Consider the following 72089-nt stretch of genomic DNA (forward strand, 5'->3'; position numbering starts at 1 on the left):
TCCTAAAATCATAGGAGGTGGGACCAGGCCCCAAGGAGGAGCAAGCATCCGTGCCGACCTGCCACACTACACAATCTAATCATTGTCATGATCAGCCAAATTGAAAAAAATCTTTGACTATTCTGTGTTTAAATAATTGCTTAACAACCAGCAAGAGAAACGTCAATCAGTATTTGACTTAATGATAGATTGTATTAGCCAACAAGGTCATAGTATCGACCATAGAATTTGGGAAATGATGATTGTAAACTAGGTTCGATCTGTCATCCCCGCATCATCAACACACCTGTCAATATTTCGACTCCTTTCAGAAATTGCTCTCACCTTGAGTTTTTTTTTTACAACTTATGTTCAAGTAAATCATATGCTGAACAATGAAAAAGTTTAAGATACCAAATAGGGATCGATCTCAAAAGTCCTATTAGGGAGGAAAAGTTGTGAACAGCGCATAAAACTCAAATCCTATATTCAAGAGATGAGATCAGGTGCATAGGAGTAAGCATCCTCTTTCATACGGAATTATGTACTAGTAATAATGTATCATAACAATACGGAGACCACAGGTCATCTAGTATGGTATATCAAAAAGGAGACAAGAGTGTCCAAAATAGTAACCAGAGGACACCAATGTGGACACCAGATAAGGTGACCTTTGGTTTCTCTAATGATGTATTATATAAGGTGACATCTGGTCTCCGTATTCATTTAAAACTTTATGTGACCTCTGGTCACCCTAATGAGGTACAATATAAGGTGACACCTGGTCTCCCTAATAATGTACAATATAAGGTAACCTCTGGTCTCCATAGTCATATACAACTTTACGTTACTTCTGGTCTCTCTTATGATGTACAATATAGGGTGACCTCTGGACTCCGTATTCATATACCGCTATATATGACCTCTAGTCCCCCTAATAATGTTCAATTTAAGCTGACCTATGGTCTCAGTGTTTATGTACAAAATGGTGTACAATATAAGGTAATCTCTGGTCTCCCTAATAATGTACAATATATAAAATGACTTCTGATCTCCATATTCATATATAAATTTATGTGACCTCTGGTCCCACTAATGATGTACAGTATAAAGTGATCCCTGATCTCCGTATTCATAAAAAAATATTTGACCTATTTTCCCCCTTATGATGTACTGTATAAGGTGACCCCTGGTCTCGTATTCATATATAACTTTATATGATCTCTGGTGTCAAATGTAAGTGACCTTTGGTCTCCGTATTCTTATATAATTTTATCTGACATCTGGTTCATTCTAAGTTGTCCAATATAAGGTGACCTCTGATCTCCGTATTCATTTAAATCTTTATTTGACCTCTGGTCACCGTAATGAGGAACAATATAAGGTGACCTCTGGTCTCCCTAGTGATGTACAATATATGGTGACCTCTGGTCTCCATATTCATATACAACTTTATGTGACCTCTGCTTTCCCTAATGATGTACAATATCAGGGGACCCCTGGTCACCGTATTCATAAAAAAAATCTTTGTGACCTCTGGTCCCCCTTACGATGTATAATATTAGGTGACCTCTGGTCTCCGTATTCATAAAAAAAAAAAACTTATTGTGACCCCTGATCTCTTTAACGATGTACAATGTCAGGTGACCTCTGGTCTCCGTATTCTTATACAACTTTTGGACTTGTACAACTTTTTTAATCATTAGGAGACCAGGGGTCACATAAAAATGTATATGAATACGGAGGCTAGAGGTTGCTCCATATTGTACATCACTAAAGAGGGCAGGAGTCATATAAAGTTGTATTTGAATGTAGAGACTAGAGGTCACCTTATATTGTGCGTCATTTGGGAGATTAGAGGTCACATAAAGTTTAATATTAATACGGAGACTAGAGTTCCCTATAAATTGTACATCTTTACAGATAGCAAAATTCACATTAAGTTGTATACGGAGACCAAAGTTTTCCTCTGTTGTATATCGTTAGGGAGACCAGGGGTCACCTTATATTGTACATCCTTAGGGAGACCAGAGGTCACCTTATATTTCTATTATTAGATAGACAAGAGGTCACCTTATATCGTACATCATTTCGGAAACCAAAGGTCACCTTATATTTTACATTATTAGGGGGACCAGATATCACCTTATATTTTATATTATTAGGGGGACCAGAGGTCATCTTATATTGTACATCATTAGGGAGACCAGATATCACCTTATATTTTACATTAGTAGGGGGACCAGAGGTCATCTTATATTGTACATCATTAGGGAGACCAGAGATCACCCTATATTGTACATTATTAGGAAGACCAGAGATCATATAAAGTTGTATGTAAATGCGGAGTACAGATGTCGCTTTATATTTTACATTATTAGGGAGACCAGTTGTCAACTTATGCTGTAGAACATTAAGTAGACAAAAGGTCACCTAATGTTGTAAGGAGAAAATAGGTTAAAATGTGATATATGAAGAATTACTTCCCAAGCTCAGACTCAGATTTTGAGGACAAGCAAAAACAAATTCTCAATTTTCACTAAATGTATTTTGTCGGAATGGAGTGCGAGTTTGGGCAATTTTTTTGTCTTCATACATATGATATATATGTATATGATTCTTAGAAGCAATTTCCAAGGGGTTCGTGTTTTCTAAGTCTATTTTTGATAAGTTTCTTTTTGGTTAGTTTTGTTTCCCATTTGCAGACCTGGCGGGGGTAGTGATTAGAGCTCAGCATCTCCCTTCCATTAAATTTTCACTCATCACATACAAGAGGGACACCTGTTTTGTAATATCAATAAGGAAACCAGAGGTATATTGACAAGGTCGCCTTTTGTGGTTTGATATATCATTTTGGAGACCAGAGGTCATTTAACGTAATTTATTACTAAATCATTATACCATTATCTTAAATTATCAGTAAAATTTCCAAGAGGGCATGAACTACTCCCCCTCCAATCCTGTTAGATCTGCGCTTGCAATGACAAAAGGTCACCTACTCTGATATATTAACAAGGAGACCAAAGGTTAACTATAGTGTGTTACTTTCATATGGTCGCGTAACGTGGTTTTTTTTTATTAGGGAGACCACGGGTCACCTAACGTAATTCATTACTATGTAACTTATATCATATATATCTTAAAATATAACCGTACGCGTCATTATTGCTTGCTTTACCCCCCTCCCCCTTTCGTATCTTTCCTAACATCAGATGATTATTCTTAAAAGAAATTAATTTTCTGTATGTTGTAATACATTTGTAAATGCTTCCCAGAAGAATGATTTATTCTACTTTCATTTTGCGATTGCAGTGTACTATATTTTGTAGCGGAGTAACAGGTTAGATAGTTGTGAATGAGCAGGTGAACGTAAGCCCAAGTTACTATTATTAATCATATTCATATGGGGTGGGGCACAAGTTAAAAACGGACCTTTAAATAAAAAAAAACACAATTACTAAACACAAAACATGATAAATAACAACAACGAAAAATCATCAAAAGTCTTTCATTTGAAAGGCAAATAACCATGATTTATCAATAATTTCGAACATTCCTTGTACATTAGATGAACAATTTTGCATGATAAAAAGAACACTCTTGAGTCAAATCTTTAAATTCAAGGCTTCTGAGCATTTGAAATTGATGCAAACTTTCTAATCCACACAAACATTTATTTGTGTTTATTTGTGTTTTAAGGGCAGGTCATTCTCTTTTGATGTTTCTGTTTTTTTTAATGTCCCTTCGAAAAATTTTCCATCATATTGAGACGCCACCGCTTGCCGGTGGAGGACTGCAAATTTAGACCTCCATTCCACACTTTAAGGTGAAAGATCTTTTTCGTGCCAGTACCTACTGTGACATGGGACCTAGGTTTATACGATCTCATCCCGAAGGACTGTTCTACACGTCCCGCAGTAAAATTCGAACCCATGACGTAACGGTTAACTCCTTAAACCTCGACTCTAGAGGAAAAAACTCTTAACCATTGCGCCACTCGGGCGACCTCTTTTGAGGTCATAATATTAACCCGAATGCATCATACTGTGGTAGTTGTACTTTTTTAAGGATATTTATTTTAATTAATAGTGAACATTATTCTCATTTATTATTTTATTCATTTATTCATTCACTCATTCATTCAGCGCTGCGCAATGCTATGTACTAACACTCTATGTTGTCTTTGTTCAGTGTCTGTTATAAACCTAAACACCCCTATTTTAAAAAAAATGTTGCATTCCAGGTAGACTACCAGGTATTGTAGGAAATGAGTTATTCCATTATTGACTGTTACATTGATTTCTATTGATCAGTGTGGTTTCATGATTTTTTTTTTTCCTTTGAGAACTGGTTTTGAAGGGTGTGAAGCTTTATACACGTAGATATACATATTCTATAGTGCTGGAAACTACCCTTATTCCTGTAAGTAGACTTAATAAATAATTAAACTATTAAATAAGCACCTAAATAATTTCTTTATGAATGAGGAATCTAAATAATTTATTTTAATCTTAACTTGCTAAATCAAGTGTGATTGTTTGAAAGATATGTATAAATTGATAAAATATGTACGTACAAAAGTTATAATTGCAAGTTAACATTTTAATTTATTCATGCATCCTAAATAAGGGATTTGTGAATTTGTTGTAATTTTAAATAATTGTTAATTAGGCCATTCACGTATTCATATGGAGCTGAACCGAGATAGATATAGGAATCACCTGGTTCCATAAACTGGTATGTGATGATATTGGATTAATATAAATCTTATAATTAATGTAAATATTACTTATGAGATATTTCTACAAAGTAGGAATAGAAATATAATAGTTATAAAAGCAGCGCTATAAGTTTATCAATTATCTGGGTGATGTGCGACCTAAGTATTTTAAATATTAAATGAGGTGTAAATGTAAATGGCCTATAATTAATTGTGTTAAAATGTGTTTATTTGTTTTGTATTGTTTTGTGTATGTCTTTGTGTGCTTATTTGTTGTAATTATTGTAGGGTGTATATATACACTGTTCCTAACGATCCTGAAATACATGTACCAAATACAATATTGGATCCACACCCCAAACCGTCTTTATTTTTGTTTATCAACCCAAGAAACGGTTACAATACCAGCTGTGATTTACTCTTTAATTGACTATTTTTTGTTATATTTAAGGATTCGATCGAATATTCTTCACAAAATGCATTAAAAAAGATTATTTTTAAAATAAGGTAACAAAATCTGGCTTAGCATTTGTTCAAATATATATCTAAAATCTGCCAAATTCTCTTAGATAAATTCATATCCAGCTACAAAATATCAAGTATTCTCAGAATAATAATTAATCATTTAATTCATGTCTTTTTTTTCTCTTTGATTTATATGAAGCCTTGAATGAATTTATCTGAAATTGAATTTGCATGAACAGTATCGGTCTGTACCACCAACCTGAAGAAACACTGCGTAGAAGCACACACTCAAAGTTATAATCCACAGTAATCAAAAGTTAAAATTAAAAGTTATCACCTGCACTAAAAATTATTACCTACACTATAGGAACTATGACGCCATATCTCAAAGTTATCATCCACACTATTAGAACTATTACCCACAGTCTCAATAGTATTATCCACGCTATCAATGATATCGACATAGTCCAACTGTGTATAGAAACTTTTTAAAGAAATTTTGTTGAAAGAATTAGATAGGTAACACGGTCAGTATGCAATACCATGTTCTTACAAAATAATTTTGCAAATGACCATTAACAAGAATTTTTAACAGTTCCTTGGAGTTTTCAAGTATCCACATCCTGTAACACCATTCCTCAAATATGTTGTAGTATAGTATTCCTGAAGTTTCTCTTTCACTACTTTTTAAAATTTAGTGTAAAGAGAAGAAAAAGGCTTGATAGTATATTAACTGGAACCCGCTATGTATCTTTGTTTGGAAGAAACAATTGAGGAATATCTATAGGAAATACAGGGTGTAGACTTATACTTAACATATGTTGGAAGGCAAGACTGAACCTTTTTTAAGACTAAGAATCTTACTTATGTTTACAGTGTCTATTCCTTTGTTTGCAAATTTAAATTTCAAGGAAGCGACGGATTGAATCGTAATTATTATCTTTTGACACACGTGTTAAAGTAGGAAATAATGCAGGCACACGATATTAAATAATAGACTCATATTTCTTGGAAATATGATTATTTAATAAAAAATAACACAAAAGCTAGACACATGTGTCCGTGTATATTAATAGGAAACGGCCTACTCAGAGATTTATTTTAAAGGAAGGAAGAATATTTCTGTATCAAAATTCCTATATCATAATTTTGTTTATTCAAAGGCTCTTGTAAAGGAAAACAGCGAAAATTTCTTTGCTTCAAATTTCAGAGATGGCGGATGCAGAGACTTTGTCAGAGGAATATTCGAAACAGCTTCTCCCCAACACAATTGTACAACTGATTGCAGCTACCTTCGGCATACTTGGAAATTGTCTTGTTATTTTGATGTACACTAAATACGTTAAAGACAAGATGGGTTCCAGATATTTTATACCAGTTCTTGCTGTTGTCGATCTGGTCGGATCTGTGTCGAATGCTACTCAGTTTCATTTGGATAACACGATGCGTTACATCTACCCTGATGTATTTTTGTGTAAAATGATGTCTTTTTTAATCGTATTTACCGGCGGATTTTCTGCTCATCTGATCCTTGCTATTGCATTGCAGAGATATTTGATCATCTGTCGTCCGTTCGGTCAACAAATGACTCAAAAATTGTGCAGAATTGCCGTCTTGATCATATTTCTGATTTCAGTGGGATATGCCTCTCCAATTTTGAAATTCAATGGAATATATAAACTCAGATCACTAAATACCACTGGTAATTATAATATCTCCTTTTGTCATATAGATGATGGAACCGATAGTTTCAATGTTATGATACCATATTTAGGGTTTTTGTTGTTTCTTTCTTTAATAAATATTTTCATCACATTTATCTTTTACGTTCCTGTGACAAAAACCATTTATGATAGACTGTCACCTGCCAGACGAAACCGAGCAAAAAATGTTCCAGATGGCAAAATTGTATCTAAAGAAACACAAATGTCTGATGATGGAAAGAATATAACAAAGCCTAAACTGCAGGCTAATGACGAATCTATGGTGAACGGAAGCCCGGAACAAAAAGCTCGAAAGAATATCAGTGTTATGTTTCTTGTAATCATTATTGTGTACATAGTTTCATATCTGACATCACTGGTTACTCAGATCCACAGTTTTGCAAGCACGGAAGAACGGAAAGGATATATAAGAAATATTTACTTCTTCTGCCTCCGTTTTAATCTTTTGAATCATATTGCCAATCCTTATATTTACTGGTTCTATGACTTGAAGTTCAGAAATGAACTTCGAAGGATTTGTTGTCGTAGCTTTAGAAGATAATATTTTGTTGACTTATTCAATGCAACTTATTTACATTTTGCATAATTTTGGCGTAAAAGGAGATATATAAAATATGTAATCTATGAACATTTTCCCTCGAATCCTTTTTTCGAAATTTATATATGCTTTACGAACAAAAAATACGGACAGATAGATACTGGCAATAACAAAAGACGCTGTTACTGACGATATTAGATTGGCTTATTAGTTGAATGATAGTAAGAGCATTGTCCAAAAATTACTAATAAAGCTTCAGAAAGTCCAATGTGTGTCCGAAATTGTACCTCAATTGTTTATGGAGGAAAAAAAGGGAAACTCAAGTATGTGCATCATTGAAATTCCCGAAATTAAGTGGCGCTTATCCATTTTTTTTTTTTTTAGCAAAGAGAAAACGTGAAGCTGCTTTGGACACTTTGAAGTTATCATCCGTGTGCCGTAAGGAAATACCACACATAAAAATTAAATCTCATATTTTCTTTATGTGAGCATCTTTCTATTTGAAATTTGCTATGTATATTGTTGAAAAATGTACTAAAGAGCAGTAAAAATTTAAGAACGCATTTATGATTATTTTTCACTGTAGAAAATTTGCACACGATTTTATCGGACGACCCTCGAATATATATAAAAATAAAAATCAAAAATCACAAAATATTCAATGCAAGAGCTATACATATAGCACATTTTACAAGGATTCTTAAACTAATAGAAGTGCCCTGAGTAAAGAAATATTGAAATATTAATTTAGAATGCACAAAGAAATTCACTCTTATAGAGATACCCACTTCTGCCCCAGCCCGGGTTTGATCTCGACCTACGGAATCTGTCTCCTACACGTTATGAATTCATTTTGCAATAAAACTCCCTGAACTCGTGCTGAGATATCTTTGTAAAGTTGCTTCCGGAATGAATAAAAACGAACACCCTTAATTTCCTTATTTGAATGACAAGTAGGAGAAGGGGTTTTTTTTATCTTAAAGGTCTTAGTATCAAACAATTTTTTCGATTGTTCCGCTCTCTCTATGGTCGCGAAGTCTGACAGATATGTTACGACCTATTTCATGTTTAATTTGTACAAAAAAAATGTCCGAATCGTTATGATTCGATTGAAGTTACTTTTAAAATAAATGTGTAAATATTTCATTCCTGTGAATTACTTCCTTAACATCAAACAAGATGCAAATGATAAATTAACGCGTTTCAAACGCACCGCTGACTCTCAATTAGAAGGAAGATATGAATAACCCACGTATCCTTCTATTTTTTCCATGATCTTTAGTTATGTACTGACGTGTTTCTTTAATATTTTGAAATGTTGTGGCATGATTAAAATTTCCCTTTTAATAAGCTTAAAATGATCGTTGTAACATTCATATAAACATGGTCTTCTATTTAATAATTTAAATTTCTTAATTCGTAATGAAAAAAAAAAAAAACTTAGACATTCAGTTATCTTTATAAAAACTTGATTAAATACATATTTCTTCTTTTTCCCATTATTTTCCAGATTCACATTTTGAATTATACGTAACAGTTTTAAAGATTAAGTTCAAATTTTAGAACTTCCCTGACAGAGTTAACGTGGCCGGACTAAGATGTATTCTTACAAGAATACAAAGTAGAGGAGTTCGTATTATAAATGGTCATTAAAGTGTTTTTCACTAAATTATATTTCAGTATTCTGATATATATTTTAAGTGATCAGATGGTAATGAAAATTTTGATATAATGGATCACAAAATTTATTCGATATATTTGGCAAAAAGAAAGAAAATGCAAAAAAAAAAAAAAAAAAAAAATACAAAAATAAAATCAGTTATATTTTTTCGCAATAGGATGCATGAGTTTATAGAGTTATTAAGGATTGTGTTTCAATGTATGTAGATAATGTTCTCAAAATTTTCAAGGCATGTCACTGATTGCAAACTCTTTGATCTTTCCTTTGACAAAAACTTATTATTTAACACAAAATTTGTCCTTTTAATTTTGCTAACAGTGAGCGAAATGGTCAGATGGTTAAATGATGTAGTCCCCAAGTCTGGTATCAACATCAAAAAAAGTCTCAATGGCACAACATTCAGCAGTAACTATGGTCCTTTTTTGAACAGAAGATTATTTTTACATTTATCTTCTATTGTAAAATTTAGATTACATATTGTGGCCACACTACCATACGTGGGTTACGATTTAAAAAAAAAAAAAAAAAAAAAAAAAAAAAAAAAAAAAAAAACTTTTAAATTAATTCTCATTGCCTAGGATGTTATTATATATGAATATGACGATATGATTATGACTTAACGTGTTTGCTGCTCTTGAGAAGATGATTTTTAAAAGATTTTTTTCTTCGAAATACTAAGAGTATTCATAAGTAAAAATGTGATTGATTATTGTAGCCCAATCCTACCCCAGGGTAAAGATTTGGACAAATTTGAATCCATACTACCCTTATGGCTTTGCTAATCCTCCGAAGAAGATTTTTTTTTTCAGACTGTTCCCATATATTCCTATGTGAAATGTTCATTTCCCATCGTGGCCCCAATCTAGCCTCGGAGGTCAAGGTCTCAACAAAATTGAATCTACAATACATGAGGATCCCTCCATTTAAATATGACTAATAATGGATTTTCTGCACTTGAGAAGATCTACAAAGGTTTAATCATTTGCATACTTATGTAAAACTTTGCCCATTGTGGCCCCACCTATCCCCAGGGTCTTAATTTAATTGAATAATCTTGCATTTACACTACCCAAAGATGGTTCCATATACACCAAGCATAATGTATTTTCAGGGCAGTGTGTAGATGGTCTTCAAGGATACAATTATAGCGAGAGCAGCGAGCGGCGCGAAGCGGCGCTCGTCACTACGAGCTCTTAAAGCAACGCATGGGCGAAGAGAAAATTCGGACTTTGAACATTGATCCAAACGATTTTTTTTCCGCGGTTACCTGTGATCCCACAATGCTTTGCGAATTGCATCTCGCCGCAAACAACGTTCTCGCGGTAACAAGAAGTTCCAAGAAAAAAATAAACTCACCTTGATTTGATGGATGTAAAGTAGATAAATAGTAGATTAAGCCTTCTTTTTTAAAATTAGCACTGTTCAGACTTCGTTTTGGTAATGCAACTTACAAGCGACGTCATATGACGTCAAACTCTAGACGTACTAAATGTCACGTGCGATTTGAAGAGCCCGATCTACATAAAACTGAATTTAGGCATCTGCGCTCGCCCTAACAGTCGCACCGTCAACATATTATTTTATACATATATTTTAACACTAAAGTTATTTTTTACTAACTAAAGTAAAAGATATGAATATATTAAGGACCCTCTTTACACTGCACTAGAATTTCAGGGTAGACTGATTCACCATTCCATGTGAAATAGAATAAATCGCAATCTACACTGTATTAAAAAATTTGTATGTAATTAATTCAAGTACCCGAAACATTATCTAAGACCAAGATAGAATAAAATTTATAACTTTATTTGTTTGTTCATAAACAGACAAACACGATTTTGTTTTTGTCTATGAAGATTTTTCTTTTGGATAAAAAAGTCACCCACCTTATGCTAAAAATGAAATATATAATTTTAATATGATTTCCTGTATGCTATATAATTTCCTCACAGTTCAAACAACATTTTTTTCATTAGTGTAAAGAAGGTATTAAACACCAAATTTAAAGAAATACATCTGTATATACATTAAGAACAAATTTTTTCTTCATAAAAGATATCTTGAGAAAACAAACAAAAACAGCTAAAACACGTTCATTGTGTATTTCTCTATCAACAACATGGAAAAAAACTTCAACCCCTATGTCACTTATATACATGTAAATTAGAATTTAAATTATAATAGCACAAAGATAATTATTCATTGAATTTAAAAGTTGCTATACAACAAAGGTACATCTAATTACAACCTCATGCTACAATATATTTGGATGCCGATTTCAAAAATGACAACTCAGATTGTTTTCAATATGTCAAAATTTGGTTACATAGTCAAAGGAAAACTACAATAATTTTATTTTTGGTGTTTTACATTCAAGTACTAAGATCTCGAAATGATATCTCCTATGGAGATATCCATGTAATGTGTCTGACTTTTCTCCTTTTTCTTACTTATCCTAAATTTCACAATATGATCATATACTCTATTTTCACTTTTTTCTAATGACGTTTCATAATTGTTCCCTTTTTTATGGCAAGGCTTTCGCCGGATGAGTGTAACCGAAATAACGACGACCAAGATAACGATAAGGGCCGATGATAATGAACCGGCGATGATATAAACTACTATATCATTGAACTCTGAAAAAAATAAAGTTTTTAAATAAAGGCATATGGTAATTGGCAAAGCATAAAGATTTTAAATCATTCAAACAGATATCTTTCTTTGAATACCATATTTTGGAAATATTTTCACTAAGAAAAACACTTTTCAAAAGAGACCTTTTAGCGGAATGCTGAATTATTACGATGTAAAGAGCACAGTAAGATTATGCATTATTTATTCGTTTTTGCAATTGTTCAATCCAATTTAAAACGAGCTGTGTCCCTTTGTAGGATCAAGCAAAATAACAAAAGAGAAGGGAACATTGTTTCTCTTTTTGAAGACTAGAAAACATAACTGGCGGTAAACTGATTATGCTTTAAATTATTTGCAGATCTTTGGACAATCAAAATAAAAGATTCATACCGTTTTTAAATACCATATGAGAATCAATAGCCCCCCTCCCCACAACATGGTGGCTACTTGATGTACTTTTAATGTAGATTCAGCCCCCCCCCCCCCAAAAAAAAAAAAAAAAAAAAACAAAAACAAAAAAACAAGGAAGTAATTTTTAACGTGTATGATATTAATAAATGAACTTTACCATTGCACGTTATTCCTGTCCATCCATCAACACAGCCGACAAGACATTCCCCAGTAATGCCATCACAAGAGGTACTGTTTTTGCAGTTCGGAATGTTGCATGAATTGTTACATTCAGGACCAAAGTATCCGTATTCACATTCTAAAAAGAAACGATTTTATGCCTTAAGATTTAACCATATTTTTACTTTTTTTTTTTTTTTTTTTTTCCAGAGATGATATAGGAAATACTATGAAAACTACATGTATGTCAAATAAAATACGATTGTTATCAGACATTTTAATAGAATAGATTATGATACAGCTTCTGTATGACAATTTTTCCTCGCCTGTGCCTAAAATTTCAAAAGGAATTTATTTTGGTCTTGAAGCAAATAGCCAAGGCACTTTGGCAAACAATTTCCAGTAGAACATTAGCCGACAAAACATTTTGCATAAAGATTCGAAGAACAATGCCAGATAAGGATGTCACAGTAAAGTTAATTATTAGTAGACGTTGTTCGGTCTATGAAAGACTTTGAAATCTAGACATACCTAGATTACATTTTCTTCCCTTCCAGCCGGCGGAACATCCATTTGGACAAGCCCCGTTTATATTGTTACATGATGTTCTGTTACGACAGCGTCCACACGCAAGGGAACAATTCTGTCCGTACTGACCGGCAGGACATTCTAGATGAGATTTTCAAAAATAAGCTTTAATCCCATAGAAAAATAAACTTATTCTTGTGTGTTGCATTAAAATAAAATAAAAAAGAGCTATTCTTTCATTGTACAGTGGCTGCAACGTTAATGTTGACAAAACAGTTGTGAGGAATCGTTCTTGTAATGTGCATGATTGTTCAAGTAACTTGAGAGATTGTGTTTGAATCGGGTTTAATCGTCTTATAATTGCTTATGACAATACATATTTCACACCCATTTCATTATCTTTCAAGACATTAAATAATTCATTTCCTCTAAACGAGTATTAAAATAGATTATTTTTATTCTGATGATAATTATGTTCACTGATTATCGTAGTATAGATATTTTATATCAATACATCGGAAAGGTATATCTATACAAAAAGAAAATAATCAATTCTTATATAAAAACTAAGTCGGTGAATAAAACATGGCATGTCGTGTAAAGTGTAGAATCGTGTGCGTAAAGGATTATTGTCTCTAGGAGACCTCTAAAATTTAGGCGCCAGCTGGCTCCTAATAAACAAAAATGAGTCGCCAATGCAAATTTTTAGTCGCCAGGCAATTTTTTTCTTAGGCGCCAATTTAGACATACTGACTCATCCAATTATTCAGGAAGGGCGGGGTGATCTATTGTAATTGTAAAAATTCTTTTTCTTCTTAAAAATATATGTTAAAAATATTTATAGTTTCGGAATTTGATGATCGCCAAATCAATTTAAAATGGTTTCCACTATGGCGACTTATACAAAAATTTGAGGCACCTAGCATTTTTTCCGGCGCCATGGAGACTTAATTAGTCGCCAGTTAGAGTCCTGGGATTGTTCGTGTGTCCCGTTCAATCTTGCGTGATAGTTCGTGTATGCTGTCACCAATAACTTTGCAACAACTGCACATTGTTCACATAAAACAAAAAAACCTTATTTAGCTATTATTTTCCTTTTTTATGAATCCAAAGGGGAAAAATAATGCAACCTCCTTGTAGAACTATAGGGAAATGTGCAATATTTAATGTACCTGTAGTACATGTTGGACCTTTGTATCCTTCTTCACAGCCAAAACACACACCTGTCTGAACATGACAGTTATTATTTAGGCAATTTTCAGGACACCTAGAGCACTCTCCTCCATAAAAACCAAAATCACAACCTGTAAAAATTCGTCGAAAATACATGCATGTTTTTTGAAAGAATTTTATTTTCAAAGCCCTAATAACGATTCCAAAAGTTTCTACATTGTTCAACTCTTGGAGATTAACTAGGTATGAAAGTCTAAAATAAAGTCTTGTTTTTAAGTGTTGCACTCCTATTTCAGATGTTAGAAATACGTAAGAAAAGAGTGGATTATGCCTCTTTTTCAGTTCTGTCAGATAAGGATGTTGAAAAGGAACATTACTTACTCCAAAGAAAATTCAGTTATATGAAATTTATATACAGTATTTGCTCTTCTCCTTATTTAATGCAATTGGTTCTCAAATGTAAAAGATTATAATGAAATTTAAGATATGAATTGTACCATAATTTTAAATGATATGTTTGAATTTCATTTAACTGTGTTCCGACTTCAAGAATATGTATACATCTTCCCTGCATACACATAGTAGAAAAAACAACATTCATCAAAAAAAAGAAAGAAAAAAAAATTCTCTGAGCTTAGCTTACATGTAAGACAGTGTGATGTTTTTAGAGGTTTAACATCTTTGAAAATTTTTGCGTTACAACAAGATAAACATTCATTATGAAGGAAAGGATTGATTGATTGATTGTATATTGTTTTACGTCCCATTGGAGAATTTTTAACTCATATAGAGACGTTACCGTATACCGCTGAGGAAAAAGAACGATTTACGTCAACTAGAGATGGATTATTCAAATGTACAATTCCAGAGCTGGTGGTTTTTATTAATAATATAGAGCATTTTTGAGAAACCTTTACAACATTCTGTTCTTGCATGATTAGATATATGTTTCTATAAATAGAAATAGGGATTTTGTATCCTTGTTTGTAAATGCATATCAATAAAGTAAAAATGCACACTGATGACAAGATATGTTAAACGAGGAAATACTTCATTCAAACTCTATATAAATTTAGAATGACTTAATGAATGTTTCCCTTTGTACAAATCTGATAGCCCATAGGGTATTTCTCTCTCTCAAACATTTGGTCTTATCTTTCCACCAAATTAGAGTTAATAACATATCGTACTTCCGTATATTAATGCACGTAGATAAAAATAAAGCTAATTATCCACAGACTTTAGATTTCTTCCCCAAATTGTATCATTATCTTACTCTCAAATTTCGTTTTGCCAAACATATATTCTTATTTCAGTTTTTTTTTTTTTTTTGTTTTTTTTTTTTTTTTTTTTTTTTTGTTTTTTTTTTTATTATTCATTTTCTTTATCTTTTCTTTATGTTTTAATTAGTATAATTATTTGCGTTGTGCTTTTTACTTTTAATTTGTTTTTGCTGTGTAGTCCTTGTTTTTAATTCGTTTTAGCTTTTTTTCTCAAACTCGAAGGTCAGTTAAGATGACACCCAAGGAAAGGTCCTAAACTAGAAATAAATATGTGAAATATGAAAGCCCTAGCACCAACCATTCAAGTTATGGCCAATGTCAAAGGTTGGCAAAAGTTGGTCAAACTCAATGTTCAAGATCCGGACATCAAATATCTGACCTAAAGAAAGGTGTTATCACACTGAATATATAAGGGAAATTTGAAAGCCCATCATTTAGAAAGTTATGACAAGATTAATTTTTTTGAAGACGAACAGACAACAGAATGACAGATAAAAAGCTATATGCCCCCGAATTCAAATCCGAATTCCGTTTCCGAGGAATAAAAAGAAAAAATTACCTGCAACATTTATTTCGCAAATATTGATATATGCAAACTCGGACACAGATGGAAATTGAGTCGAGTTCCTTGAGTTGTGTACAGTGACGTAACGACCGGAAGAGATGCAGGGGAAGGATATTGTATTGCTTGGTATTACATCAATCTCATGATGATGACAAACCTGTCCAGATTTCCAGTCTTCTGTATCAGATATATATACAGAGAAACCAGCAAAGGTACTTCCTTCTATCAAAAACACGATTGTTAATTAATGAATTGTGAAAAAAGCTTCATGTACTTTAATTACCCTCATACAAAATCATACTTCAGAAATCGTTTTTGTTACAGCGAGCAGAATGAAATGTCATTTACTAAATACCCAGGAAACGAAAATAAAAAGAAATAAAAGAGCATGGCTTACTATTACATTTTACCGACACTGATTCACCGGAAGTACAGTTTTGTCCTCCCATTGGACATTCATTGATGCTGACTTCATCTCCCTTACAGTTGGGGTCATTTAGTATAATTCTGGAAGACGTATTCACTATTCTGTGTGATGGATAATCTCTGCAACAATGCATAGATCTTTTTATTGTCATAGTTATTTTTGTCCACAGACATATCTTACTTTTATCGTTTATTTAAATTTCTAATCCGGGTAATTAATTATTCAAAATTTACAGCGTATACATTTTTATGACCTTGACCTTCAAAAAAATCCAAAAATACCATTTTTACCTGCCTTCTTGAAAACATACGCCAAAACTTCAGGATACATTACTTTATTATTGATATTAAATCTTTGCTATGTTGAGTACAAAAACATCTACTGAGACTATAATAGAGAGTAAACAACACAAATACTGAATGGACAATGTTATAAGATCTCTTAGAATGAATAACTAAGAAAGGAAAATGTAGTACCAGTACTGCAAACACTTAGTTTTATATTCGAAAATTATGTACCTGATCAGCTGTTTTCTAAACTTGTACCAATACTCCAACATATCTTTATAGAAATAATTGTGTCTTAAGTATATCAACATTTATTGAAATTAGTCCAAATAAGTATTGAAGTTATAGTGTTATGATATATAATATCACAAAGGATATTCTGTTAATCACTGCAACATAGTGCATCCATATTACATGTAAACACATATATAGTGTTAGTATGAAACGCGATACATTATACCTGTACTCCAAGTTAAACTAAAATCAGACCAAATATGTAGAGGGAATAGTATATATTTGAAAGATTTATACATAAAAATGTATTTTTATCTTACTGTAATGTACATGTGTACCAAATTTTATTAAAACCAGAATTAGTTTATAGAAGAAAGTGTGTTTTGAAAAGATTTCAAAGAAATTTCTTTTTTTTTAAATGGTAATGGCATTATCGTCTTCAAAATCAAAATCAGTATAAGGGGAATCATGTTTCTTAATGTTCTGACTACATTATTTAAACATAGAAATAAGACGAGAACTTGACAGGATGAGAAGCCTTTAACAACAATTCTACAGAAATGTTACTTTTCCGGAAAAAAAAACATGTGCAGAGAACCAAGTATTATCATGTAATCTATTTATGTTCAAAGTTTTATTGAATTTGGAAGAAAAGAAAACAAAGTCCCATTTTGGAATATTATTAAATAGACAGACGAAATATACTTTACCACTTCATAATTGTTTATATCCTCGAAGTGCGACCAGTAGGCTAACAAATGAAATAGTTTACTTACGGTAAAAATCCCCATATCAGACAGATAACCATTGCGTCTCTCGTACCAAGGTTCTCCCCACAAATCTCTCCATTATCCCTGAGAAAAACAGTTCCAGTTCCGTCAGAGTCTGGAAGTACACCCGAACTAGTAGAGCTAATTGGAGATGCATCAAGACCCACTGCAAAAAAATATGTCTGTATTGACTTATACAATTCATATTATTAAATTTAAAAAAAATATATAAATATTTGACAATTCTTTACATATAAACATACCCCTTACACATACAGAAGTGTATGTTTAGTTAACCACGATGGTTTAAAATTAAAGAAAATACTGGTGCATTTCTACATGATCGTTACTTATCGAACATACATATCATCATGAATGAGCGTTTTTTGATATCAAATAAAATATTCCGAGGATTGTGACGACATGAACCAAACATTTCTATAACTATCTTTATTGCGAGGGATATGATTTCTAGAGATTTATTAAAAATATTGCTTCAGCAGAGAAAATAAGGGAAGTGAATCATTACATACATGTACATGTATATTTTACATCATAAAAGAAATGTTGTCTTAAATACTTACAACCTCCATGCAAAATTAATATCGATTCGATATTTTTCTTTGAGCCGAGGTCCACCCTTAACCACGCTTCTTTCTGATCGAAGCCTGTGAGTGTACATTTCAATAGGTCAGTACTCCGGTCACCGTCCACTGCATTACTTGGAGCAAAGTATTTATTGTTGTATCTTGAGCTTACACTCACCGGTCTCTCAAAAGCCAAGAACTCTATAAGATAATAAAAAAAAACTTAAGAATAATATACGATGCCATTTGATTAGAAAGTAAAAGTCAAAGATAACTTGAGTGATGGATCTCAAAAAATCTATAAACAATATGAATATGTGAAGAGGGCAAAAAAGAAAAGAATAAAAATAAAAGGTCCCACTGGAAATTCTAGAGGTGCCTAGGAGGAGTAAGCATCCCTTGTTAACGGTTCATATTTTTTTGGCATTTACTATATATTATATGGCATTTAAAACGAAATATTTGATTTCCCATATTTAAAATGTGATTCGTGTCCAAAATTTTCTATAAGAATAAAAAAAAAATCTTACCGTAAGCGTTTGTTCTTCTGATTGATTTGCAAAATACAATGAAGCAAAACATTGTATAGGTGCCCATACTGAAGTTGCCTTGAATATGTTGAGGATTTAATTTGTCACAACTTTTTTATAATTTTTTTCTCTACTTACTTCCGAGTTAATGTTTTACTTTATGCTTCCAAAAAAGAGCATGACAACATTCCTTTGAAGTAACATATATTTTAAAAGGTAAAAATATATCCAATGTATTAGTAAAATGTTAAGATGGGATAATTAGTTTGAATGATGCAATCGACATCCTTCTCTTCCTAACTCTTCAAATTTGCACATAGTTCCAAAAATTATGATTTGTACTAAACGAGCTAATGAATATATCTCGATTACATTCTTGACACGTTGACACTTTTTTAATCTATACTGTAATATAATAGTTTTAAAAGATGGATAATGAAAGTAGCACATATTGCCAGAATACATACATTTAGGATAAGTGATATAGCAATGTAAAGTAAATAAGCCAGATACGATAGAAATCAATCAATTGGTAGATAAATACCCAGTGCGAGTACGGTAGAAATGAATGCTGCTTCGAGAGTGGGTAAGTTTCGAGATAATCAGACCTGAGATTTAAAGATAGAGAGAGGGAGAAAACATATCTCCAAAGGGGGAGTGGGGTGGGGGGGGTCGTATCTCTACGTTTGTTTGTTGTTTGCAGACATTGCATTGTTAGAAAAAAATAATGAAAGTATAAAAAAAACATGAACACATCAACAAAGCACCAAAACATTCATCTGTATAGCGGAGGTTCTTTTAAACTGCATAATCATACACACACAGCCAGAGGTCTCTGACGACACTGTACGACTGTAAAAATATACTGATGTGTACAAGTGATATGGAACAATGCATTTTAGTAAATATAGACTACTTGTGTACCAAATCTAACTGAAATCGGCCAAAACTGTGGGAGGAGTTTTCATTTGAAAGGACTTCTTAGCAATTTATATTTAAACTAACACCTTGCAACATCAAAAATTGAAATCAAATAATACCAATTAATACAAATATTTATTTCAGTATAGTTTATGTGGGTACAAATCTTACTGAAATCATATTTAAACTGTAGGCGGAAGAATTGCACAGACATTTCTATTTTTGTAACCCTGGCAATTCCATTTGTCGCAATGAAAAATCCAAAAAGAAAATTACGTATCTAAGACTTTTTTAACAACGTTTGTCGGAAGAAATATATATATATATATATTAGAACAAAAACGTTTTAGGAAATACTACATATGTACCAAGAGGTAACAAATATAATCAAACTGCAGGAAGAGTGGTATTTTGAATAATTTTAAAGAAATACTTCTTTTATAAGGCCATGGCAACACCATTTGATGAAGTCTTAGACCAATATTAAAAATAAGGTATCTGAGATAAGTAAACGTGTGTGCTGTATTGCTGAAACTGGGCTAAAATGTAGGAGGAGATGTGTTTTGAAAAATTAACAGGAAGACTGAAAGTTTGAAAGACGTTGGTTGGACATCTCACCAATTCACAAGCTCTTTTGGTCTCCGACTAGTAGAGCTAAAAACCAGAAGTCTCTGATGAGACTGTAGCTCTACTGGTCTGTACATATACATGTAACAAAGAAAAAGTAGCACTTGGATTCGAAACTTTGCAACATGCAGCAATAAATAGAATTATATATCTTCATACAGACTACTTGTGTGCCAGGTTAAATTGAAATCAAATAAAAACTGAAGGAGGAGTAGCGTTTTAAAAGAAATTCACAGAAATTTCTATTTTTAGTAACCATGGCAACATCGTTCATCGAAATAAAAAAAACTGATGCTCTGAATTATGTATCATAGTTTAGTCTACTTGTGTGCCAAGTTATATTGAAACCAGACCAAAACTGTAGGAGGAATTTCATTTTGAAGGAATTTCACAGAAATTTCTATTTTTAGTAACCATGGCAACATCGTTCATAGAAGTCAAAAACCGATGCACTAAATTATGTATCTTAGTGTAGTCTACTCGTGTGCCAAGTTATATTGAAACCAGACCAAAACCGTAGGAGGAGTAGCATTTTAAAGAAATTTCACAGAAATTTCTATTTTTAGTAACCAGGCCAACACCATCCATCGAAATCAAAAACCGATGCACTAAATTATGAATCTTAATAGAGGCTACTTGTATGCCAAATCACATTGAAATCAGACCAAAACTGTATGAGGAGTAATGTTTTAAAGGAATTTCACAGAAATTTCTATTTTTAGTAACCATGGCAACACCGCTCATCCAAATCAAAAACCGATGCACTAGATTATGTATCTTAGTGTAGTCTACTTGTGTGCCAAGTTATATTGAAATCAGACCAAAACAGTATGAGGAGTAGGGTTTTAAAGGAATTTCACAGAAATTTCTATTTTTAGTAACCATGGCAACACCGCTCATCCAAATCAAAAACCGATGCACTAGATTATGTATCTTAGTGTAGTCTACTTGTGTGCCAAGTTATATTGAAATCAGACCAAAACTGTATGAGGAGTAGGGTTTTAAAGGAATTTCACAGAAATTTCTATTTTTAGTAACCATGGCAACACCGCTCATCCAAATCAAAAACCGATGCACTAAGTTATGTATCTTAGTGTAGTCTACCTGTGTGCCAAGTTATATTGAAATCAGACCAAAACTGTAGGAGGAGTAGCATTTTGAAAAATTGTTTACAGACAGACGGACAGACAGACAGACAGACAGACGGACGCCGGACACCTTACTATCGCATAAGCTCTTCTGGTCTCTGACCAGTAGAGCTAAAAACTGTCAATACTTAGAGAAGAAGTTCCATTCTCTACATTTACATGTAATATTAAAACCTCACAACTCTTAATTAGAAAAAAAAAAAGAAAAGAAAAAAGAAGTTTTAACATATGTCCCTGGTCAGCTTTTATGAAAAAGTCAGTGCGTTTAACTTCAAAACTATTTATTACAACCCTAACAAAAATACTATAGTTTACTATAGTATCAAAGTTTAACAATTATAGTAAATTAAAATGTTTACTATAGTAATTTAAAGTATTTTTTACTATGGATTTCAGATTGTTAATTGATAACTTATGTTCACCAGTTCATACATGTAAAATTTTATATTAAATTGAACTATTACTCGATTTGCAAATTTTATTTCAAAATTTTACATCACCGTTATCGAATTTAAGAGATTTTAAGCTCTGAAATCTCAAAAAAGTTCCACAATAAAGTTTCGTAGTAAATCAAAGCTTTCGAAGTTTTTACTACAGTTAACTATAGTAAACTCTAGTTACCTATAGTTAACTTTAGTAAATGTTTGTTAGGGAATTCATTTTTATAAGATATTTGAATTAAGCAAATCAAATTATACAACATTCTATTAAAAAAAACCTGCTAACAAAGTCATAAAAACATTCGGAGGGGGGGGGGGGTATTTCAATTAATAGTTTTAAAACAAATTTTACAGATTCACTCAACATAGTTCGCCACGAAATGAAAATATATTAAAGAAATCAAGATTAACTTAACACTGTTTTTTGACTGCAAGATACATATTTTGACCAATATCTCAAAATGTACATCACTGATCTGGACTTTTTCTTTCATTATTTCAAACTACATGATACTTCCAACCAAACAGCCCTTGAGTCATAAAAATTTGATATAAGAAAATATTTTATTGCTTACATAGATTTTTAATACCACAAATATCATACTTTTGTGCAAAAAGGGTTACACAATAATTTATGCGCATTGATTTGCATGATTTTTTTTTCTATGATAAATATTATTCAACTTTTTTTACGTAAAATAAGACTATATTTATTGTCATGATTACATCCGATAAAATACGAGAATGATTAAAGTAATCAATCTAAGAGTTACAATTGAAGTTCAAAAAGGTCAACTTAATTGTACCGTTGATCAGTAAGATGCACACTGACGTCCCAATTTTCTTTGAGATTTTGAGTCTTGCTATATGAGTATCTAAAATATACATCTAAAAATATGTTGATATAACCACATTCACGAGGGGCATACCTTAAATGTATAATACACAGGGACGTTGGCACATTGCCAAAATGACAACAATTTGTTCTTCCTGCTCCCCTAATTATGAAAATCTTTTTTTTTACAAATTTTACAGATGTACTATAAATGTTTTATTTACTGTTCTTATAATCAGAAAAAAAAAAGTTATCAAATAAAAGCCTAATTTCTCTAGATAACAATGGTTAACTTACAGTATAAAATATGATTTTATAGTCCGTACATTTATTTTATACACATTAGTATATACACGTTATAATTGTATTTATCTACGTTATCAATTTCTTAAAAAAAGATAATGTGTACATCTTCCTTTTACGTCTTCCAACATGTAAAGATATATAGGGAAAAATAAATTTAAATAAAAAATGAAATAAACTTCTTCCAGTACTATAAAATTTAAATTTGAAGATTGTGTGAGCTAGAATGATAGAATAAAGTCTCTTTGATTGAGCCATCATTAAATCTCTCTCTCTCTCTCTCTCTCAAACAATGAATATGTGTATATTATTTTTTTTCTCATTTTAAATTTTCTGAACGAATTCAAACTCATAGAAGAAAAAATGATTCTGTTGTTCTTATTTCTTCTCTCTTGCAATTATGCGTGAATCTGACCGTTGAATGAATCTGAAAAAGTAAAAACCAGTTAAATATAAACTTGGATTGGGAAGTCTGACAAAAAAAGGTAACAACTTCAATTGATCTTCTGACCTTTTTAAATCTACGTTTCTAAAATCACTTTGATGACAAAATTTACTCGCAGATTTTTCAGTATTTTACAGAAGTAACAGTCATTTTCATATTCTTTTGTTTTTGCATCCTTCTATATAAGGTCCGAACAAATTAAAAGAAAACATGAAACTGTCATTGATAAAGCTACCTGATGAAAATGATAATGACGATAACAGCGATGATAATGACGATGACTCCGACGATTACACCGATAGCTATCGCTGCAGTATTTGTGTCCTCTTCAACAAGGCTGGACCGGTCTGTACCTTGAAATATCATACATTTTCATGCATTTTTTTTTAATTTTAGGAACAATGATAATTCTTTTATTCAAGCAATAACGCCTTAACCATTTCGAACTTATTCAGAAATAAGAAACTCAATTTAAATTAGACCTTTAGAAATGATGATAATAGCTTTACATTTTGGCAAAGTGTTGTTTGATTTAAACACATATTTTGTTAAATGGTAACATTCTCATTGTTTCAGAGAAACATCGCTCTTAACTTTAAATACGTATAAGATTTATTATTGATTGTATGTTGTTTTACATCCCCTTTGAGAATTTTTCCCTCATATAGAGACGTCACCATATACCGGTGAAGGGCTTCAAATTTAGACCTATACTAGGCACTCAAGGCAATTGAACAGTGAGGAATCTTTATCGTGCCAACGCATGCCGTGACACGGGGCCTCGGTTTTTAAGGTCTCATCCGAAAGATCCGCAATTTTACTTCAAAGTGCCGAGAGCTTGGCAAAAGAACAGTTGCTGCCTATTTTTTTATCAACTTAGGTCAGGCGCGACCGAGATTCGAACGCAAGACCTTCCGATCACAGAGCGAGCGCTCTGCCGACTGAGCTACAGTGTACGATTTATATATAACTAATTTAGACAGGTAAACGTATAAGGGCTCTTCAGTTTCCTTGTGCAGTACGTAACATTGTGATTGAAAATAAATAAGAGAGATTTGAAAGAAATGCATATTGCAATTGGTATTTAACATTTTTCTGAATTTGAAGAACATAATCATCAATGCGTAGCTTACATAATATTGTTTTAGAGCTTTTTCTTTAAAATTACCATCAATAAATTCTGTTTTTCCTTTTTTTATCCTTAACATTTTAATCTTATTCGTTGAATAATAAATTTCTAAAGAATCAATTATGAATTCTTACTTTCGGTACATTGTTTCCCTTTCCACCCGGCCATGCAGCCGCCGATACATCGTCCATCAATAGGATCACACTGTCCTGATTTCCTACAACCACTGCTACAGGCTGTCGCACACTTGTGTCCGTAAAAGCCCGATGGGCAAGCTGAAATATTCAGACATTTTTTTCTGTTATTTTTTTTACAGAAATCAACACTCTTTAACAAAAGGTAACAAGCCTTGTTGAATATTTTGCTTGCAATTGAGTAGCTGAAAAATTTCATCAGATTTCAATATAAAATTTACAATGAGAAAATCAATCAATTCATTGGCCTAATCATTTAAATATATTATTATACTGAACTAAAGGCTTATAGAAAGGCTACTCACACGAATTACAAAATGGTTCTGTCCATCCGGGAAGACATCCTTCCGCACATGTTCCGTTCACATGGTCACATATGACGTTATTTGCACACTTCCCACATCGCTCCGTACAGTTGTATCCATATGTGTAGTTACTACATACTGAAAAAGGGAAATAAATTATCTACAGGCACTATTTTTGCATTTAGAACAGTGTAGAAATAAGAAGAACACAATTAACCTTAAAAGAAAAAGTCATTGAAATTTCCCAAATTAAAGGAATCCACAGGATGACTATGCCATAGATTTCATGAAAAGATCACTCAGTAAGCATTCCAATCAGTCGACTGAATGGCGCAGTCTCGCGTCATGTTATATTTTTTATCAGCATGGGTGTAGAATCATTACATTTTCTTAATCGTTATCAGTTTTTTTTTTTACTAATATATAACAACAGGTAGCATTCTGAAGGGTTACTTTACATCCTAATTACCTTTTAATGTTGAGATCCAAAGTTGACTCTTGACAAAATATCGAATAAATGGATTACTTTACATGCATTGATTATATATTTCTATTATTTTTTTACTCGTATTATTTTCTACTTAAGCAAATCCCACATTAGTTTACGATATTGCTTTCCTATATGTAATGATACTATATATTATATCACCACTGTGCTCGAATAATTTTTAACATCATTTTTTTGTTTTCGTTGTTGGGCCAAGCCTCACAATTAAGCGATCAATTCTCTGCAAAAACTTCACTACTTATAAAATAAAACCAACTAGCCTTCAAACAAATCATATCAAGGTTTTTTTCCCTTCAAAATCTACAAAATCAACGTAAATTAATCAAACAACAGCCTTTGAAGAAAGTAAATACACCTTAACTACAATATATCTTTGAAAATGTCCGTAGCATATTAAGTGATTTACATAATGCTTAAATAAATTGATACATGAGGTCTTTTATATGTAAATACAATTCATATACATTCGCACTGTCTAATCTGAACTTCTTCAATAGATACTAGTTTTTTTGTGAAAATGATACCTTTGTCACAGTCTGCCCCGTAGTACCCGTCATAACACTCGATACATTTTGCACTTATTATATGACAGATTCCTTCGCGACATTTCTGAGAACAAGGAGTGCACACAAAACCTCCTCTGCCTTTTTCACAACCTAAAAATATGAAATATTCTACCAGTACATTTGTAAACAAGAGGTTGATTTTTTTCAGTTATATGCAAAGGTAAAAAAAGATACATAGTTCTGTTGACTGTGGAGAATTATAAGATTTAATAGCAATCTTTGGTGGAAGAAAAGTTTGAACGAATATAAAACTCAATGTGTCAACGTCACACGAAAACCCTTGCAGATAACAAGGAAGTTTTAAATATTTGAAAGTCCAAGTATTTGAATTACAATGTAGTTGTCAATACCACAACATACTTTAGTTGCATGAAAATGATCAATTAGCAACATAATACCCACCCATCAACCCCCACCCCACCCCCGAAAATTAAAACCAATGGATTTTTTTTTCAAAAAGGAAAAGAAATTATATGTTTTGGGGAAAAGAGTTAATCAACATAAAACTCAAACTTCAATCTTCAATATTGATCTTGAATTGATCTTCAATATAAAGACACTAATTAAAAATCAACAAATTACCTTTAGGCACAGCGAAAAAAAACCACATTGAAAATATCAAAACTTCAAAGTTGTAGGCATTACCCTTAGGAAAAGAGGTCAATTTACAAAAATAATTTGAATTTAATGTGTGTCATTAACATACCAAAACTCAGCTTATTATCTGACATTGATTGATTGTATGTTGTTTTACGTCCCATTCGAGAATTTTCACTCATATAGAGATAACACCACTTGCCGGTGGAGAGCTGCAAATTTTGACCTAGTCTCGGTACCCAGGGCCATATTTTATCGACTTAGGTCATTTGCGGTCGAGATTCGAACTCACACCCTTCCGATCACAAAGCGAGCGCTCTACCGACTGAACTACCGTGACGGCACATTTACAGTGAGGAAAAGTCAGAGAAAATTAGTTTTCAAAGTGTAAGGGTTATAACTGCTTTCAATGGGTCAATCAACATGAAACTCGATGTTGATCTGTAAGTCATTAATTTAAAAACCCATGTACCAAACATCAGATAATAATCTACAAGTAACTCAAAAAGTGAAAAAAGAAAGAAAAAAAACAGTAAAATTTGGAAAATTTCAAAGTCTAGGATTAATAACGTTCCTACAAATGTGTCAATGAAGGTGAAACTCAGACTTGATCTCTAGGTCATCAACATATAGAAACATACCAAAAATCAGCTTATTATCGATCTACAAACAAAGCAACAACCAAAAAAAAAAAAAGAATCCGGAAAAATATGCCGGAATGACGGACGGAATGACAGGGGCATGACACCTAGAGCCTATTAATTTTAAATAAAGCCTTTACATAGCTTACCTGTAACAGTGATTTCACATAGTTGAATCACTGCAGTTGGGGAATAACCATTCGGGTATTTAACACCTGGAAGTCGTTCATTGTAGAACGTAAGAAATCTTCCATGAACTTTGCAGTTTATCTCCATATACAGTTCCGGAAGAGTAGAGGCGTTGTGATTATAACAAAGATGTCCGTTACGAAAATTAATTTCGTCATTAGAAATATATACAGAAAATCCTGCCATTGTGTCAGCACCTGAAGAGAAAATTCTAAATAGAGGTGCCTTTAAATTGTTTGCCTCGAATAGGCAAATTTAGTAATAGTAATGCACGTCATGGTGGTTTAAATCTTTGTTGATATAAGAAAGCACATCTCAATCAAATATTTCAGTTAAACAGCTTTCATAGATATTTATCTCCAAAATGTAACGTTATTTGACTTTTCCTTCGATAAAATAAAACCATGTTTCATATTTTAAAGTCAACAGTACTTTCGGACTTTGCTTTTAAGAGCTGCACGTTCAATTGTACTTGATTAAAATGCTCTTGAAATAATTTTGTAAGACCTTTTTTAAATGATAGCCTATTTTGCAAGTTAAAAAGTAACGAAATTATTTTCATGTAAGAAAACTCACTATTTTTAGCATAGGTGATGTGTATGTACAAGATGCTCGTCTCCGACAGATCCACCTGCCACCACGCTTGAGTTGCGTTCGTTAAAGTCTGTGTACATTTCACTTCGTCCTGGCTGACGTCACCATCGTTTGCTAGTTCCGGTTTACTCCAAAAATGTGCGCGTGAGCTCATGATAGCATGCTTTTCTAAGGCTAAGTTCTGCTCTAGAATATCATGACAGATATTTGAATAAAAACAACATTAGTTCAGGAGTATTTAACCCTACTTAATAGTTTTGAAAATTTTACATCAATTTTATCGTCTTTTATTCCAATATAAATTTCTAGAATTCCTGAGCACACAAATAATATTTTTCTCTGATGACTCTTACATTATAGGTACATTTTTGTAAATTGGTATTGTGACATTGAAAAACGACCAACATTTAACAAATCATTACTTGAAACAGATATATAAAGATACATCTTCTATGAAATCATAAATGCCTACCCTTGGTTGGTTTCAGTTAACATTTTTTTTTATCGAACGTAGAATTAATCTGTTATGGAGTTGGATAATGCTATTTTTTTTTTTTTTTGAAGAATAGATAATAAAAAAAATCATTAAAAATACAAGTAACTTAAAAACATATTCATAAAATTTGTCATTAATATATATTAAAAGCTACTTACCATATTCGAAAGATATTCCGACGAAGGATATCAAAGAAATGATAAATTTTATTAATGACTCCATTTTTTTTTTTCAAAATGCAAAAAATTATTTCTTACAGGTGCCTATCAAGCAGATGTCTGTTTAACATTCTTTTTGTTTAAAAAAATCGACTTATATCTTTCAACGTTTGTGGCCCAGAAATTTGTAAATTTGAAATGTCGATAATATCAGTAAATATTTCAAGGTGGAGTTAATATACAGCTATGCACGTTAGCATTGTTTTTGTTCAGATTTAATTGAGTCGGAATAATTTAAATATATTCGCATTCCGGAACATATCTTTAAATGACGATGATTTCAATTTTAAGCGTTCTATCTATGCGGAGATCTCATTCCTATGCTCCTGGCCACTCATTAAGTGAACCCATTAGAATATCACCATCCTATCTAAATTACACCACACAAAGGATAAAGCATTAAGGTATTTAGGCTATGAATTGTTTTTAAATGTGTTTGATACAGAAAATAGTGTTTATGCTTTGCTACTTTATTTTTATAGTCGAATATTCAGACATGTGATTTATTTTCATTAGATATTCTGCACTTATTCATTCCTGTTTATATATCCAAACATTAATGAAGAGTGTGTAATAAGCACGTACTTTTCATGAGGTGAAATGACAGCTTTGTTTCAGTGATGTGTCATTAAATGTAATAATATGTTAACAATTTGTTAAAAATTGTTAAAAATGTGTTAAAAACAAGATTAAATATCAAGACAATGTTATTCCTCCTCTCTTTTTAATCATCTTTTTTTCTCTTTAATTAGTATTAGATATATAATCTTAATTTGAATTTTGAAGGAAATCGTGCTTTAATTTAAAAAATGTATTTACTTAACAACTAAAAAATACGAGTTATTTGCTTCTTTCATTTGAAAACTGTCAACAATAAAATAAACGGCTTAAAAATAAAATATGCAAAATCACTATAAAGATTAATTTTGGTTTTTAAAACTTATTTATCTTTTAAAAATGGAAGACACTGATGACACATGTATATGTTCACTTTAAATAAAGTCTAAAAACTATTCCCAGGAACTGATATATCGGTTTTCTTTTGAAACATAATCCATGTTTTCGTGATGTGACCTAGAAGAAATAATTATCATCAAATATTTACTGGTAATATGACGTTCATGTGCAAGTTTGTCTGATGAAATAAAGAAAATCTCATTTATATTCAAAATATGATTTTTTCCTAGGAAATTTAGGATTGGTTAGTACATGTACATTGACTTATAATCCATATTCATTCTTTATATTGAAGCCTTTGAGAAAATTTTATTGCATAAATGCTCCATCTCCTACATTAAACCTCTAGCATTTCTTTTCAGATTTGAATATTCTTGTTGAAATATTTTTAAAGAAAAATAAATAGATTTAATCATAGAGGGAATTAAAAAAAATCACTTATTGATGGAGATAATAAATAAGTGTTGCTTACCCAATATTTCCATGAATGAAAGATCGGGTACAAGTAGTTAATACGACATCTTGATCAGCATGTATGTCGTCTAAATTATTTTGAAAACATAAATTATCAAGAGTGTTGAAAGCTAACACTGTCAACATATTTTGGCATCTATATGTTATGTCATTTATATAAAATACAATTATTTTTTAAAACTACTGTGGGAAAAGAATTTTACTATACTGTGTGTTACATGTACCTGCTTCTTTAAATCGTATTTAAAAAAAATAATTTGATTTTTGCACCTGCATTATCTCTATCAGCTGTATGATTTCCACTGTGAACACCGGCATAATAATTTACACTTATGATGCTAAGGCGGCGCTGGTGAGACGAGCCTCCAACCTTGACCCTTGATTTCCCTGTATACCTAAAATCCAATTTTCGTTTTAACTTGTAGGCGTATGTTTTGATCATAACAAAAAGCGCACATGTATTTATTGTTGTTCCATATAAAGCATTACCTTAGGTAGAGAGAAATTACCATCAATTAAGCAATGAAAAATAAATACAGTATATTGTGTAAATATGTTACAAATGTGTGAGGAATAATCAATGTAACAAAATGGAGATGAAATCACCTTATAACTAACGCAACCATTATGACGTCAGTGACAATAAACAGAACAACCACTCCAATTACGATTCCCAATACCGCCTCATCAGCTAGTCCACTTGTCTCATTAACTTCTGAAATAATAATATTCCGTCTTATGTCAAGTGACGTAAACGATAAATATATTTTTCAAATCGTTTGTGTTTGCAAAAGAAAAGGTTTTTGCTTCTGATATTTTTGCAATCAAAAATAGATACATTCTTTCTTAAATCATTCCTGTCAATAACCAATTTAAGCTGAAAATTGATGATAGCTCTAAATGCATTTGGTGATTTGAAAAATAATATTTTTAATGATATTTGAAATATTGGTTTCCTATTACTGATTTGTGTTACATTTCTCCCCAAATAGTGATCCTTTTTGTCACGGTACCTTAGTGTTGGAGACCTCTCATCGTGATCGGGAGGCCCGGGTTCGATTCTCGTTTGCGGCGCTGCGTTAAACCTAAGGCGTTTAACTGGGGTAGTGACTGTTTCTTCGCCACGTGTCCAGCATTAAAATTGAAAGCAAGGTTCTTTAAAACGTAGGACTCGTGTCATGGTAGGCGTTTGCACAATAAAGAACCCTCACTGCTCAGTGGCTCTTAGTGCCGAGTAAAGGTGTGAATTTGAAGTCTTTCATTGGTAAATGTATATAATGAGGCCTCGTACGAGTGCAACATTCTTGCAAAGTAATTAAAACAAGGAATATTAAATCAGTCAACCAGTTCCTGTTACATTTTTGAGAAATCATCGTCAGTGATTGATTCCGCTTATATCTGATCGATTACAAAGTAATAGTGCACATATATTTTGAAGAAATTGTGTTTTGCGAAGGGAGATTTCGTTCCATAATATGTGCGTTTAGCTAACCGTTTTCTTAAATTCTTTTTCCGATTATTTTTTTTCTTATTCTCAAAATGTATTCAGCAAGCCATGTGTTTTTTGACAATGAAAAAAAGATCAAAGTGAAATACGGGCCCATTTATTATGTACAAGTACACTTTATGGAACATGCCATTGTCTTTAATAGTTAAATGCATATAACCTATCTGGCAATGCTCTCCAGTCCATCCTGATACGCATGCGCCGTCACATGACCCGTTCACATGATTACAATCGGTAATGTTAAGACAGTGCTCACTACAGTTTTCCATGCACTTCTTCCCGAACGTTCCAGAAGGGCATCCTAAAAAACGATTAATGGATTTACCATTTTCTCACAATCTAAAATAAAATCCATAGTCACATTTGCTAGACATTTTACTTTAACAATAATATCACTTTATATGCGATTAAATGATGTAGTGATATTTCTTGCTTTTGCTTATTCACATAATAATTAATTATAAAACAAGCACATTTTCGATGCTTAAAATGATCACGTGATCCAATTTCAGTTACCATCTCACACATACCAAACTCTGTTTTGTTTTTCTTAATCATGTTTTAAGTCTCCTTTTTGTCTACATAGAAATGTTATGTATGTAATGTGGGGACTATTTGCATAATTTACCGAAAAGATATTTCAAATTTCAGTACAATATTATTCGGTTCAAGATGGATTTCATATTCATTATCATAAAACTGGAATGATATGGCTTAAATACATACATTACTAAGGTCAAACTTATTCGTGAAAGATCAAGAGATATTTGACACATTAGAAATGCGCTGCCAAAGGCATGTGTTTCATAAATGACCCTCGTTCAAATATTATCATAATGAAATAGCACTTTAAAGATTTACTCTATCTTTATATTGATTAATCAGTCAAAAAAATAATTAATAAAAAGTCACCTATATCACAGATGTCCCCCATCCATCCAGGGATACAGCCTTCAGTACAAAACCCTGACACCGTATCGCACTGACCAGCATCCAAGCAATGACCGCTACACCTCAGAGTGCACATATCCCCATAGTAACCACTTTCACAACCTTTTGATATTAACGAGAGTATTTTTGTTTAAATTCCAAAAATGTTCAAAATTTCTTAAGGAAAATGTTGGTCCCCTTTATTTTGCCTTTCCCTTTTGTTGCAAGTAGACGATAATATAACGGCATATAAAAAGAACAAAGTGTTTCACCTTAAATCAATTGTTTTGGAGAAATGTAACTGAACAAAATCGTTTGCAATTTTGATACAGGGATAATAACATTGTGCTAAAACAACCCTTTAAACAGTATAATTTTTTTGTACATTTCACATGATTTCGGAACTTCTTCGACACAGCTAATTGTGTAAGTATTTTGCAAAGAATAAAAAAAATAAGTCATGAAGGTATTTTTTGAATTCAATTCATACTGAAAGGAGTATTCTATGAGCAGAACACATTAATAATGGTCACATATTGGCGAAGTGATAAAAATCTACATGTAATGTCACGATTTTCTTGTCATCATATTTTTTAATTCAAAAAATAATCCATCGCATGTAAATTTATAGAAAAATTGCAGCAAAGCTTTCACACCTCAGTACTGATTAACCGAAATTCATGAAATGCATGATACATGTACCGGTCATGTCATTAAAAAAGTAAACAATGTCTGTTTTCTCATCATGATCTTTTTAAATATATAATATAGGCTAAAATGATTTAAGGTTTATATTTCAGTTATTATTTTCTTTTTCTATGCCCTTACTTTCGTTGCAGTATCTTCCATGCCATCCCTTTGCACACCCTGAGAAACAAGATCCATCTACATGAGAACAAGTGGCTCCTCCTGGACAGTGCCCACAATCTAAGGAACAACCTGGACCAAAATCTCCCTCTGGGCACTCTAGAAGTGTAAATTTACATGTACATAATATGCAAATTGACAATGTATTATAAAATTCATGAAAAACAGAAGAAATACAGATATATAGAAAGATCTTTCGAATGATAAGGTTTTGAAGCAAATATTGTAATAGACAATGTATGTACATAAAGGAGGAAAGAAAGCAACATATCATTACAATCACAACTACCATCTCCAACACGAACAGCAACTAAAATAAAGCAACAAATACGTCAACATCTTTAACAACTCCAAAAAAAGGTTGTATCAGTGAACTCTGAGCTGAAATATCCACTATGCATATAATATGATATGTTGCCAAACTAAGAATTTAAGAAACTATTTAAAGATAGGCTTGAATAAATACAACTCACTTTGATCGCAAACGTTTCCTAACCATCCATCTGTACAACCATTTGAGCAGAACCCATTGATATGGTTGCAATCTTTAGCATCTTTACAGTTGACACTGCATTGCTCCTTGCAATTTTTGCCATAATACCCAAAGCTGCACGCTAATATTAATATAAAACCTAGAGACAATATATTCCTGAATGGCTGGTCAAGGTAACTTGAAAATGAAATTATTGCTATGTATATGGGTTTCTTTCTACATATGAGAATGTTTATACGTGAGCACCAAAAGTTGGAAATTAGAGAACAAAAAGTAAAAAAATATTTCGTTGTGCATACAAATTTGTATAACTTATCATTAGGTATAGAGTTTGCAACTTTTTCTTAGATAATGTATGCATATGATAGAAGAGAAAATGAAAAATACGTTAAATAGAACTAATACAGAAAATCATAAAATCTGTTTGATTCATATAATTTTCTAGGTCACAAATTGCCCTGTACCTATGTTGCATCTACTTCCTACCCAACCATCTGCGCACCCATCTGAGCAACTTCCGCTGACATAATCACAAATGTTTCCATGAATGCAATAGCCACATTTTTGTTGACACTTTTCCCCGAAGTATTCCTCAGGGCAAGCTATGTAAAAAGGTAAAAGAATGTGAGTTTGCTTCACTAAATAGCAATAACCATAAAGGCGTATTAAATTATTTTATTTTCCGTAGAGTCTTTTCCAAGGAAGAGTTCATCAAACATGCCAGAAGGAAGAGAAGTCCCCACATTAGCCTTCAAGTGAGTACGGTGCACGTACATTCATTACAAAATTTCCCCAGCCATCCATCCTTGCAATCTCCTGGGCACTCCCCTGTGATGTGATTACAAGGGGCGTTGTCATAACAGTGGCCACATACTTTACCACACTCCTCGCCGAAGGACTTTCCTGTGCACTCTGAAACATGTGTGTTTAATCTTTTAAAGTGTATAGTATACTTTTTTTGTAATACAGTGTTTTCAAATTGAATCATATAAAGTCAGTCAGAGAGAAAAAAAAAATGCATTCACATTTCATTTAATTTGAAGGTACAAGTGTACTATGTTGATTAACCCTCAGATGGACTGACTATCACTTTTAATCATTTTTAATATAGTTTTAAGTAAGTCGCCCCGCTACTTATTCTGCATTGATAACAGATCATAGTACCAACACATTGTTTTTTTTAATGAGAAGTTCATACTTTGATTACATCTAGACCCCCTCCAACCAGCAAGGCACCCTCCAGTACATGATCCTGTCACGTGATCACACTCAGCGGAATCGAGGCAATGCGGGCTACACCTGTCTTTACACATAATACCATACGATCCTTTCGTACAAGCTAAACGGCAAAATACATAAAGGATAAAAGTTAGATGTTACGATATTGCACTAAAATCACTGTGGTTTGGTTTCACTGCATTACAAACATATAAGCATTGCGTACAATTATTGCAATTTTCTCCTATCCACCCCGATGCACATCCGTTTGGGCATGCGCCATGTACTTTGTCGCACAGTTCTTCATTATAACAATGGCCGCATTTGAGTTTGCATTCTGTTCCATACCAACCTCCATCACAACCTAGAATATATTTAAAGATACAAAACTGTCAGTAGTTGATTACCTTGATTGCTTTGCTTTAACTTATGTTCATTTCAATGAATTGAATTTTCCACTGATCTGTTTGGCCATTCCATGATTTTTTTTTCGGCTTAGCGTCCGCACCGGATTGGTTTTGGAATATGAAAATTAAAAGCAAAAGCATGAAAAAAAAATAGAATTACAAAATTCGATTCATTTCTACATCTTTTGGGATAGCAATATCTATCTTATTTTATATTCTTTTACAGTTTTGTGTCAAAGATTGGAATTTGTATTGACTATTATTTACTTCTATTACAATATAAAAAAAATACATCGAATGGAAAAAAATCATCGTTATCAAAATATTGTTTGTTTGTTTTTCTGTCAGTCTTTGTTTTTCATCTTGATGGAAAGATAAGCATTTTTGGGGGGGGAGGGGTGCTTTTTTTTTCTTCGGGGGATGCTAAACACATAAAAAAAACCTTGGAATGATATTACTGGACTCCAATGATGCAGAAGAATTAGTGAATTAAGTGGAAAAGAAATATTAACTTGCACTCTGATTTTCAGACAATAAAAAATAGATCTATTCCGTACAAAAATAATGCCTTGTAAAGAAAGTTGTTCCTGAATGACAAAGCAATGCATTGAAAGGTTTTTCATGTAAACATTTATAATCCATGGCTAAAGCAACGGATTGATGAATGTGTGCATCATAATTCTCTCTTTTCCATCTGAACAGTTAACACTTACACATTTCTTACAAAAACTTACTCTGTTCACAGCGATCACCTATCCATCCGTCCAAACAACCGAGATAACATTCCCCTGATTTACTGTCACAATTTGTTGGATCAAGGCAATGCGGACTACATTTATCCTTGCACATTACACCATAAGATCCTGCCTCACAAGCTGTAATTCAAAATTTAAAATGAATTCAATATCGAGGGATAGTCAATGAACACAAATGTTTGTAAAATACTTCTCTGCTGTTTCTGATGATACAGGTAATGTACAGTAATTAGGTTACACATTTGTTTTTTTTTGTTCTTTATGATAGATAAATAGCTGTAATTTACATTAATAAATTTTGTTTAACTAAAGTTTGTGAATTAGGGTAATTTAGAGGATCAACTTGCTTTCCCGACAGTCATTGCCCTTCCATCCAGCTGAACATCCGTCTGGACATGATCCATTAATAGGATTACAGACTTTATCATTCGAACACATCCCGCATATTTCTTCACAATTCTCTCCGAATGTTCCTTCTTCGCACTCTGAATGAATGGATTATGCAAGAAGGGTAATAAATGCCCTTCAAAAAACTTAAGTCATGATCCAGGTCATAACTAAAGCTCATAAAATCGTCAATTTTTTAACAAGCCAACCACATTTGTTTTTATTAATGAAGTGATGGTTGAAAAGAATAGAAAAAAAACCCGTCTTACTTTGTATACATTTCTCACCGATCCAACCATTTACGCAGCCTCCATCGCACTGACCGGTCACGTGATCACATGACAGAGGATCTAGACAATTCGGACTGCACTTGTCCTTACACATTATTCCAAAAAATCCCAAGTCACATTCTGAAATTACAAGTACATAAATAAATAATTTTATAATTTGCTTAAATAGGACCCGACACTGCAGCGAATGATTTTATGTACTTTTTTGAACATATAAAAATATTTTCTTGATAGAATATATACATGTAGTTGTGGTTGTAAGAAAACAAAGATAAATTTATTATAAAACTTTCGCAAATGAGATACTATACCAAATAATTTCGGTCAGTTCTTTAGAGGAGTAAATTTGTTAGTATTGTTTAATCAGTACGTGCTAAAGCTGATTTCATTTACTTTTATCGCATACAGATCCGGTCCATCCTGATGCGCATCCGCTAGAACAACTTCCGTTAAGATGGCTGCAAACCTCGTTATTAAAACAGTGTCCACAGGCGAACTTACACGCTTCTCCAAACATCCCCTCTGGACATGCTTTGGAGTAAAATAGAAATACATTAATAATCAACTGTCTGAAGTAGATAACCTATAATTGACACTATTTAACATTTTGGGCACAGTTCCTTTTTCGAGGAAGTATTACTATAAAACGCAATTATTCTTCTTTTCAGTAATAAAAAAACATTACTGTATGCGGGAATTTTCACTCGTTTACACTCTGTACTCGTGTTTGCTTTGAATAAAAGATTAAGTGCAAGAATATTTTCACATCCTCTATATATTTATAGTCTATTAAGTGTATGTATGCTCAAAACTACAATATTTATCGCTGCAAAATGCTGAAAAATAGTGATGAAATATTTTTATGATATAAATTTCTTACGGAAGCTTATCTGTGTTAAAATTGTGAGATTGAATACGTTCAGCACTTGTTAACTCGTTCATGAAATTATTCGTTCTAATTTAATTTTATATCATTTCTTTCAAAGACATCGTAAAAATAATCTTTTATACCACTGCTTCTTTTACAGATGAAAATAATTATTTGAAATAAAAAATTTTAAAAGATAGTTTTTTCAAAGATGGTTTTAGCATGAATGCCCTTATAAGATTCCATACTTTTCGTATCATTTATCAACAGGGAAAATTAAAGTAAAAGTTGTGGATTACTGCTGCACGTGAGTTTAAATTCCTATGCATGTTCAAAAGATGTCACCTCCATGAAACCAAGCTATGAAGTTCTCCCTTTTTGAAAAAAATAATAATATAACTTATAAAGGAAATATTCACATCCGTTTGAAGAATACTCTTGATGTCGTACGATTAAATCTCATCTTACTCCTGTTTGCAGCACCGAATTTTTTTTGTCAGCGAGGTTGGTTTGATAAAGTTTAAACACATCACATGGTATTTTTCATGCACTTTTTATTTAATAAACGGATTCGGGGCATTATTTTAAAAATATGACGAAAATTCCCGTATACAGTAATGTTTTTCAGTACTGAAAAGAGGAATAATCCCGTTTTGTTGTAATACTTCCTCGAAAAAATAACTGTGTCTAATCTGTTTAAAGAAATGGGTATGTAAAACTTATTTTGTAAAGTTTTTTTTTTTATTGAACTTTCATCATAACATGCCTAAACCCATAACACAGTATCCCGTTAAACTGTGCTGTTTGGTTCAGACTTTGCGCCAGAGCAAGTTTGAGCAATGAAAACTAAGATATATTTTGTACCAGTATATTTAATGCATAGCGTTCAAGATTGTCCTTATGTTAACGCAATGTTTGTCAGCAATACAGAATGTCTGAACTATTGTGAAAATGTCCTTTATTTTAAATAAAGAAGACTTGGCTTAGAGAAAATGTGAATTCTTGATAATTTTACCATTTCTACATTTGGGACCAATCCATCCATCCTTACAGCCCCCAACACATGATCCATTGACGTGGTCACACGACATGGGGTCCACACAATGTTCACTGCATCCATCCTTACACATTAATCCAAAGTATCCGATGTCACATTCTACAGAAATGAACAAATTCACATATATATAAAAAAAAAAACTTAAACGCATTTATGCATGCAACCAGAAAGATGAGACTTTTTTTACCATAATCATTGACAAAAACTAAGTTACGTTTACTCTATGGTAGATCTCATGTTGTAAAAACTTAAGAGATGAATTTATCTTTTGAGAATTCATGAGGGCATGAACTACGACACTTCACGTCGGCAAATTTCATGAAGCGGGTTAGTGCTTCATGAAATATGTGCAGGCGTGAAGCGTTGTAGTCTCATATTTTTGTCTTTTAACGATCATTTCTGAAAAAAAAAGTTTGCACTATTCCTTTACTTAAATCACATCACAATAGAAATATTCTTACTCATCCCACGCTAGTTAATGAGAACGTGAACTTTTTCTTATTTGCAAAGAATTTTAAGGACAATATTTGGAAATGTAAATATAAAGCAACTAACTTGAGCTCTCCTCTCTCTCTCTCTCTTTCTCTCTCTCTCGATATATTTAATTAGTAGAATCTAATACAAAACTTACTTTGGTCACAAATATCGCCGGTCCATCCCGGAGCACAGCCACTTAAACACGTGCCGTTCACGTGACTACAGACTTCACCATTAAAACAATGACCACAGGTCATCTGACAGTTACTGCCAAATGTTAACTCTTCACATTCTGTAGTTCATAATAAACAAGTGAAGTTCCACTGTATGTACATAGAATGTTGGTTAGTTTCGAAATAGAATGTTTACAAAACAACGAAGAAATACAGATTAAATGAAAGTAATTGTTTTTGAAGACAGGTGGAAAATAAAAGCTTATTAAGATATCTATGGCCTTTATACAAAAAGTAGTACTTCTCTCTATTTTTAAAATAAATGTGGATTATATATACTCACGATCCCGGCACCTGGATCCAATCCAGCCATCCTTACAACCTCCAACACATGATCCATTCACGTGATCACATGACACTGAATCCAGGCAATGTGGACTACACTGATCCTTACACATCATTCCAAAAAATCCAGGTTCACACTCTTACAAATAATAACACGATAGACTGCTTATCATTTTAACAAAACTGAATTTAAGCGACCAATAAACAACACTTTAAGCCCCTAATATCCAAAGGAAGGAATTAAGACGCCAAAAACCAAACCTAAAAATTAGCTTGTTTAACGGGAATAATAACTTCTCAAGTGCATATTCTACATCTCTGATTTACCTTGATCACAAATATCCCTTTTCCACCCGGATGCACACCCATTAGGACAAACTCCAGTCACGTGATTACAAACTTCATCCTCTGTGCAATGTCCACAGTGATTTTGACAATCCTTTCCGTACATAAACTTCTCACATTCTGTCAATACAAGTAAAACTGAATGGCTTCTAGATCTCTTTTATGAAAGAAATATGTATATATGTCGATGCAGGACACTAACTGAATTAGAATATTTCAAAACTCATGAACAGTCCTTTATATATGTTGAACTCCAAAAGAACAAAACGAACTGATGAAAAGTATTCCCAAATTACTCTGTTGGCAAAATATAATATAGTGATAAATATATTTTTGAACAATTTACATCTTTCTCCCTCAAATTGAAAAAGGTTCAAGTCTTATGTAGAATGACTTGATAACATTGAAAAAAAGAGAATGTAGCTAAATACATGCATTAAGTTTTAAAATCGCTTTATGACATGTTGAGATAAACCTTAACTGCTTAAAGTAGTGGCTAGTGAAAGAACAAGACGTACGTTCGATGCATTTGGAGCCGATCCACCCATCCTTACATCCACCATCACATGACCCGTTCACATGGTCACATGACGTGGGATCAATACAATGCTCACTACATGTATCCTCACACATTAGACCAAAAAAGCCAGACTCACATTCTGGAAAAAAATTACTTTAGGCCAACTTTAAAATAATGTTTATTTGCCTTCTCCCTCTCTCAGGATGAAAAAAAAATGGGTCGGTAGATAGCTGAGATTGTCTTTCTCTCTGAAAATTTCAATTCCAATGCTGAATTTTCAAAATCTACTTTCCAGAACGCATTAAAAAATTGATTCCTGGAGGTTAACAATATTTTGAGCCGGGCCTTTTATAGCCAGTAGGTCGGGAGAGGGCAACCAAACAATTTTTTAAAGGTGGCCTTATCAAGAATTATTTCTTTTTAGGCTATTTTTCGTGAGGAAGTAATTTCTTTGTTTTGTAAATGACTTTGCCAACGTTACATGTATGTCCTCAGCTATACAGATAAACATTATAAACATGCATGGGATTAAAAAAAAACCTGGCTATTTAAATGACGACATAACCTTTGTCACAGACATCCCCTTTCCATCCAAGCGCACATCCGTTCGAACATTCGCCAGTCACGTGATTACAGATTTCACGATTTACACAATGTCCACATGAATACTGACATTTTTCTCCATATTTCAGTGCTTTACATTCTGTTAATAAAAAAATCAACATTCTAAAAATAACAAGAGGCCCAATGGCCTTAACGGTCACCTGAGTATAATATAACAATTTAGAAGTTAAATACACTGATAGATGAAGCATTGTTGCCCTAAAGCAAGAAAAGTAGGAAGAACAGGATCAACAAAATAATTAGTCTAGTATTCACTATCAACTCATAAATTAAGTTCTACATGTAATCTGTCCCCCACTTAACACTATCACCATGCAGACTATTAATTAAGTTCTACATGTAATCTGTCCCCCACTTAACACTATCACCATGCAGACTATTAATAAACTATTAGTGCTTCTGTACTATTTTTAAACCCATATTAAGACCTCTAGCATTGACCTCTCTTATGCTCTTTGAAGAACTTTTAATAAGATAAGTTATTTTACTCTCATTTTTATTTATCTATTACTTACAGGTCTACCTGATTATTAAAACTAAGAAAGTACTCTTTTAATTATTATACGATAAACATTCTTGCATAATTATCTTATTCTATTAACCTTTCAAATACATTATTAACAGTGATTAATTATCAACGGTGAATGGAAAAGGGGAATAACTTCTCTCAGTAGAATACATAGAGGATATTCAATGTTTTGTAGATGAATATGGAATTTATTTCACGAGTGGGACAGGATTTTTTGATATTTTCACGAGTGCGAAGCACGAGTGAAAATATCAAAAAATCCTGTCTCACGAGTGAAATAAATTCCATATTCATCTACAAAACATTGAATTTTCTGTTTATTACATTTTATTTGATTTTCCCTTTGCCACTGTCTTTTCTTAACACAGTGTCATAGGCTTGACGTCATAGTTGAGAGGTTGAGACGTCATAGCTTAGCAGTTATGTGATTGAAAACATTACATAGCATGGATTTCAACAACATATTTGGGAAGAAATTTGCAGTTTTAGCTCTATCAAGATGCTTAGTTACTATCTCTATCTTATGACAGGCCAGAAATAATTTTTTACTTACTTTGATATCCTTTCACACTGTGAGAGAATATCATTTTGGTATCCTTTCACACTGTGAGAGAATATCACTTTTATTCAATAAATAAATCACAGTATTTCACTGTTGAAAATGTAATAAAAATTAATAGAGCCCTGCCCAGGACCAGAATGCTTAGACGAATGGTCCAGATGTTTAAAAATCTGGTAGAAATACGCTTACTCATATCATTTAAACTTTTACTCAGTTTGCTTCCAATATACCCAGAAGCAGAGAAGAATTTCACAGGTACAATGCATTTTCACTACAGATTCAACAAAGCCTTACCCTAACACCAGAACCCAAGACCAAGGGACAAGAAATTTACAATAATTAACACTTTTCTACCATATTATCAAAAGCCCCCCCCCCCCTCGTTATGCCAGAACCCCTGACCCTAGGACCACAAGATTAGATTCAAAAATTCTGTTCGAAGCTCCCATTTTCATCATAGCTAAACAATTTATTTATCAGCTCAACACTAAGGAGCAGACAGGATTAATTAATGATTAATTAATAGAATTAATGCTTTTTCACTATATAATCAATAGAGCCCCACCCCCCCCCCCCTCCTCAAGAACCCCCAAAACTGAGGCCACATATTTAAAAATTTTGGAAGAGGCATCCTTGCCTATCATAATCATGCACTTAGTTTGTTTAAATAATCTCCAGTAGCAGAGAAGAAGATTTTCAAAGAATCAATGCATTTTCACTATATAATCAATAGAGCCCCGCCCTAACACCAGAACCCCTGACCCTGGGGCCATGAAATTCACAATTTTGGAAAAGGCATCCTTATGCATCATAACCATGCACTCAGTTTGTTTAAATAGTCTCCAATAGCAGAGAAGAAGATTTCCAAAGAATCAATGCATTTTCACTATATAATCAATAGAGCGTTTGAAAAGGCATCCTTATGCATCATAACCATGCACTTAGTTTGTTTAAATAGTCTCCAGTAGCAGAGAAGAAGATTTTCAAAGAATCAATGCATTTTCACTATATAATCAATAGAGCCCCGCCCTAACACCAGAATCCCTGACCCTGGGGCCATGAAATTCACAATTTTTGAAAAGGCATCCTTATGCATCATAATCATGCATTTAGTTTATTTAAATAATACCCAGGAGCAGAGAAGAAGATTTTCAAAGAATTAAAGCATTTTCACTGTATAATCAATAGAGCCCCGCCCTAACACCAGAACTCCTGACCCAGGGGCCATGGCTTTCACAATTCTGGAAGAGGCCCACGTCCTCATCATAACTATGTTCTTAGTTTATCACCTTAATGCCCAGGAGCAGAGGAGAAGATTTTCAAAGAATTAATGCATCTTCACTATATAGTTGATAGAGCCCTGCCCTAACACCAGAACCCCTGACCCTGGGGCCATGAAATTCACAATTTTGGAAGAGGTACTCTTGCTCATCATAACTATGTACTTGGTTACTTTATTAAATATCCAGATGCAGAGAAGAAGATTTTCAAAGAATTAATGCATTTTCACTATATAATCAATAGAGCCCCGCCCTAACACCAGAACCCCTGACCCTGGGGCCATGAAATTCACAATTTTTGAAAAGGCACGTTTGCTCATCATAACTATGAACTTAGTTACTTTATTTAATACCCAGGACCAAAGAAGAAGATTTTCAAAGAATTAATGTATTTTCACTATATAATCTATAGAGCCCCGCCCTAACACCAGAACCCCTGACCCTGGGGCCATGAATTTCACAATTTTGGAAGAGGCACTCTTGCTCATCATAACTATGTACTTAGTTCCTTTATTTAATACTCAGGAGCAGAGAAGAAGATTTTCAAACAATTAATGCATTTTCACTATATAATCAATAGAGCCCCGCCCTAACACCAGAACCCCTGACCCTGGGGCCATGAATTTCACAATTGTGGAAGAGGCACTCTTACTCATCATAACTATATACTTAGTAACTTTATTTAATACCCAGGAGCAGAGAAGAAGATTTTCAAAGAAATAATGCACTTTCACTATATGATCTATATAGCCCCACCCTAGCACCAGAACCCCTGACCCTGGGGCCATGAATTTCACAATTTTGGTAGAGTGCTCAATACTTATTACAATGATGCCAACAGTTTGACTGCTTGATGTCCAGGAGTAAAGAAGAAGATTTTTAAAGATTGCATTATTTTTGGTGGTTTTAGCCCCACTCCTCAGGCCCCAGGGGAGCAGGGACCATGAAATTCACAATTTTTGTTCCCCTTTACCCATAGATGCTATATACCAAATTTGGTTGAAATTGGTTGAGCGGTTCTAGAGAAGAAGTTAAAAATGTTCAAAAGTCAACGCACGACGGACGACGCACGACGACGGACAGATAGCAATAGGTCACCTGAGTGACTCAGGTGACCTAAAAAGAGATGCAATCTGCCGATCCAAAATTGTTCGACATTTTAAGCATCAACATACATCCTCCACTTTAAAAATGTATCCCAAATGCATGTATGTGCAAACATCATTGAGTCGTTAATGCGTATTTATCAACCATCCCGCAAAATAAGTCATCTTACCTTTGTCACACTTTTCGCCTTCCCAGCCGTCCTTACAACTCTCTGCGCAGTTTCCGGTTACGTGATCACATGACATTGGGTTCGTACAATGTATGCTACAGGATTCCGTACACTTTAACCCATAAAATCCCGCATTGCAAGCTACATTACAATTAAATGATGAAAAAAGAATCTTAAATAGCTAATTTCCAGATTTCAAGACTGTAATATAACGTATGGTTGAGGACTTAACAGGCAGATGAACAATGGATTAAAGAAAATAGTTCCGTACTTTCATTGCAGTAAAATCCTTTCCAACCCTGTGAACATCCTTTTGCACATGCGCCATCAATAAAATTACATGGCTCTTCATACAGGCAGTTTCCACATGTAAGACTACAATTTTTCCCGAACTGTCCTTTGGTACATTCTAAATAATGAGTGATATAAAAAAGAATATCTAATACCGAAATTATTTAACTTCATAATTACATGTATATTGATCATAAGCAATATGCCGAGAAATATACCCTCTTTCTGAGAGGAAGTTATAAAATATTAAACATTTTTTAAAAGTATGCGGAGATTAAATGATCAAAATAAAATTTTACCAGTTTCACATCGCTGTCCTATATAACCATCCTTACATGCAAAACAGTTGCCATTTTTAATATCACAGCGGTCAAGGTCACAGTTAATAGGACATTTTCTTTTGCAGTCGGGGGCATATTGACCACTAGGACAGCCTGTCAATAAATAAATAAATAAATAAATAAATAAATAAATTAAATAAATAAATAAATAAATAGGATGTGAAAAATTGCATTACAAACTCAGGGGTAATCTGTGTATGTAAGCTCATGATTCATACGGCATTGGTTATGTGTTTCGTTGTTTCTGTATTTTAAAATCAAAATACCTTGCGTTGCCTCATGATTTTGTTTTTATTTTCCCAATAAACTTATAAACTTTTCTTAGGATTTACTAAATTTTATTATGCGTTACATTTGACGCCTTTTTGTTAATTTGCAAATCAAGGTTGTTTTTTTTTTTAGCTTTACTCCATTAGCAAAAATGTGAAGCTATAATATTCATAAACACAAGATCTGGTGGCCTTGTCTTCCTGTACTAAACCCATCGGTTAGAAAAGAAAAGAAAACAGCATAACCACATATAAGCATACCTTTTTTACTCACCAAACACTTCTAATTCACAAAGCTGAACGTAGGCAAATTTTGAATAAGTGAGTGGGTAAACTTCCGAGGTGTTCCGTTCATTGTAAAACGTCACATACCGTCCATGATTTGGGCACGTGACGTTCATGACACTAGGGGGCGCTGTTATGTCAGTGTAATGGAAGCATTTGTGACCCCTCCACCAATCTTTACTGTTGGATACGAAGATTTGAAATCCCGCCATGGTACTCCCAACTAAATATTCAACATTTTTTTTAGGTATATACATGTACATGTATTATCTAAAGCAGTTGATTGTTAATATGTGCATATAAATTTGTTACAGTGTATAAACTATACAATCTTGTTGCGTTTGAAAATGAAGTGTTTAAAGCAACCGCTAATGATAAAACGCCACTTAATGATAGAGATATCATTAAGCGCTGCATATTGCAACGCTTAATGTCATAAATTATTGCATTAATAGTTGACATTCTCAAACGGTAATGCTAAATCGCAATTTAATGAAACAATTATATCATTAAGCGGTTGAGAATGTCAACTATTAATGCAATAATTTATGACATTAAGCATTGCATTGCAACACTTAGATCTAATGATATTTCTATCACTAAGCGGTGTTTTATTATTAGCGGTTGCTCCAAGGGTTACTTGTAAAACATAAGGCTAAGTATTTTCACAATCATGTAGGAAACCATCTCTGTTGATAAATAAACTTATTTATTTCCGATACATGTGTGCATGTGTATGTTTATAAAGGGAGGTGTGAATTTCTCTCCTCCGTATTGTGTTACAGTACACTAATAATTGTTTACTGATAATTACTTTTTTTACCATTTTTAGCAGATGTTTTGTTTGTTTATTATTTTTAGTTTTTATCATTATCATTTTTATTATTATTATTATTATTAGTTTCTACATGTTGAAATTAATTGTGTGAAATATAATGATCTTGTATTTCACCTCAGGGAGTTTTTTTATTCGATAGATACATTTTTCATTCTTTAATAAGATCATGGCATTGAAATTTCTTTCTCAAAGTAAAAGAACTAAATATTTTCTGACAATTTGATTTCGTCAATGCATTAACAGTATCTTTTATGCTGCGTATTCATGTGTATATTTAAATTTTTAAAGTAGAGAAAAAAGCTAAGGAATACCCGCGAAAAGTTGACAAACTATTGCCTACCCCGATTCTGTATTTGAAAACATCTGGCCATTGATGACAAGCAAACATTAAATTTTCCGATGATGTATTTATTAGTGAATCTAAATAGCAACGCTTTCTTTACGGGGCTTAAAATTAGTTTTTGATACATCCCTACTGTCAACATGTTACCTACCTGAACATTCAACGCCGACATCCTCATTGTGCCTACAATTTGGTGGTTCTCTAAAAGCATTCTTACAAGTAGTGAGGTCAATTTCTTCACCAGTGCAATCTAGGTCATCTAGCCATATTGGACCTCTACCAGCTCCAAAGTAAGCCTCCTCCCGGACTTTTACATTATCTCTTTCATAAAAAAGGAAACGATAGCGGGTTTATATAAGAATGTACTCAATTTGTGTGAATCGACATGTAATCTTTCATCCATGTTAATTCAAAATTAGCTGAGAGGCTATACAAGCATCTTCGGGCTGTGCAGCATTGATGTCAAGACTCAATAAACTCAGCTTCAAACAAACAAAAAATCTTTAAAGGTCCGAAAAACACCGATATCGTGGTCCTTCATGAAAAACTCTCTCTCTGATTTATATAGAAGTAAATAATTAAATGCCGAAAAACATCAACGCTACAACGTTGAAATATTTTGCAGTTTGTGGTATTAATTTTGTACAATTTTGTATAATTGTATAAAATGAAACTTTAAGAAAGCACAAGATGACCTTATATCTGCATGTCATGTGATCAAAAATGGCGGCGCCCATAAATTGGATCATGGCGATATATGCGTGCTCAGAAACTTACGGTAAGTAACCCGCCATAACACACGCTACCGCTCCATCCTTGGCGTGAAACATATCATCACACACTGTTCCCCATATATTTTGGTGTACAAACTCAATTCTTCCACTGCCCTCTGATCTACCTCCTACGAGGCGAACCCTTGCTTCCATATCCGTCAGTTCTGGAAAATAAAGTAATTAAATAATTACAGGTATCGATTACAACATGTATATTGCTATTTATATGCAATTTCATTTTGTGTGTGTGTGTGTGTGTTTACTTTGAAACATATACATGTAGGCTCGTTTTTTTTTTTTTTAATTTATTTTGCAATGACCATTCACTGTACATGGTTGTAACTTCATTTCATTTCGTGCCAAGATCTTTGTAAGTAAACATATTTGTGTCTTTTACAGAAATTAACAGACTTTTCTGATAGTTGATCCGTATGTAGGATAAACTTTGTTCCGCTCCCAGATCGACCTGCCACCATGCTTGGCGCTGACCGGAATCGGATAGGATACAATCAGGAGTGCGCAGTCCCTTGTTTCCGTCCACTGCTCTGGAACTCAAATCTTTGGATTTTTGGAATTGTGAGCTCATCACCGTGTTCTTTTTAAGAGCAAGATTGACTGCAAATTATATAGTATGCTTGATTTATGTTTGGAAAGTGTTTATTATAAAGCCCAATTGGATTCTTTACATATATACCTTTCATTCATTAATGAACTTCAAGAATATATCTTCATCTAAAAACAAATCATCTTATTCTTAAAACGAAGTGGAAAACATGATTGAAAAAAAATACGTTTCTGCTTTTAGGTCATGCAGAATTTGGGAAAGAAATATTAAAAGAGAGAGAGAGAGAGAGAGAGAGAGAGAGAAACTCACTGTAGCACAGAAGAGGGCTTATTTCAGTGAGGGCGATGATGACCGGTATCAAAGTCTTCCATTTTGTCATATTTCTCCTTGCTGCAGAAAAAGCTTGGAAACTTATTTGCTCCCGTACGGAACATAAATACTGCCATGATGTTCAGTTTTAGTATAATGCAAGTAAGGGAGATTGACAATAATAGTACACAGAGTCAGTCAGTCAAGTAAGTTTAAATTATAATTTACTATATGTGAATTTTATCAATAATATACCTTATTACCATTCATATCTCTTTTAAAATACTTTTTATTTACGATATAAAATTCTGATAAGAGTTTTGTAAGGAACTTAGTCTGATATTAATGATTTTATTGAGAGAAGAGAGATAACTGCCACAGTGTTAAAATTACTGTAACGGTTTCCTTTTAACTTTTGATAAAACTAGATGAAATCCCGCGCAAGCGCGGGTAATTGAATTTATACCACTACCGACAAAAAATATATTGTAGTTTCTACTGATACAGGCTTATAGCAGGAAGAAATACAATGTTCAAAATCCCGCATGTGCGTCTCCAATCCACCCCACCCCCTTTTGTAAAAACTTGAAAAAAAATAACAATTTCATTAATTGATGTTTATTGTGAAACCTGTTATACTATGTTATGGATATTGTACTTCAGGGCCCCGTTTTACAAAAGAACTTACGAATAAGACCAAAATGTAATTTCGGAAATAACTTTCTTTTTTATATTAATTTGAAAATGGTTTTATTATTTTTAAAATTAATTCAGAAAGATATATTTATACATGCAATTTTTAACATAATCGTTTATTTAGCAAGATTTTATAATCAACTCAAGTTTTTGGTCTTAGTCGTATGTTCTTTTGTAAAACGGACTCCTTATGCTCTTATTTCATTTCCGTCAAGGATAACAGCAGCGAATATGCACATTTTACTGATAAATTGATTGTTTTGTTTTTTGGGGGGAGGGGGGGGGTAAAAATTCACAGGTACTTGGGTCTTGATTTATAAATATTGTACCTTATTGATATGTAAAAAAAATGTACTTTACCTTTTTTACATATCAATAAGTTACATACATATATATAAACCAAGACGCAAGTACCTGTGTAAAAATTAGCTTTTAACGCCCTATGAATAGGCCGAGTATTTGATACAAAAGACTGTATTCAGGGAAAAAACCTGAAATGTTTATTTCTTAAATTTATTAAGAAAACCTACTTCATATATGTAATAGTCTTTAGATATATAAATAAATTCACAACTTATAGCGTTATCAATGATTTACCGGACCATTATTTCAATGACCATTCACACATAAGCTTTTTTTATGTCCCCGCAGCTATAATCGTCTCGTTTTTCTTTTTAACATTGGGCTCGATGCTATATGATGTTCTAGAAGCTTCCGTCAATATTAAGATCGGCGAATGACAAAAATAATTTGCACAATTCCCTTTTTAATCGGTTATCACAACTTATTTCTTTTATGCCATTTAAATCAAGTTTTGATCGAATAATTCAGTGATGACGTTTTATGAAATAAATAAACGATTGATTGTTGTCAGTCGCATTGAAAATTGCCAGAGACTTAGATCCGCCAACCGGAAATGCCACCGTACTCACGTTTTTGCTATTTCATGGCTGTTTATAGAAAATAAAAGTAGACTTTTAATTTGATGTACGATACTTACAATGCGAGTGAAATCTAAATATAGTTTACGGACATCATATTGTATCTAGTGTATTCTTAGAGGAGTAAGTAAAAACTCTGGTGCATCCGTTTCGGAGTTTATTTGCAAAATTTATTAATTTATAAGTATAGATGTTGCAAGGTGTGGCATATCTATTTTCGTAGATTTCATCCTTTTTTTCGAATTATCGAGTATCATACTTACAGGAAAACTTAATTTTGTGGATAAATACAAACAAAGGTTGTTTGTAAAAGATGTTGTATCATACGTTGAATAGTGGATCAGATACATATTAATAGCCATTCTCTGTAAGCATTTAAACTCTTATATAGGGAGTGTGGCACGCTAGGTCTTAGATTTTTATGAAACTTGGCACACATTTCTATAATGATGTATGAAACTAAAATTCATAATAAAATGGTTGCTATGGTCAATGGTTACCATGGCAACCAACATACATTTTTCATGGCCTAAAAAATGCTAAATTTTGATGAAAAATGACCATTTTTGACTAATTAAAAGTCTTTAATACAACAAGATATTTACATGTCTTTATCTTTTTGTCAAAATACATCATTTTTATAGTTCTTTAGATAATTTCTAGTATTTGAGTAACTTAACCTCATAGAAAAAATATCCCCCCTTTTTAAGTATGATTTTTCTAAGGAAAAATTGTAGATTTTAGGCTCTTTTGAAAAGCCTGGTATAAATTTTTGCGGACATATTGGAAAAAATAAATACATTGGTTTGAAAGTCCATATATAGTTGTAATATAAACCATAAAGAACCACTTGGTATTCATATCTTGTTTTCATGTTACCATGGTTACAAACTAATGCTTTTTTAAAGAATTCCAGACAAGGGCAATAGGTATCTACTATCAGTTTCCATATAAATACCTGAGTATTTTAAAATGGATTAAAACCAAATTTGTACATATAGTACACAATAGCAAAAACAAAGAAAAAAAATCAATTTTCATAACAAAAGGTCAAAGTTCAAGGTCAAAATGGCTCGATTTAGATGGAGAAGTAAGGAAACTAAGCACATTTTTTCAATGCCATAACTAATACTTGTGTTTTAAACAACATAATTATGAATAAACAAAATTACAGTTCTGGTGGACAATACATGTAACTAGCATCACATGAATTGGTAAATACGGACAGAAGGTCAAAGTTCAAGGACACAATGGTATATAAAATTTGCCTTTTTGTCCCCTACTTTCACTTAAAGTGGGGGATATTTATTTAGGTCTGTCTGACGTCCATCCGTCTGTCAGTCTGTCTTTCTTTCTGCAACACTTTCGTTTCTGCACGATGTCTCGTGAAGCTTTTGAGCCTTTGCAATGAAAGTTTATATAACAACTCCCTGTGGCCTAAGGAAGACCCCCATTGATTTTAAGGTCAAAGGTAAAGGTCATGAATTCATAAATTCTGTCTGTTTTAACACTTTATTTCCGCGCAATATCTCAAAAACTTCGAGGTTTTGCTATGAAATTTTACACTGAAACTCCCTATGGCCTAAAGAAGACCACTATTGATTTCGAGTTCAAAAGGTCAAAGGTCAAGGTCAAAAATTAATACATTCTGTTTGTGTGTAAAACTTTCATTTCCGTGCGATATCTCAAGAAGCTTTTAAGCTTTTGCAATGAAATTTTATATCATAACTCCCTTTGGTCCCGCCCGCAACTCTTTAAAGTATCCCGTCCCCCCAACCCCACCATCCTCCGACCCCACCCCTCAAGATCCGTACATGCTCTTTTTTTCTTAAGCAGGGGACACAGCTTCTCTGAATTAGCTTGTTAGTATAGCATTTAAACTCGGATATTGTGAATGTCGTATCCTGCTTTATATACCATGCATTTTACTGAAACTGGTTTAACATTCTCACCTTTAGCTTGATGCATAATGTTAAAATGCTATGAGAATGGTTTCGTTTATTGAAAAAAAAAGTAGCCACTCAAAATATTGAAAGCCTATACACGTACCATATTGAGTGACTTGTACGTAGAGCATTGTGCTACGTGCATGTAAATACACTCTTTAGTTGTTTTGGTAGACTAAGTCCTTGTTCTAAAATGTACATTTTTAGACCCTATTCAACACTCCACACTTTTCCAGTGACAGTGAGAATGTGTTTTCCTGTGACTTTTTTTTCAGAGAAGTTGACAGAAAAAGCCTAAATCCATTTTACTTTGCAATACAGTAAAAATCTATCATGTATTATTCTTAAAAACTTGAAAATTAAGAGACATTAAGATGATAAATATTTTAACCCAAATATGCCTGGATTTACGTAATGGATCTGCTACTTCCAAAATTTAATCAATAATAATCTTTTGTAAAAATCTGCTGGACCTGCTCAGATAATCTGATTTTGTGTTTTCTCGAATTTATGTTGGTTGCTAAGTTTGAGTTGGTTGGTAAGCTTGATAGAATCGTACACCTTATGGTTTGTATTGTAAACATAATTTCTAAACTTGAGTCCTTGAAAATATTGAAAATAATCTGTCCCTGCCTCCTTCCTACGGTTTTCATTTTTTAAAATGAACATGATAAAGTAACCAATGACCAGGACTTACTCCATCCCTTCCAGGAACAATGTAAAAGCACTTACTCCAAATAAATGGGTAAGAGGCATTTGTAAGAAAAACACAGATCCCTTGTGAAACATTAAGAAGCGTTATATATGAATATGAAAGAAAGCGGTTCATTCATAAGTGATTAACCCCAACCCGCCCCCATTCCCGAGTATAGATTTTTTGTGTTTAATTTTATGATTTTTTTCTTTTGGTAGAAAGGGGTGGGGTGGGGGTGGGGGGCTTGTCAGAAATTTATTTATGTTTTCATTATTAATAAAATACAGCTACACAGATTTACTATTAATTTTACTGCTAAAAGGTTCAATCTACATTTATCTTAGTCTAGAGAAATGATAAACTTGATACAAATGATAACTTTAAATATGATTCAGACAATTTGTATTTCTATGCAAACACCCCCCCTTTTTTTTTTTGGATAAAGACCATTAATTCCCTTAAAGAGAATACTTGAATCAGGAACATTATCAATTTCTTTGTAAATATTTTCAAAGTCATTGAATAAAAAGTTCAAATCTGAAATATACACAGATAACTCTTCTCTCTTTTTTTTGAATCAGATACAGATAAAGGCAAACAGTAGTATTAAAAAGATTGAGTTTTCTGTTACATCCCTCACAAATACAGGGTTTTTAGGTGTGGATTTTTTTCTACATGTAGCCTTTAAATAGAGATAAAATATACTTTTACGTTCTTTAATTTTAGAATGAGGGTGTAAAGAGTATCAGTTTATATTTCAAATGTAGCAAATCCTAACAAGTGAAAACACTCACCTTATAAAAATTGTAAATTATGAATGACATAAATTCTGTTTAAAACTGCATAAAATGACTGCGTTGACTATGGGTTAAGGGACGATCATTTGATTCAGAAGGGGGGGGGGGCAAATTTTTTCCGAGTCAGATCATTTATTTTCATGGAATTGAAGGACAGATTATTTATTTCCAATATGATCCAGGACAGATTATGCATTTTTTGCTTCACTGAAAAAAGTCTGAAAATAAAATAAACAATCGATCCCGCCCCAAGGGAAAACGCCCAAACTTTATTTCGGGGGGGGGGGGGGTAGACATTTGTTTCGGGAATAATTTTTTTAATCCATAGTATAATAATAATACTTATTATAATATGGGTTTAAAATTATTACCGAAACATGTGCCTTTGGGTTGGAGGTTGTAGCACTATCAAAGATGGATTATTTATTTTCCTGCCAGTTGAGGACAGATTATTTATTTTCAACATTTTCAAGAACGGACATTAGTTTCTAAAATCTGTAACCCCCCCCCCCCCTCGCATCAAATGGTCATCCCTTTAATGACAGACATCAACTTACATACATCATTCAATATTCAACTTCAACTTCCAGTTCTGTACAAACATGTAAATGTAGCTTGACTTTAATTATTTAGGTAAAATCAATAGCCTAGTTCTCTCACATTATAATTCAGTTTTTTTTCCACATTTGTTTTAAAAAGGCACTGACTTTCCAAGGCTGTATTCATTATAATATATCACTCTGACTAGGACATTGTACCTCTTCTTACAACCAATTCAATATAATTCTGATATCTCAAGTTTATCTTTTATCCCCATTTTAAAACTCCTAAGACCTTGAGGCTTAGGCTTCAATATCATGAATGTGCACAGAGCTGATTTCCTGTACCATGTGGTCTTTTACATTTCGCCACTGTTCACTCATCAAAATTATTCTTTTGCATGCAGGAAATAAACAAAGAGGTTAGAATTTGTATGCACATTAAATAAATAGAAAAAACCACTTGATTTTACTTGAAATCCAGGATACATGTTGAGACAATCTCTCACCAGAGGGCGTATTACGCTTCGCTACAACATATATATATATATATATATATAGTACAAGCTTATCTTTTAAAAAAGATAGGTGAGCTAGCGCTGTAGCTATCATAAACCACAGAATTAGATATCTGAATTATTGGATTAATTTGCTGAATCGATTAAGGGGACGACCATTTGATTCTGAGGAGGGGGGGGGGGGGGGGGTCTGGCAAAATCTTTCGAGTCAGATTATTTATTTTCATGCCAGTCAAAGACAGATTATTTATTTTCAAGATGATCAAGGACAGATTATTTATTTTCTTCTTCACTGAAAAAGTTAGACAAAAACAAAAAACAAAAACAAAGTTCAAAGAGGGACCGGGGGGGGGGGGGGTTAAGTAGCAATAGTCAATGACAGATTATTTATTTTCTTGCCGGTCGTGGAAAGACAGTTATTTATTTTCAACTTTTTTGAGGACATTATTTATTTCCAAAATCTGCCACCCCCCCCCCCCCTTCAGAATCAAATGGTCGTCCCTAATTACTAATAGGAATACACAGTGGTACACCGGAGGTAGTGTTGGGGGGATGTGTCTTAATTCAGAATGGCGAATGTATCAGCTATTCAGTGTTTAATACAGAATATTCATCAGACTATTTATAAAAAAACATATCCGAGGTTGTTATTCCGAGCTTGCCAGAAAGATCCAGGAAGATAGTTAAAAAATAGCTTTTTTTTTAAATAATGAATTTAGAAATTATAACTGATCTGTACAGTTTTGGCATTTACTGTTACCTTTTGTACATTTATTTAAGGTTAGGCAACAAAACGCGAAACTTCAGATCATATGTATTTTCAGATCATTACTCAGGCTTTTCTGTCAAAAAAGGAAAAATTAAAAATTAAAGAATAACAGTTATATCAGTGCTACTGCATTGTATCAATCGCTTCTCGTGTCTTTCCGACAAACTCTGAAAGATCTCCTGGGGGGTGGGGGTGGGGGGGTGGGGGTCTGAGCTTGCCGGAATCATGTAGTATACATGGTTAGCTTTAAGGAAAGCTAGGTTTTACCAGTTGATCTCTACAATCTTGGCATTATATGACCCAAATTTTCTTGTACTTTTAGTCATAGGTTAGACAATAAATTAAGAAATTCATAATTCGTATCATATCAATTTTTTATGATAAAACGAAATTATCATCGTACAGTCTATCTTCAGTAGTTTTCCCAGAATGCCCGACCGTGAAGTCGAGCATGCGTATTCCAGAAATATAGACTAACGTAGTTGCTAGCGCTCGAGAGCGCTAGCAATAAGTGGAGCGTAGCGAGAACGATAACTCTGGATAGAGATTGATGTTGAGAATGTAAACAACTTCCAGTCAGTTTTGTCCAATGATTTTTTTTTATCTCTCGCACTAAAGAGCTCACAATTATCAAAGGGAGATAATTCAATTTTTAAATGAATGTCTGTTATTTTAATCACAGATTTCTTATATTTATAGACTGAATACCAACAATGTTTTTAAATACCTTTTAAAATCAGATGTCATACTTTTTTATTTCTGTGAGTAACATGAATTGAAGTAGCCGCATTTCATTGATTGACATTCCCAAAAATTGCATTTTTTCAGAAAAAATCAACTTAAGACACCGTTTCCATGGTAACTACTCAACATTCATATGATCTAAAAATATTTTTTGGAGTAGTTTATGAGGTGGTAAATTCTAGCCAAAGAGCCATAGCGCATTTGATAGGCATTTTCGCCTACTCTACTAGTGATTTCTTAAATACATTTTTTAACCAAAATTTTGTCATACAGTCTTAGTTTATACATGTGTAAAACCAAATCACACAATAATGATATTTAATTGTTAATAGTTCCCTCATATGATAAATTTGAAAATTATCCAGTTTGTATAGAATATATAGTAAATATTGAGGTATCCACCTAACGATGACAAACTGTTGTCAAAGACCACCCTTAACCAGAAAAACAACTTTTGAATAATTTTATTTGGATATGTCTGCACTTCATTCCCTTTAGATAATTTTGGTTAAAGGTGGTCTTCATATTGAAAATGATGAAAATATATATTAAATTTTTCTTCTCATATAATCGTAAGATTTAGTAATCTGTCTTAAATTTATCAACTTGTCATCATGGACTTCGTTGGCGCAGCGGTATGATTGCTGGAATGTAAATATGGTGATCGCGAGTTCGAGCCCCACATTTTTCCATGTTTTTTTTTTTTTTATTATCATTTTTTCTTTGTGTATCTTTTCTACGTTTTTCTTTATTATGTTTTACAACATACACAATTTCAGAAAGATATAATATACACATTACACTTTGAAAGTATCTCGGGAAAAGACAGTCATTATATAACTTTTATTAAAGTTTGCAAATTCATAGCAACTTGTTTTATTTTTATTGATTTTCTGCGTAAATCTTTTGTCTCAGAATTAGAGTATTGAACAAGTAAAATGATTTTCATTTGACATACTTGCAACACTCGTCCTCAAATCATATTAGATAGTTTGCTCATGAATTGAAAAGGTACAGTATATCTATAAATAGAAACAGGTGAATTCCTTTTAAATTCTTGAGTCGGCTGTGTCGTCGGTAAGGCAGCTATGGCTCTTTGAAAAAAATCTGTGACTATGCGTGCCACAAAAGTTTAAGTGGTTACAGAGAATGGCTATTAAATTTCAATACCTTATTAAACTCAAATTTAAAAATGACATTTGCTATGAATGTATATCATTACATTTCATGTAGGGAATAAAGTTTGCAACACGCTGATTTTAAATGTATCATATTAATGAAGCTCTAAACACTAATTAAAAATGCTTTTTGGACTGAGAGAAAAATATATCATATAAAGGTGCACATATTCAGTGTATCTAGTTCATTTTCAACATTGGGTATCTGCCTTATTTCTGCAGAAAAAATGTTCAAAGATAGTAAACTATTTGTGAACAGAAATCACTGTTGTTTACTTGCATAGGAAAAATTAATGGAGATTATATATTCAATTACTTAATCTTGGCCTACAAATGTAACATAACATTTTTCTTCTAAGGGCAGATCACTCTAACTCGATAAAACTACCATACAAATAGAACTCTTATGTGTGCAGTGTTTAGAGCTTCCTTAACCTGTTAAATTTCAATACCCGATGAAATTCGATTATAAAAAATAACATTCTACGATTATAGCATTACGTGTAGGGAATCAAGATTTGCAACACGCTGATTTTGAAAGTTTTGGATTAGAAAAAAAAAATCTATGTTTTACAAGTAATTTCAACACTCTGCTTTTTAGTTATATTTTTGTGTGCAAAGTCCGCTTTAAATAGCGCATAAAAAACACGCTTTCAATTGATTAAAATTCTGTATGCACTTTAACAAATGTTAGAAATGACTTTAGAATTATCTTATTTCACTGGTCGGCCATAAATGTCGAAACAATACGGAGTTTGAAAAGCATGTAAGCGTAAAGTACAGTAAATTAATCAACAGCGTAATAATTCTGAGGTAATTGTGCAGATTTTTAAATTGAAAGAAAAATGATGAAAAAAAAATAATGAAGAATACTTTACTTACACTTTCCTAGATTCTTTAACAATCTAAATGCATTGCCCGATCTCTAATTTATAATGCATTAATTAGCTCTCCTTCCCACGAATGTTAATTCCTAATTTCTTTATCAATGCGATTTTTTGACCAATTCATTTAAATTCTTGAAATGATTTTCGTGTAATTTACCGAAATTTAAAACTCTTTCTGACATTCATGGTCATCGAGACCATTATATGATTATAGATTGTTAAATTTGACATGTGATAGAATTAGTAAAACTGACTGCGAGTGATGTCGTTAACTGCAGACGTTCCTAATTGTCATTTGACGTTAATTTGTTTCGTTCGACTTTTGTCTCGACCCTGATACCGTAACAATCTCATGTTTTGTGACAGACTGGCTAACTGTCGTCAAGGAGTCGTTAGATTTTTCTTTATTAATTATACATGTACAATGACCTTTGGTGATATCTTTAAACAGTAAAGGTTACAGACCACATTGTATAAAACGGTCACATTTTATAAAGTTCCTTTTTCCCCAAAGATCTCTAATGTCTATACACCGATATGTATACATTATCAGGAGAATAAATGTAAAACAAGGTATTTTTTTTTAGATAAAGCTGGGACTTTAACACCCCCCCCCCCCAAAAAAAATTATCTTGTCAAAATATCCCCCCCCCCCGGACACACACACATTTGAAAAATAAAATGATGTTTAGCCTTAATGTCAGCTATATAAATTTAAGTTCCATATAATGCTTTTCATACAGACTGATCTTAATTGCGAGACACAATATGTTTTTTTAAACGAGGCCGAGCTTGATACAATTCTATATACCATACCCTGTCTTAATTTTCAAGCATCCAATGAAGTCTACACGGTGTCTCTCATTTAGTCACAGCTACTCCTGGACACCATGCAATCCCCCACCACCCTTTTCCACTCATGCGCATGTACACAACCTCATAGATACAACTATAGAACTGCAGTACTTTTAATAAAATATTTCCTAGGTCTTTATTTAATTTAGAACATTTTCTTTGTTAAAATGTCAAACATTCCCACGAAGATGATAAAAAATTACAGCACCATAACACGGAACACTTAACCACATACACTTTAAATATCGTGCTGTCAAGAGAGAGAAAGGAAAAAAAATCTGGATTTTTTCCTGTTAATTTTCCATGTATTTGTCTGGGTAACTTACGAAAATAATGCTGATACCCCCCCCCCTTTAATGTATGTCAGAAATTAAAAAAAAGGTTAATATATATCTAAAGAATGTGAACAAATGCAACTACTATATAAATTATTTTTATTGACTCAAATTTTTAAAAAGTTAAAAATGACAAGTTTAACAAACTAAAATTATCATGTCTTTGTACACGATAAGGCCATATGTATTTTTTATATTTTCTAAATCACATAGCTTTCCAACCGTTTAAAATAAAATAAAATCATTATATATGCACTTCTGTGTTTCTAACACACGCCCATGCATGACAATTATAACCCGGAAATCAAATTTGCATTGTTTTTCACCCTGATCTAAGCGTTTTACAGGCGCGGGTGTATCATGCGCAATATTTATGAGGATGAATCACAAACGTTTAGGGTAATGCATACAGATCATATAAGAACCCACATGATTTTTCTTTATCTGCCAGTATAATGCATGATATACTCAAGAGGGTTTTATTTGTCGAAAGCGGAAGCTGATGAAAATGAAAAATTAAAAAAAAGTTCTCTAAATAATACGTGATAAATCGAAAACACAAAACATGCATTCATGTTCATAAAATATCGTATGTGCACTTATGTATATGTATATTATTTAAATTCTGTTAAAACGTCGCCATTCAAACGAGAAGCAGGAAGTTTATATAAGTATTGCATCAGAACTCATCCACTGATTTAAACAGATACTAGAAATCTTTTACACTTCCTGTTTTGATGGCTTGAAGTATAATTGGAAATGAATACTTGAATTTAAACTTGAGAGTGTTCATTTAGAATGGGGTTTTTCCTTTATAAACCATTTTTAAGTCGTTCAAAATTCTCTTTTAGTTCTTCTACAGAAACCCTTGAAATCATAAAATTATTTGGATAGTGGCTAGTACAAAAACAGGCCTACACACCGAAAGAAAAGTCCTGTTATATTCCGTGAGTGGGGTATATTTTCTACTTCGAGGAAATTTGTAAAGATTTATCCCTTGAGTAAAAGGAAAAGAAATTCGCCCACTCACATTTATCCGTCATTATAAATATTACATGTAAAAATTAATAATCATTCATATGTTAATAATTTACATACTGCATACAAAAGCGCATACATTCATTAATCCAAAAGCTACATTTGTACGATTTCAACGTTCTTCTTGTTTTCTTCACTCCCCTCCCACTCCATGTAATAGCTTACATGTAAATCTAATTTATCAAATCTATCAAAGCTCAGAAACTTTAATACTTTGTCTTTGAGATTCTTGAGAAGGAGAGTTTGGAATTTCAGATTCCAATACGATAGTCGCCATTGGCATCGAGTTATCTTCCTTCAATGCAGTGTCAGTCACAGAATAATTGATATCGAGCACTTTTTCTCCAATTTCTACTTCCGGTGAACTTTTATCTTCTTGGTTAACTTGACGCTTGTCCTGATTTTTTTCTTTCATTTCCGGCTCGTCTTCTGATGATGATTCATCGTCTGAAGAATCTTGTTTATCCTCAACATTCTGAATCCCAGATGCGTTTAATCCAACCTCATTCTCGTTTTTGCTTGGATTAAACGTGGTTATTTCCCTTGAGCCAAAGTCATCAGTTGCATGGTCTAATAATGCTACTGTCTGCATAGCCTCATTTTCGGGTGTTGGAGATTCGAGGTCAATCATAGACTTGTCCAAGAGAAACTCGCCTGGGACAGAAGCGTCATTTAGATTTTCGAAATCCAGTTTTATGTTGCCAGGTGAATGTACTGTCGGTGAAAAACCTGTGGTTGCGTTTATCTTCGGATCTCTTCTGGTGCTCCTGCGTCTAAAAGAAAAAAAAAAATCAAAATTATACTTATTAAATAAGACCCTAGCGCGCCTTTTCCCCCTCACCGATCTTATTTGCCTCGCCAATGTTAAATACCTTACTCTGCCTCCGTTTACTGTAATCCATGACTTAACATGTAAGTATGTGATTTGTGAAGGTCAGAGATTTTCTGTGCAATGGAGATGATCAACGAGGAGTTATCTTCCTTTCATATATATACATGGACTGGGATAAGGTGAGCTGGATACCAATTTTCATCACCCCGAAGATTTAAACAATACTATTCAATCGCAATATTTGACCTTTTGTCTTGTCAAATTAGGTTCTATGAGCACTGTTCCCCCCCCCCTCCTCTCTTCCTCATTTTAATAAAGCCTATTCATGTTTATTACTGTGCGAGCCAGCTGCAGCTGAAATATGGTTTTAGTTTTATTTCAACACTATACATATGTATGCCTAAATTAATTAAAATGTGTTGACTAAATTCGTTTAAAGATCAAATCAGGATTGAACAAAAATAATCTAGAAATAAACATGACTAAGCCTTGACTTAACAAGATTGTGAAATAAAACTTTCCTATGTTTCCCATTTTTTTTCCCGCGTGCTTCTGTCCAAAGTATACCAAAGAAACAAATCTATACAAGTATAATTATAGTTTTCTACATTTTTCACACAGGAATTTGTTTTGTAAAGTCTAAAATCTTCTCAATAAATATTTGACGCTGTAACTTTTGTTTTACTCTGGTAATACTGGAGAGAGAGAGAGAGAGAGAGAGAATTATACAAACTTTCGTAAGATGCAGATGATGATCAACGCCGAAATCAAGATGAAGATGATGACAGCAACAACAGAGACCGCAACTACAATATAAAAAAGAAAACATTGATGTAACCATCAATTGTCGCCCGGGAAATAAATAAAGTAAACAATGGAAATGAGTCTTGATCATCAAACCGCTTCGATATGTGTGAAAAAGGCATGCGTCTAAATGATGGAGACGATAGTAGAGAATATTTTGAAAACTTATAGTCGGATGAAAATCGAACAAAAACGATACCCTTTTAAACTTTATCAATTCCTCAAGTAAATGTTGGCTACATAAAATATAATTTGAAACCAGACACATGCATCACCTATTTTCAAAAATGTCTTTCACTTTAAGATTATAAAACACGAACTGTGTAAAGTACGTTTTTACGTTTTTATGCGATAAGTAAAATTCGATGTTCTAAAAAAAGGGACCTGTCGTTTTTTCGATAGTAAATGATAAGCAACTTTATATATTAAATATGAAAAACATATATATTTTTACAGATTCACTTTATGGAAGTAAATATATTGTGTATCTCGTAATTTATAAAGGGAAAGAACATTCTGATTAACAATCTTTTTAATGTTTAGAAAACCTTTAATTCTGAATAACTTCTCCCACCTCAATCCCCATATACCAACACTTAAACTTATATGTATAGAGCAGCCCGGTCCTCCGGGCTGCAAAAATAATCACGTGACGCTTAAAAATACCAATCCCGTGACTCTTAAAAAATCAATCACTTTACTAAAAGATATTCTCAAAACTACTGATTTTACAACTACAGAATAAAAGTTGACACCAATTAAAATTAGTTATGTAACCCTTTGACAAAAAGATATTTTTCTCATATACGTATTCCAAAATAACAACTACAGAATTAAAAGAAAATCAATCACTTGATTAAAAAATAATTCTTTCTAAAAAAAAAAAAAAAAAAAAAAAAAAAAAAAAAAAAAAAAAAAAATCCACATGATTTGTTTAATTCACTTATTCAAGACGCTGATCAGGTCCCAGGATCATGAAACGGACTCAGACTTAAGTCAAATTTTCAATCGGTTGTAAAATGTTTATCTATTATTGAATTAATATTTAAATTTGCAGAAAACAACACTTATGTAAAGCAATGCTTAAAAATATTTTAATTTTGCCCTGTTTGACTTCTACAACATTTAAGCATAAAATAAAGATCTTGACTTAAGCTTAAGATGTTTCATGATCCCGAGGTCAGATCTCAATAAGGAACATTATAGAGATTGACAAAAAAAAATGTTAATGTTAAATGTCAAAGAATAATCAATATATTTTATTAAAGAAATTGCATTAACAGAGACTAAATTCCGTAGAATATTTACTCTCAAGGTCACATAATAAAATTGTATTATTCAAGCATTTATTAATCATAAACTACAAGGAAAAATGCACATATTTTTTTTATATGCCTGTACTTTGTCTAGTTTCCGATACAGAATAATCTTTTAAATCATTTCCTTCCTTTTTTCACGTCAATGTTCAATGTAAGGAAGAAAGGAAAATAAAGACAACACTATTTATTGTTAAAATCTTGCATGGTTTTACATTGTACTGCTGTATTACATATATATATAAATGTATATATATTTTTTGGTCTAACGTTGGTAAGGGTAAAATTTAGCGGCATCATTTCGGTTGATATCGACAGTATCAGAATTCCTCATATCGCGTGTACCCATTACTATGCTATAAAATAATTAGTGAGATAAGATATCCGCAAGACCAGTTGTTAGGACAAGATAATGTGGAGCTGTAGATCCATTTCTCACCAGAGGATACGCTACGTTAGCTACAATATCGTGTCTAAATCTCTGCATCACATATAGGCGTATAGAAATTTAAGCGATATTGTGCCGTACACAATGTCTATGTTATGAGCGTATATTTTTAATAATGAAGGAAAATTAAAAATTTGAAATTGCAAAGGTATCTTTATTATGGGAATGAAATTAAAAGTAAAACTTTACCAATCAAATTTTTTTACAAGAATAAAAATTAAAAGGCGATAACAGGTATATGGGAAGCTTGCCCCCCCCCCCCCCCCCCCTTGAGATTGGTTGTTGGAAGGCTAACTTTGTAGGCTAAAAATAAAATAAAATCAGCTTAAAAAATCTTTTAGATGAACCTTAAAGCTTTCTTTACCTATTTCTTGTAGGAAGAAAGTCATAATTTCGAATGTCCACTGCTTTAAAATATATAGAAACTCTATTTGAAAAGTTCCATAAAATTATTTATATTAATATTAAAATACTTAGTTTTTATTAGTAGTTCTAATTTGTAAGCAGTAGACATATTTAATTAAGAATTATAATTATAAGTGATTCACAGGTCTTAGTCACTTACTTTTTGTGGAAACATCGCCATGTTCCATGCTTTCACCAGGGAGTAATTGGACTTGGTCTTTTGTTGATTTCGTCATCATGTTGGTTGTTGACATTCTTGATGACGTCGTCGTAGCTTGTGTAGTTTTGAATGAAGTGGGTTTTTGATTTATTGTTGCCAAAGTTGTTTCAGGCTTAATCTGGGAGGTTGTCGTTTTCATCATTTTAGTTGTTGTTGTTTTAGGGCTAGAAATTATAATACTCATATTGCTACCTTGCTTTGTTGTCGAGGCTGTACTTTCATTGTAAAATTTAACTGCAGGCGTCGATGAAAAAGTAGATGTTAGATTTGACAAAGAAGAAGAGGATGACCTCGTAGTACTTGTAGAATTTATTGCCGAAATATTATTACTTATTGCCATAGTTCTGTTTTCAACACCCGCCGAATCTATCATTGGAGTTGTCGTTGTTAAATTGTCTGAAGATGAGAGACGATTCTTGGTGGTGGACACAGGTGTAGGTATCGTGCTTCCTGTCATGTTTTGAACAATTGTTGAAACTGTCATTGTTGTATTCGATGTAAAATTGCTTGTTGACGGCATAACAACAGTCGTGGTGGAAACAGGTGTAAGTATCGCTGTGCTTCCCGTCGCTAATGTAGTATTTTGAACAATCGTCGAGGATGTCATTGAAGTATTGGATGTAAAATTGTTCGATGTCGGCATATTTGTTGTGATGGAAAGGGGTGTAAATGTTTTTCCGCAACACAACGATATCATTTCTAAATAGATAATATGATAAAATATTTTTAAAAAAATTGTAATATTTACCTGTTGGCAGTAGGTACAACCGGTAGATAAATAAATAAATAAATTGAAAATATTTTTTTTATCTCACTTCCTCTGTCAACAAAATAGAATACTACTCGTTATGGTTCCTAGGAAGTAACGAATCTATTGCGTATCTATTTTCTTCAATTTATATTGAATTGTGCCAAGCGGGGATAACAATCACCGTGCGTTAAAACATACACAAATTTCTAAACATCCCTGACGTTTATTTACACATACATATGAATAAAATTCCTTCTTTACATTCATGAATGTCTGATCTAGAGATTCAAGCATTTAGAATTGCTTAAGCAAGTTCTTTTTTTTTTTAAATGTAGTGCTCGAATATGTACACCACGATAAAATGACAAAAACTTTAAAATGTAATAACATTCATATCATTTATCAAATAGTAAAGAAAACTTACCAAAAATAACTTCAACAGTTAGGATAACCTTCAAGTTTCTCATGGTGAATCCACAATTTTTTTTTTTTTTTTGACAAAAAATATATTGCACTTGCTTTTGATAGATTGAGACGATGAATATTTAATTTCAGCAAAGAAATAGAGTTTAATACGAGGAAAACACCCTTGATTCTGACACACAAAATTTCTTCTTCCGCACTCGCCGGAAACCACTAGAGTCAGATCATACAGCTGCTGAGGGCGAGTCGCCTTCTTACCGGAAGTTAACATTGAAAAACCGGAAGTAAACATTGGGAAACGGAGCTTCCCTTCGTCTGGTGAATTCTTTTTGTTTTTGTTTTCTTCCTCGTTTATTTCTTTCACTAATAAATCGCACAAGTCATTCATTTGCTCATCTTTTATAATTAAACATTTTTAATGAGCCTAATAGATGATTATGAATGAACAGAAAGAGTTTGTAAAACACGTAAAATGTACTGTGTATCCTTAATTGCCACTCCAATTTTCAATGATATACAACATTATATTATATGACTATACTTTTATTGTTTCCTTTATTGCACAAAATCATACGTTTATCTTGTGTTTGAACTGTCATAATCGCCATTCAGGTTTCAGTCACAAGAAGTGTAATCACTATGTTCTTTTGTTACAATCATTATCAGCAGAGAACCTTGTATTTTACAGTAGACATGCTATCCACGAGATCAGATGAAATATTGATTACTATTGCTACGGGCCCATCTGAAGAGGAAAGTTTAGTTTCTTTTTATGAGTTATTAAACACTAGTTAACTATTAATATTTCACTATAGTTTCCGATTGTATCAAAGTTTTAACTACAGCTTCATCAAAGTTTTTACTTTTTAGTAAATGACAGAATTTTTTATCATAGATTTAAGTCAATGGAAATATTATTTGTATATTCACATATTATTTATATATTTTACATCATTATAATTGAATTTAAGAGATTTCCAGCTTTGAAATCTCCAACAGACTCAATTATTGATTGAAAAATTGCATATATTTTTCTATCGAAATGATTTGTTTAGCAGCGACTTTTCCACTGTTTTTGAAATAACCCAGTTTATCTACCCTGCTATCCATTGGCTACTGATCGCAGAGAACAGGTAGTGATTAGATACCCATGATGTAGACACGTCCATCTCGTAGCCCGTCACGTGACCTTCGTAACCTGAGTAAGAACGATACGACAAAGGACCAGAAACCTATTTAAGAAGATAGTTTTCCCCTCATTTTTGTAAAATTGCCACTATTTGAGTATATGTATATGGTGTACTACCAATACAAAATACAATGTAGAATGAAACACTGAAATTGAATTTTACATACAGATAAACAAAGTATACTTAATATATACAAAGTGTAATTAAGAAATAATTCCCTCGTCGGAGGAACTTTTGGAAAATATATAGTCGAGAGATTTTGTTGGCAAATAATAACTGCAACAGAAGGGTTATGTTTTTAGTTGCCAGCAAAATCTCGAGACTGAGGGTTATATTCTCCAGTTATTCCGACTACGAAGAAATTACTTCTATTCTGTTACAGCTAATATTTAAACTTCTTTATAAAGAAATACAGATGCTTGATTTGGACGTCATAAGGGTCCGGGGACATAAAACTTAGATGAGCTCACTTTTGATCCCAGTCTCACGTTTCCCTTATACATTCCTTCAGTAAAAGTGATACTGAGATCAAAAGTGAGCTCGTCTATGTTTTATGGCCCCGTAGTCTCAGAACTGTCTAATGACGTCATAATAGAATGCTGCTGCTCGTTCATTTTTATCTAAAGCTGCAGAAAATCTGCAAGGTACTCCGAAACCAAGGTGATTTTTCCCCACCATATTGCGTCACATTGAAAAAAAATACCTCTATCTTTTTTATGCCGACGTATCGAAGATTCGGGGTTATATATTTTTTGCCCTGTCCTCCCGCCTGTCTGTATGTCTACCTGTTTGTTTGTTTATCTGTTTGTCCGCAAAAACTATAACATTGCCCATAACTTTTGATTGATTGTAGCTATGGCTTTCATATTTCACATGTGCATTCCTTGTGACAAGACCTTTCTTTGGATACCATCTTATTTGACCTTTTGACCTTGGAGTTTGACCCATTTTACAAAATGCTACTAAATTTTAACCTTGGCCATAACTTTTGAACAGTTGGTGCTAGGGCTTGTATTCTTCACATGTGTAACCTTTCTTCGGATACCAACAACTCTGACCCTTTTGACTTTGAACTAGGTGTTTGACCTACTTTTGAAAAACTTTAACCTTGGCCATAACTTTTGAACGGTTGGTGTGAGGGCTTACAAACGTCACATGTAATCTTTGTGACAAGCCCTTCTTTTGGATACCAACAACTTTGACCCTTTGACCTTGACCTACATTTGAAAAACTTTAACCTTGGCCATAACTTTTGAACAGTTGGCGCTAAGGGTTTCATACTTCACATGTAATCTTTGTGACAAGTCCTTCTTTTGGATACCAACAACTTTGACCCTTTGACCTTGACCTAGGAGTTTGACCTACATTTGAAAAACTTTAACCTTTGCCATAACTTTTGAACAGTTGGCGCTAGGGCTTTCATACTTCACATGTAATCTTTGTGACAAGTCCTTCTTTTGGATACCAACAACTCTGACCCTTTTGACTTTGAACTAGGTGTTTGACCTACTTTTGAAAAACTTAAACCTTGGCCATAACTTTTGAACGGTTGGTGTGAGGGCTTACAAACATCACATGTAATCTTTGTGACAAGCCCTTCTTTTGGATACCAACAACTTTGACCCTTTGACCTTGACCTAGGAGTTTGACCTACATTTGAAAAACTTTAACCTTGGCCATAACTTTTGAACAGTTGGCGCTAAGGGTTTCATACTTCACATGTAATCTTTGTGACAAGTCCTTCTTTTGGATACCAACAACTTTGACCCTTTGATCTTGACCTAGGAGTTTGACCTACATTTGAAAAACTTTAACCTTTGCCATAACTTTTGAACAGTTGGCGCTAGGGCTTTCATACTTCACATGTAATCTTTGTGACAAGTCCTTCTTTTGGATACCAACAACTTTGACTCTTTGACCTTGACCTAGGAGTTTGACCTAATTTGGAAAACTTTAACCTTGGTCATAACTTTTGAATAGTTGGCGCAAGGGCTTTCATACTTTACATATGTAATCCTTGTGATAAAGCCTTCCTTGATGCCAACAGTGTTGACCTTAACCTTAGAGTTTGACCTACTTTTGGAAAACTTTATCCTTGGCCATAACTTTTGAACAGTTGTTTTTGTTTTTGTTTGTTTGTATGTTGTTTAACGTCCCTCTCCAGAATTTTTCACTCATATGGAGACGTCACCACTTGCCGGTGGAGAGCTACAAATTTTGTCGTATACTCGGCACTTACGGCCATTGAGCAGTGAGGGATCTTTTTCGTGCTAACACCTACTGCGACACGGGACCTCGGTTTATACGGTCTCATCCGAAGGACTGGTCTCCACATCCCACAGTGGGATTCGAACCCGCGACGTAAGGATCAACTCCTTACTTCGCGACTCTAGAGCAGACACTCTAACCACTGCGCCACGTGGGCGACCATGAACAGTTGGTGCTACGGCTTTCATACTTTACATATGTAATCCATGTGACAAGACCTTACTTTTTATAGCAACAACTTTGACCTTGATCTTGGAGTTTGACCTACTTTTGATAAACTTTAAACTAGGCCATATCTTTTGAACAGTTGGTGCTGGGGCTTTCATATTTCACGTGTATTTCTTGTGAGAAGGCCTTTCCTTGGGCACTATTAATTTTGACCATTTGATCTTGACCTTGATGTTTGACTTACCTTTGAAAATTTTTAACCTTTTCCATATCTTTAAAATGCTTGCTGAAAGGGCTTTCATATTTCACAGGTATATTCCTCAGTACAAGAACTTACTTTGGGTACCAACATATTTGATTGTTTAACCTTCGCTATAAGTTGCCATACGGGGGCATCAGTGTTTCACAAACACATCTGTTATTTTTTTTTATCCTTTTCCGAGTGAAATGTAGTCAAAACTTGATGTTGACGTTTGTGATTTGTTAGAGAATATAGTTTGTGGCATTTGTTTAAAAGTGTGATATCCGTAGTAGAAATCTTGAAAATGGGATACTTAGAAAGCAACTTCATCAATTAAAAACATTTGAAATTCCTATAAATGATTGATAAAAATGGTAATGAGACATGGAGATAAGGAACAGTAATCAGTTCAAACGTAAACAGAAACAATGGAAATTTCAAGAAGAGCAAACACGAACCTATAAAAACATCAAAGATGGTATCAGGTGCCTTTGAGGAGTACATGTAAGTATCCCCTGTCGACCGGTTACAATTGCCATGTACACGTTGATACGTTGACATGGCCGTGCAAACGGAAAAAAATCTGTATACAATTCAGAGTGATGGTCTAACAATTTGTATGAAAAAACTTAAGTCAGCACTCGACTTAATGATTTTATTATAAGGTCATTGTATTGACCACATAATTTGCGAAATATTGACTTTAAACGAGAGTATTGATATCCTTGTTTCATTAACTTGTTTGTCGATAGCTTGCCTGATTTTCAAAATTACTTGTATTTAGAACATGATTTTGCATAATAAATCAAATGGGAGACCTGAACTCCCTATACAGGTGTATACTGCTGCATAAATAATGAACGATGATGATAGAATAGTTAAAACCATCACGTACTATACTGTTACATGTATGTTGTGAGGTTACCATTTACGAATTACCGTATATACTCGCCTATAAGTCGTTCCGCCTATAAGTCGGTTGTGATTTTTGAGGTTATTTTGGAGGTATTTGCCATAGACCCGCCTATAAGTCGGTACAACTTTTTGCCAGGATCGGTGGACAATTTCAAATCAATGCTCTAATGTTTTAACATGTGTTTCAAATAATATTTTGAGAAATTACGCCGATATTTTATCTCTCTTTTTTTCTTCTCTTATAAATTTCATATCAATACTCTAATGTATTTACCTGTGTTCAAATACTATGTTAGGATATGACATCGGTAATTAATATTTTTTTCATTTTTCAACAAACCAAACCACAACCATTTTAGTTTTCTTTTTTTATACTGTTTTGTCTAAGCGTTAAATTCCTTGTCTTGTATATTTTATACACCGATCTCGATCTTAGGCGGATCTCGGTCTCTTTGGCATGGTGAAGAACTATGTAACGAGGCTAGTAACATTTTGATGATATTTAATTAGGAGGTGCTCAATGTCCAAGCCATATCTATAGTTTTTAATAACGCTATGTTTGATCTTTTATTAGCAATTATTGTCTCTTAATTACCTGTATGCCTTACCTGACACCGTGTTTATTTAGTGGCACGCGCCCCGAGAAAATCGTGTACTACACATCGGAAGCATTTTCATAAACAATCGAGTTTTAATAGCCCCAGAATAATATTCTGAATTATTTTTTAAGAATATTATTTCTGTTGTCAAAAACATTGCAGACGGTACATATAATTAAATTATACATTAATGCTGAACGTATTACCGGTATATCGGGTTCGCAATTCAATTTTACCGACAAACGATAGATTTACAGTAAGTCACAAGTTAATTAAAGAAATATGTCTGTTTATGATTAATCAAATAAATAATATACACTTAAGATCAAAATAAAATCATTAAAACAAAGTCATGTAAAT

The 72089-nt window shown here is 32.9% G+C and overlaps 6 protein-coding genes across 6 annotated transcripts; 1 reads left to right on the forward strand and 5 right to left on the reverse strand.

The window, feature by feature from the left end:
* Positions 1 to 6376: 6376 nt before the first annotated feature.
* LOC133174545 (somatostatin receptor type 5-like) lies at positions 6377 to 7429 on the forward strand. The gene has a single exon (XM_061309658.1). It carries the CDS (start codon positions 6377 to 6379, stop codon positions 7427 to 7429), a length of 1053 nt encoding a protein of 350 aa, XP_061165642.1.
* A 4060-nt stretch (positions 7430 to 11489) lies between these two features.
* On the reverse strand, positions 11490 to 19836 carry LOC133174546 (neurogenic locus Notch protein-like). Its single transcript, XM_061309659.1, has 9 exons — positions 19794 to 19836; positions 18169 to 18372; positions 17591 to 17750; positions 16264 to 16412; positions 15861 to 16088; positions 14018 to 14149; positions 12849 to 12986; positions 12316 to 12456; positions 11490 to 11749 (listed from the first exon to the last, which is right to left on the reverse strand). Exons 1-9 carry the CDS (start codon positions 19834 to 19836, stop codon positions 11490 to 11492), a joined length of 1455 nt encoding a protein of 484 aa, XP_061165643.1.
* A 3269-nt stretch (positions 19837 to 23105) lies between these two features.
* Positions 23106 to 28865, reverse strand: LOC133174432 (multiple epidermal growth factor-like domains protein 10). The gene is made up of 8 exons (XM_061309556.1): positions 28798 to 28865; positions 28126 to 28329; positions 27510 to 27746; positions 26081 to 26212; positions 25049 to 25186; positions 24684 to 24824; positions 23656 to 23773; positions 23106 to 23402 (listed from the first exon to the last, which is right to left on the reverse strand). Exons 1-8 carry the CDS (start codon positions 28859 to 28861, stop codon positions 23354 to 23356), a joined length of 1083 nt encoding a protein of 360 aa, XP_061165540.1. The 5' UTR covers positions 28862 to 28865; the 3' UTR covers positions 23106 to 23353.
* A 1002-nt stretch (positions 28866 to 29867) lies between these two features.
* Positions 29868 to 35410, reverse strand: LOC133174547 (multiple epidermal growth factor-like domains protein 10). The gene is made up of 11 exons (XM_061309660.1): positions 35284 to 35410; positions 34860 to 34997; positions 34550 to 34687; positions 34066 to 34206; positions 33554 to 33691; positions 32708 to 32848; positions 31956 to 32096; positions 30895 to 31003; positions 30559 to 30683; positions 30287 to 30404; positions 29868 to 29931 (listed from the first exon to the last, which is right to left on the reverse strand). Exons 1-11 carry the CDS (start codon positions 35396 to 35398, stop codon positions 29868 to 29870), a joined length of 1368 nt encoding a protein of 455 aa, XP_061165644.1. The 5' UTR covers positions 35399 to 35410.
* A 6065-nt stretch (positions 35411 to 41475) lies between these two features.
* Positions 41476 to 48924, reverse strand: LOC133174548 (scavenger receptor cysteine-rich type 1 protein M130-like). The gene is made up of 8 exons (XM_061309661.1): positions 48750 to 48924; positions 48343 to 48502; positions 47717 to 47886; positions 46374 to 46607; positions 45789 to 45923; positions 45470 to 45607; positions 45199 to 45339; positions 41476 to 41630 (listed from the first exon to the last, which is right to left on the reverse strand). The coding sequence occupies exons 1-8, from the start codon at positions 48922 to 48924 to the stop codon at positions 41476 to 41478; spliced, it is 1308 nt and encodes a 435-aa protein (XP_061165645.1).
* A 12360-nt stretch (positions 48925 to 61284) lies between these two features.
* LOC133174414 (uncharacterized) lies at positions 61285 to 66437 on the reverse strand. The gene is made up of 4 exons (XM_061309537.1): positions 66350 to 66437; positions 65115 to 65873; positions 62715 to 62787; positions 61285 to 61922 (listed from the first exon to the last, which is right to left on the reverse strand). Exons 1-4 carry the CDS (start codon positions 66390 to 66392, stop codon positions 61340 to 61342), a joined length of 1458 nt encoding a protein of 485 aa, XP_061165521.1. The 5' UTR covers positions 66393 to 66437; the 3' UTR covers positions 61285 to 61339.
* Between the last annotated feature and the right edge of the window lie 5652 nt (positions 66438 to 72089).

Source organism: Saccostrea echinata, unplaced genomic scaffold, assembly GCF_033153115.1.
Source record: "Saccostrea echinata isolate AGI-Se365-2 ecotype Australia unplaced genomic scaffold, CSIRO_AGI_Sech_v1 ptg000058l, whole genome shotgun sequence".
NCBI classification, from domain to species: domain Eukaryota; kingdom Metazoa; phylum Mollusca; class Bivalvia; order Ostreida; family Ostreidae; genus Saccostrea; species Saccostrea echinata.

Bases quoted from the DNA above. Each gene is read 5' to 3' on its own strand.
- LOC133174545 (XM_061309658.1), top strand. From the start codon at position 6,377: ATGGCGGATGCAGAGACTTTGTCAGAGGAATATTCGAAACAGCTTCTC.
- LOC133174546 (XM_061309659.1), bottom strand. From the start codon at position 19,836: ATGTCTGTGCAATTCTTCCGCCTACAGTTTAAATATGATTTCA. The intron at 16,089-16,263 runs GTAAGCCATGCT...TGTTTTTGATAG, and splicing joins AGTGTCGGTAAAATGTAATA to AAGGAAGTACCTTTGCTGGT. The intron at 12,457-12,848 runs GTATGTCTAGAT...GTTTCTTTTTAG, and splicing joins GGGAAGAAAATGTAATCTAG to AATGTGAATACGGATACTTT.
- LOC133174432 (XM_061309556.1), bottom strand. From the start codon at position 28,861: ATGGAGTCATTAATAAAATTTATCATTTCTTTGATATCCTTCGTCGGA. The intron at 27,747-28,125 runs GTGAGTTTTCTT...TTTTCTCTTCAG, and splicing joins CATCACCTATGCTAAAAATA to GTGCTGACACAATGGCAGGA. The intron at 23,774-24,683 runs GTAAGAATTCAT...TGATATTTCAAG, and splicing joins AGGGAAACAATGTACCGAAA to GTACAGACCGGTCCAGCCTT.
- LOC133174547 (XM_061309660.1), bottom strand. From the start codon at position 35,398: ATGTGTAAAGACAGGTGTAGCCCGCATTGCCTCGATTCCGCTGAGTGT. The intron at 30,684-30,894 runs GTGATTTCATCT...ATTGGATTTTAG, and splicing joins ATGGTTGCGTTAGTTATAAG to GTATACAGGGAAATCAAGGG. The intron at 30,405-30,558 runs GTGCAAAAATCA...ATATGTTGACAG, and splicing joins AGCTGATAGAGATAATGCAG to TGTTAGCTTTCAACACTCTT.
- LOC133174548 (XM_061309661.1), bottom strand. From the start codon at position 48,924: ATGAGCTCACAATTCCAAAAATCCAAAGATTTGAGTTCCAGAGCAGTG. The intron at 45,608-45,788 runs GTAAAATTTTAT...CTCATTATTTAG, and splicing joins AGGACAGCGATGTGAAACTG to AATGTACCAAAGGACAGTTC. The intron at 41,631-45,198 runs GTAAGATGACTT...TTTTATTAACAG, and splicing joins AGGCGAAAAGTGTGACAAAG to AATGTAAAGCACTGAAATAT.
- LOC133174414 (XM_061309537.1), bottom strand. From the start codon at position 66,392: ATGAGAAACTTGAAGGTTATCCTAACTGTTGAAGTTATTTTTG. The intron at 65,874-66,349 runs GTAAGTTTTCTT...TTATCTATTTAG, and splicing joins AACTGTTGAAGTTATTTTTG to AAATGATATCGTTGTGTTGC. The intron at 62,788-65,114 runs GTAAGTGACTAA...TTTATATTGTAG, and splicing joins TGGCGATGTTTCCACAAAAA to TTGCGGTCTCTGTTGTTGCT.